Raw genomic sequence first — 72,089 nt, forward strand, 5'->3', positions numbered from 1 at the left:
TATTGGGGCGGCCGTGGCTGCATCAAGTCAAGGAAATTTCTTCTACCTTGCATCAAATGGTGAAATACCCCCATGGAAAGGGAGTAGCCATTTTTTTTGGAAATTCATCAATCCATCCACCGCCGAAAGTATCTACGCCAGTTTTGGAAATTGAGCACGGTATAGAGGATGTGTTCTTATCCGGTTTTACCCTAGCTGAGACCCGGGTCGTGCAGAACATCTTAGCTGTTAATGAGGGGGTGTATGTCAGTGCTCAATCGGTATACCTCATGAACAAGCTTCAACATATCCTTGGGATGGGATTAGGAAAGAGCGGCCAGAAGGGCGTCGCAGCATCGGCCGAGGTGCCACATAATCCACATACCTTTGGCTTGGGTTATCTGCCTACCAAAGAAGATTGGATAAGGAAGGGTAAGGAGATGGCTAGGAGAGCCATAGCGAAGAAGGCGGGGAAGCCTTTTGACCTAATGCACCAGCCCATTCAGGGTACCCTAAACGGACGCTTCGTCCGGGAGGGGGAGGACTTTCCGTTCTGTGACTACCCAGAGCCGTGGCTGAACGCGGAGAGGAAGCGCGCGCCGGGGTTTGAGATCTTCTTTGACCTACAGTTACCCGAGGATGACGTTACCGGAGAGCAGACAGACCCATTAGTTGAGGTTGAGCAGAGCAAGAAAGTGGAGTCTAAGGACGTCGAAAGCGAAATGGGGGTAGCGTTGGCGTGTCTACTTTCAGATCCTCCGATCGAGCAGAAATGCTTGGGGGATAACTTCTCGGTATGCGTGATCGGGAACGGAACGGCTGTAGGCCTACCAGCAAACATTTTGGATGCATCTATCGCACCCTCTCTCATTTGGCAATATGAAGAGGGATTTTTGTCTAGCAGCACCGGGTCAGGTAGTGAGCCGGAATCTGATTCCACCGAATCTTGTGAGTCAGAATCAGGTTCTAGCTCGACTGAGTCTGAGTCTGGTAATCCTGGGGATGATAACCCTGATGCCATAGTCTTGTCCAAGTCGTCTTTTTCTTTCTCTTTTGAGTCTGTTGTAACCGAAGAATCGGACGATTTGGTTGTGCTTAATGAGAATCAAGTAGCTGTGGTTTCTGAGTACTTTTCTGTGCCCTTGATTTATTGCGTTAATTCAGACTTTCAAAATTTTGATGAAAACGACGAGGAAGAAATTCCTCCGGTTTTGCAACGCTTAATTTAACAAAAGCAGGAAAGATTTGTTAAACCCTTAATGGATGAAATCACTACCGTGAATGTCGGTACTGAGGAAGACCCGCGGCTGGTCTAGATCGGGTCCACGTTGTCTTCTGAAGAACGCGAGCGCTTAGTCGCTTTATTAAAAGATTTCAAAGATGTTTTCACGTGGTCCTACGAAGACATGCCTGGAATCGATCCTGAGATCGTACAGCACCGAATCCCTCTTGACCCCGAGGCCCGACCCGCTAAGCAAAAACTCAGAAGGATCTGCCCGGACTGGGCCCTCAAGATTAAGGAAGAAGTCACCAAGCAAATTGACGCAGGTTTTTTGCAGGCGTCCGAATACCCGACTTGGTTGGCTAACATCGTTCTAGTGCCGAAGAAGGATGGAAGGATCCGAGTATGTGTGGATTTTGGAGATTTGAACAGAGCTAGTCCGAAGGACGACTTTCCCTTGCCACACATTGATGAGTTAGTGAACTTCACAGCGGGGCATGCTTTGCTTTCGTTTATGGATGGTTTCTCAGGCTACAACCAGATAGTGATGCACCTGAAGACCGAGAAAAGACTGTCTGCACCATCCCGTGGGGGACCTACTACTACAGAGTAATGCCGTTTGGGCTGAAGAACGCTAGAGCTACATATCAACGGGCTGCGACCACAATATTACATGACATGATCCACAAAGAGGTTGAGGTGTACGTGGACGACATGATTGTCAAGTCCAAGGAAAGAGAGGGCCACTACACCGCCTTGCAAAAATTCTTTCAAAGGATCAGAGAATTCCGATTGCGGTTGAATCCTCAAAAGTGTACGTTTGGTGTTACAGCAGGAAAAATGCTGGGGTTTCTCATTACACAGAGGGGTATCGAAGTCGACCCTTCCAAAATCAAGGCCATCCTAGAAATGCCACCACCAAGGACTGAAAAGGAGGTGCGAGGCTTTCTGGGTAAAGTGCAATTCATAAGATGGTTTATCTCAAAATTAACCTTGACTTGTGAACCACTTTTTGGTCTCCTGAGGAAAGGAATGAAATTCCAGTGGGACGGCCAATGCCAAGCTGCTTTTGAAAAGATCAAGGAATATTTACAGAACCCACCTGTGTTGTCACCACCAGAGCCGGGAAGACCGTTGATATTGTACCTTTCAGTGACTGAGACCACAATGGGCTGCATGCTCGCGCAAGAATCAGAGGACAAAGTGGAAAGGGCCATCTATTATCTGAGCAAGAAGATGCTGGAGTATGAGACTCGCTACACACCATTGGAGAAGGCTTGCTTAGCCTTGGTATGGGCTACCAGGAAGCTGCGGCACTACCTGTTAGCTCACTCTGTAATGTTGGTTTCGAGATTAGATCCCATCAAATATCTCTTTGAGAAACCGGCACTTATGGGTAGGCTAGCTCGTTGGTTGTTGTTGCTTTCCGAATTCGATCTGAAATATGTGACGCGCAAGTCGGTCAAGGGAAGAGCAGTAGAAGAATTCTTAGCAGATCATCCAATGGAAGGGGGTGAAGCAGCTGAGTATTTATTCCCAGATGAGGCCATTTTGTATATCGACGACAAGTTTTGGACGATGTATTTCGACGGAGCGTCCAACCAGTATGGGTATGGAATAGGAGTGTTGCTGATAGCGCCCGACAATTCTCGTATCCCTCTAGCCTTCAAGCTCTGGTTCAAAGTCTCGAACAACGAAGCAGAGTATGAGGCATGCATTGCCGGTCTAGAAGCAGCCCTGGAACTAGGGGCAAAACGGTTGGACGTCATCGGTGACTCGAACTTTGTTGTATCTCAAGCGAAAGGAGATTGGAAAGTCAAAGAAGAAAAGATGTTGATGTATCATCAGGCCCTGGATTTGTTAATTCCTCAGTTTGAGAAGCTAAACTTTGCTCATCTAGCAAGAGAGAACAACAGGCTCGCAGATTCACTAGCAACTCTATCTTCCATGATAGACATCCCGTTTGGAGTCCGAATGCGTCCAGTCATTATTGACCAGAAGTTTGCACCAGCTTACGAGTCAATTGCTACTATAGACGAGGTTCAAGATGAGAACCCCTGGTATTACGACATTTGGAATTTCTTGGAGAAAGAGGCGTATCCACCAGGGGCAAATGCCAAGGATAAAAGGGCAATCAGAAGAATGGCTGTTCAATTCATCATTTGCGGAGGTAAATTGTATAAGAGAGGTCATCTGGGAATGCATAAGCTATGCGTTGAAGCTGAAGAATCAAAACGCCTGATGGAGGCCATCCATGGAGGAGAATGCGGTGCGCATATGAACGGGGTAATGCTGGCACGGAAGATCCTCAGACAGGATTACTACTGGTCCACCATGGAGGAGGATTGTATCAGCTTTGTTCGGCAATGCCACAAATGTTAGATCCATGCAAACCGCATGAACATCCCACCGTCAAAGTTGTATAATATGACTTCGCCATAGCCATTTTCAGTTTGGGGAATCGATGTGATCGGGGCTGTCACTCCGAAGGGGTCTAACGGGCATGAGTTCATCCTGGTCGCAATAGATTATTTCACGAAGTAGGTTGAGGCCCAGTCTTATGCGGTGTTGAAGGATTTGCATGTTGCAAAGTTTATCAGAAACAATATCATTTGCCGTTATGGGGTCCCAAATGAGGTCATTTCAGATAATGATTCCCACTTCAAGAAGGAAGTGATTGACTTGTTGGAGAAATACAACGTGGCTTTTCATAAGTCGTCTACATACCGGCCGCAAACCAATGGAGCAGTTGAGGCCGCCAACAAGAATATCAAACACATATTGCAGAAGATGGTGGAAACCTACCGGGATTGGCCAGACAAGCTACCGTTTGCTCTGTGGGGGTACCGGACTTCAATAAGAACTTCTACTGGGGCGACTCCGTATTCATTAGTTTATGGGATGGAGGCCGTTCTACCTATTGAAATTGAGGTTCTGTCTTTGCGAGTATTGGCTGAGTGTCAGATAGCCGAAGCAGATTGGCAACAGCGCAGATTTGAAGAACTTATGCTTTTTGACGAGCGCAGACTGAAAGCACTGTACCATGTTCAAGGCTATCAGCGCAGAATTGCCAGGGCTTTTAACAAGAAAGTTAAGTCCAGGAATCTAAAAGAAAGAGATTTGGTGCTCAAGGACAACCGAGCTCCTATCCACGACCCCAGGGGCAAGTTCAGACCCAATTGGACTGGTCCCTACATCATCAGGTCAATCTGGTCAGGTGGAGCTGTGGTTCTAATGGACCTAGATGGCTTGGAGTTCTCGCAACCGATCAACATGGACAAGTTGAAGAAATATTACCCCTGAGAAGCTCACTAGGCTGAAAACCCGAAAGGGCGACCTAGGCAAAAGTTAGAGCATTGAAATATTGGAAAATATAAAAACTGAGCTCGCAAGGTTGAAAACCCGCAAAGGGCGGCCTTGGCAAAAGTTAGAGCGTAAAAGGAGAGTGAAAATACTCGAGTGAACCTAAGCCTGAACTATGTAAGGCTTGATTCCCATCTTTGGGATACATAGGCAACTTCATCCTGAAGTTCAGCCATAAACTTTTCCCCGATCAACTTTGTCCATTTGATCATCTCGGCCATCTTTGTCTATTTAGCATTCAAGAGTTCGGTTATGATCTCCGATGCAGTGCTCTTCAGACTAGGGGCAACTTTCCGTTGCTGCGCAGTGCCGCGACACTCTTCAGACTAGGGGCAACTTTCTAGTTACTGGGATCCGGGGTTGTGCATCTCAGTGACAGATCTCAGGCATGTCCAGTTCTGATTCCATATCGAAAATGGTTTTGAAAAGTTTTAATAAAAGTTGACTGTGTTCAAGATTAATCTTTTTACAACTTAGACCATTTTTGGACCAAAGCGGAAAATTTTCAATACTCGCAACCTTCAATTTCATTGATTTCTTGCATACGAATTGAAGTTGCTTTTTATTACATTCATAAGGAAAACTTGAAAGTATTAATAAAGCAATAAATCCGGGGCATAGCTAAGTCAGGTGTTCCTGTGCCCCCTCCCAGAGCTGGTCGAAGCCTCTGATGCCAAAGTAGGCCCTTCCTGTGCCTCTTTATTGAGCCAATCCAAGCACTCATCAGACAAGGTACAACTAAAAGTAGGAGCAGGGGCCAGGAACTCTCTAGTCCTCCATGCTGTGGCATACCGGGCAAGTTGTGCGCCTCGAACCGGGAATGCAGCAGGATACTCTATGCCCTCTGGCGGGCAAGTCTGATCATGGCCGAACTGGCGCCGGAATCGGAACGGAAAGTAGAAAACACAGTGAGTCAGACCAATCAACTAGATCCCGGTCTGCCGGGACATGCTATAGCTCATTGCCGGGAGATTGAGCCAAGGACAGCACCAAGCGATGCGATCCGCAGACAAATTGCATATCCAGTCGAACCACCATCCCTCATCAAGGGCATCGACTAGTCGTTGTCAGAAGAAGTAGCAGCGAGCTAAGTAGACTGGGCAAGAGTCCACAACCTGCAATTTATCCATCAACCATACCTGGGGAGGGATTGGAAAATGAGAGAATAAAGAATAGAGAGATGTACGATGAGAGAAAAGTAAGAAAAGGGTTTTGTGAGAAAAACCGAGCCTGAGGGCCGAGTGATGTGAGCAATATATATGTGAGAAAGGGTGGGAAACATTACCTGCAGCAGTAGTGGACTCCGCGGGAATCTGGTTGTCTCTCGGCGATATAAAGCATCCAAGCCCATCAGCGTCTCGACCAATGTCATGGCAATGCAGCTCTTTCCTTCTTTCAAGCCTTGAGCAACTTCAATTAGACGGATGCTACATCCACTAAAGCCCGGGGCAAGCAAAAAGTGAGATAGCATGCACAAGCAAAGGGCGTGTTGCCGAAAACCTTGCCAATGATGATCACCGCGGTTACCGGCATCAGAAAAGCGATGAATCAAGCCAAGGATATCTAACTCCCTGTTGCAGATTAGAGACCGAGCATCATGCATGGTGAGCCCACACATCTGTCCTAAAGTTTGGGCGTGACTGAAGCGAAGCTGGGACAAAATCTCTTCATGGCGTTCAGATTCTATCAAAACTTGAAAATCTACGATGGTCGGACACATCTCTTGCCCGCCGAAGCTAAAGACGTGTGTTACCGGATTCCAAAACCTCGCCGCGGCATGGAGAAACGGAATGTGCAGCGAAGTACGGCTCAGCATGAATAGTGCATTCAAGCCGAAACCCCGGAAGTTCAACTTTTTCGAGCCATCTAGAGAAGCAATCCAACCTGTGAGATTTTGGGTGAGAAATGCCTCCATTTTCGTGCAAAACTAAGATGAAATGAGAGAACCACGAGGCTGGAGTTTTTAAAGAGGATAAGGCACTGTTCAGAGGACACGTGTCGAAAATTTGGTGGTTGCCAAGCTAAGTGGCCTGCCGGCCACCTTTTCTGGCAGGCCGACCACCCCTCTCCCCTCCAATGCAAAAAGTTGGTCGGCTAGCTCCCTTAGGTGGTCGACCATCAAGAGGAGGGTGGCTTTAGTCTTGTTCTAGCCTCTAGAAGAAAATTCCAAGCATTTCCATGCATTGGGGACGTTAAAGGTGCGAGTTTTCCTTTGTTTCGGATGCGTTCCGTCACCCAGATCTTCCGAAATGCATTTGTTTATCGAGTTGTTGTTAAATTCGGCTTATTGAGTTGTCGTTTTTGCTTATCGAGTTGTTACTTTGCTTACCGAGTTGTTAAGCTTACCAAGTTGTTAAGTTTTGTCGAGTTGACGAGTTTTTACTCTTTGTTTATCAACATTGTTGTGCCTTGCTTATCGAGTTGTAAGTTTAATCAACATTGTTGTGTCTTCCTTATCGAGTTGTAAACTTGCTAAGGTTCTGTTCTTTCTTAGTAAGTTAAGTTGCTTTGTTTGTCGCGTCGGTTCACTACTTGACTTGGCAATTTTCAATGCATGATTTCCATTCAATCTCATTTTTGTGCAAAATAATGCGATGCGATGCAAGAACATAAAATACAACACTTTTTTGAACAAAAGTTGTTTCATTCCATCATGTTTCCTTTGTTACAACATTTTACAATAAGGGTACAAGTTTTACAGAAAATAAAAGCTGCCTAATAATGTACAATATGCTACAACTACTAGTAAAAAAGGCAAATAAAGCAGGAACATCTGTGCTCTAAAGCACGAGAAAAAGAGGCCCTCTTCATCCTCTTCTGCGGAATAGCCTCAGCACCATCATCGCCATCTGAGTCAGAGCTGTCATCCTCAAGATCCTCCTCGGCATCACCTCCGCCCTCAGAGCCAAATTCAGAGTCATCCTCTCTGCCAGCAGATCTCTCCGACTGACGATGTGCGGACTCCTCATCCTCACTGGACTCCTCCTCAATGATATGTGCTTTGCGCTTGCCTCGTCCGCGAGACAACTCCCCTCTCCCGGCTCCCCGAGAAGGCCTAGATGGCCCAGCTCCTCCGGAAGGCCCAGATGGCCCGGCCCGTGGTCCGGTATATATCGGAGGCATCTGAAAAGAAAGAGTGCAATTTGAATACATCAGCCAAAATATATATATCAGATGTACAGATAAAAGCTACATGGAGTGGATGTGTGCAAATATAGTACATGGATGTGGTGTGTGTCAGATGTGCTCTCCGCATACAGTCGGTCAATCAATGCAGTGAAATGTTCAAATTCAGCATGTCATCAGAAATATGATAAATGCAAGAAAACTAAACAGTACCGAGACGCCTATGATGGACAGCTGCACCTCTCTCCGCAAGACCATGCCTTCGAGCGAGGCCACTAACCCGAGTAACCCCTCAGCATACTCTGTGGTAGGCTGCAGATACAAGTGCAAATCATCAATGAATGAATGAATGTCCAAGTATCTGAGTGATAAAGCAAGCTGTAAAACATACCAGTGGTGAGTCAGGGTCTCTGGTGTATGGATGATCTGGCATAGGAGGCTCTAGCGGAATTGGGTAGGAAGCCCCGTATCTCCATCCCGTCAACTCAGTCGGGATACCTGGCCATCCGGCATGATGATAAGTCGGGGGAATCGGAGGGACCAGTCCAGCCCCACCCCTGGATGTACCAGCCCTACTGGTCGAAGGAATGTCTCTGGCTCGGGTGCGACTCGAAGACGGCATGTCGGTAGACCTCCTCGAGGGAGTACGAACACCTGTCAACGGAGGCATCAAGTAGGTGTGACGGTAGGTCACGTACTCCCCGTCCTCCAAATATAGCAATACATCAATGCCCAGCCTGGCGTCAATGACACCCTGGGGAGTAAGCCTATCAGCGAGCCGCATATCGTTTGGGGGTGCTGAAGGGACACTCGGCTCAGGAAAGCCCATAGTCTGACGAAGAAAGCGTTCCCCCAGGAACCAGGCCCTACCAACTGGCCCCTCAAACAAGATCCTATACCGGGAGGAGGCCCATCCTCCGGCAAACTGGAATCGGAGATCCTCACCCAAAGGTGCCCAGGGCTGCCATAAGATCTGCGGATAGCCAATGCATAAGCCGATTAGAAATCGCAAATGTCCAAGCATGAATCAAAGATGAACACGGGAAGAATTAAGAGTTCTGACATACCTCGGTCGCCCACACAGTGTCAAAATACTGCCGTAGGTAAGGGAGAGTCTCCCGAGGCCGTGGCCGGTACTGGCCCTCGAAGACGAGCGAATAAGGGGTCATGAGAGGGGCCTCCACCTCGAGCTTCGGGGCTAGCGTCGGAAAGTACGCGAAGACCCATAACTGTGGAAAATAGGGCAAAAGCCATCAGAATACAGAATGCTGAGGGCAGAATGTAAGTACAGAATGTAAAGGGTGCCGTGTGTGCAATATACAGATAATGAAAAGTAGAAATGTGAATCAAGAGGGCAGAAGGTACCTCCCAGGCTCTCCAGTAGCCGCCGACTATGTTCTCCCGTTCGCGGGAGGTCGCACTCATATAGCAATAAAGGATAGCCAAGCTGGCGCCACCCCAGTCATACTGACTAACCTGTGTGAGGTTTACCAAGGCACTCAGCAAATATAGCCCAACGGTGTTCCCCCTGTCGGCGAACAGAGTGGTCCCGAAGAGGAACATCAAAAACCCGCGGGCGTACTGTGCGATCTCCTCAGGAGTCTCGGGCTCAGTCCCCCTGAACTGTGTAGAAAACCAGGTATATTGGACTCGGCCCGAAGATCGGTCTACCGATGGACGGGCTCCCAACAGATGAATCCAGGCAGCCTCCCACTCGCCCATGTCCTCGTCGTAAGGGATCGCCCAGCCTTCCATGTCAAGGCCCGTCAACACGACGAAATCAAATGGGGTCATGGTCATGTCCCCGGCGGCTGAGAAATGGAAGGAGTTGGTGGTGTCCCACCATCTCTCCACCAAGGCGCCCATCAATGTCCGGCTAGCTGGATAGCGAGATATCCCGGTACAAAAGGTCCCGAATCCTGCCAGATCAACCCAATCGCGGACAGCCTCCGGGAGCTCCGCGTACCAATCTCTCGCAGCAATAGAACTGTATCCCCGTGTAACGCGGGTGGATGTTTGCATTCATAACAAACACATGTATTCAGTTTCAGAATGGAATGAATAAGTTGCGTGCAAATGAAAAGATATGGGTTGCGTATTCAACTTTCAATTAAATGTGGGCTGCGTGTTCAGATTTCAGAAATTCAAAGTTTGGGTTGCATGTTCAACTTTGAATCAAATGTGGGCTGCGTGTTCACAATCAAATTTGGGCTGCGTGTTCAGATTTCATAAATTTAAAGTTTGGGCTGCGTGTTGAACTTTCAATCAAATGTGGGCTGCGTGTTCACCATCAAATTTGGGCTGCATGTTCAGATTTCAGAAATTTAAAGTTTGGGCTGCGTTGTAACGCCCTCAAAATAATAACATTAAACCCATCAATATAGACATGCATTGATATATAAAAGCTCCACATTTTTCTATTCATCAGAGTTCCATTACCAAAAAGTATTACATGTTAACGACAAAAGCAAATGCCCTAAAGGCTTACAACTTTCCAAGTTAACACTTGGTTACAACAAAAGAGTGCTAACTCATTCACACATTAAGCCCTTGGCTTGAATATACATGTAATACATCAAAGAAACTAAACAACAAAAGTCTGCCCGCTTCTAGCCTCCCAAGCTACGTCCTTGGAGGTGGCATGCTACCTGTACCTGAAAATGATATTCCCATATAGGGTGAGCCACAGCCCAGTAGAAATACACTAAACCAAATATGAACAATGACTAAAAGATTAGCAGTTGATAGATGGCCAATACTGATACTTTCCCTTATCACACTTTACGGTTTCATGACATACAAGTCCATGTTACAATCCATTTTCCAATTCTTTTCAATTCTCAATTTATAACCATGGCTCAGAACCTGGCCAAACAACTTATATGAGACAGTAACTCATATTAAGCACTTTCCCATTTCATAATAGATAAGCATACTAGTTATATCACACACCAACATATAAGCATACAAGCTATATCATCACTTCCATAGATATGCATAAGAGCACTATCACACTTCCAAAGACAAGCATATGAGCTCTGTCAACACATTACTAGATAAGCATATGAGCTCTATCTATGGAGTCCATCCCCTATCTTCTCCCAACAACATCCGGTTTAGAGGTCCATCCCCTATCTTCCCCTAAACCGTGGAGTACATCCCCTATCTCCTTCAACACGACACAATGCATATAAACAATAATTATACACATCATCACACAACACATAAATTTAATGTATTCCTTCAACCGTCATACTCAATGACATATTCCAGTGATTAGTTTCAGTTTGCCTAATCATCATACATTATTTACAATAATCAAGACTATCCTCCACCGATAGCCCAAATCAGTTATTTCTATACAGAAAATAAATGCAACAATGGATATATAATCAACATTTCAACCAGGTGAGTGATAAATAATCCAACTACACCATTTAATTCCATACATTTCCAAATCAATTTCTCATTCCTCATAATTAATTATGCGAATTAATTAACCAATGTAATTAGGGCATTTTCCATAATTAACATTACAATCCTTAGGTTCCAATTTCATTAATGTTTTAACATTAATTTCACTTTTCCATGCCAAACATGCATCTAGGTTTTATATAGCTAAAACCTCAACTTTTGTAAATTTACACAAAAGCCCCAAACTTTCACAAAATTACCAAACCAACCCCAACATCTCAAAATGCTAAAATTTAAAGACAAAACCCATAGTGAGGAGTAGGTTATCCCTACCTCAAAGAATGACACCCAACCAAGAAGATGATGGAAACGAAAATGCTCCAAACCACGAACTTTTCGGATCAAAAGATAGCCCTCGATGATCAACAACTTTTTTGTAAAGGCCAAAGGTGAGGAAATCACTCCTACAAGATCAATACTTAGAGAGAAGGTAGAGCTCTAGAGTGAGAAGCTCAACAATGGTGTTTTTGAAAAAGTAAGAGAGAGAAAGAATGAGAAAAGTGATTTAAAACTGTCCCACAGCCAACTGATATACGACATTCCCGCTCGAGCGGAAAACACAACGCTCGAGCGTCAAGAACAAAAACCAGGTCCGCTCGAGCGCAAAAAGCCCCGCTCGAGCACCAAGACACAAGAATAAATTACATCCGCTCGAGCGTGAAAGCCAGTCCGCTCGAGCGTAGATTTCCCCCTCCCAGAACTTACACCAAAAAGGTACTACTCGCTCGAGCGCCGCCGCTCGAGTGTAAACAAACCTGCTCGAGCGTAAAAATCACACCTGCAGAAGTTTTGCAGGGACACGAAAAACTGGGAGCACGAAATCTCTGCTCGAGCGCAAGAAGACCCGCTCGAGCGGACCTCCTAAAAACTGGGCAACAAAGAACTGAAACAAAGGTCTAACCAACCTGTAACAACTCTGCCCCATACATCCTAAAACTCAATCAAGTGGAATTAAAGGATGACAACAAGGTGTACCACCACCAACATCACGGAACCGAGTTCAAAATACAACAGAACAGTAAAGGGACAACCGGGATCGCTATAACCTCCCTCCCTTAAAGAATTTCGTCCCCGAAATTAAACACGAGTTTCTCAAAAACAGGTTTTCTCCATTTTCAACAATATTACAATATAATATTAAACAACCCGACCCATCACTGGTCAATCCCATCTCTTTTCAAGAGGCAAAACATAACATATATTGTAAATGCATTATCAACATGCAATTTTCTTCCATTTCCAACCATTTCCAACATACGTGGTTCACAGTTCATATCATAATCAATATACATGATACAACTCCAATTCTACAATATAGCCAACATATGCAATATCATAATCAACTCCCATATCAAGGTAAGTTCTACAACATACTTCCATTAAACCAAAACATTACCAATGTTTTACAACTTAAGATATATATAAAGCTTTTAAGTCCAACAACATTACAAAATCTAAATACAAGGTTACTCATCAATAAATAAGTCCGGATATTTCTCGCGGACCTCCAACTCACGTTCCCAAGTGGCTTCCTCCACTCCGTGATGTTTCCACAAAACCTTTACCAAAGAGATGGTCTTGCCACGCAGGACTTGATCCCGCCTATCCAAGACCCGAACCGGTCTCTCCTCATACGAGGCATCCTTATCTACCTCTAAGTCGGTCCAATCTAACACATGCGATGAATCCGGCTCATACTTCCGAGCATATTCACATGAAACACGTCATGAACTCCGGATAACTGCGGCGGTAAGGCTAAACGATAAGCAACCTCACTAATCCTCTCAAGGATCTCAAAAGGACCAATAAACCGAGGGGATAACTTCCCACTCTTCCCAAACCTCATCAAACCTCGCCTAGGTGATATTTTCAAGAAGACATGATCACCTACCTCGAACGCCAAAGGCCTCCTCCTACGGTCGGCATAACTCTTTTGGCGACTCTGGGCTGTAACAAGCCTCTGACGGATAAGCTCAACTTTCTCCGTCGTCTCCCTAACCAGCTCCGGACCCAACAAAGGTGCATCACCCACCTCGGCCTAACAAATCGGAGACCTACAAGGCTGGCGATACAAGGCCTCAAACGGTGCCATACCGATACTAGACTGAAAGCTGTTGTTGTACGCAAACTCCACCAATGGTAAGTGCCTCTCCCACGTCCCACTAAAGTCAAGGACACAACCTCGAAGCATATCCTCAAGGATCTGAATAGTACGCTCGGACTGTCCGTCAGTCTGAGGGTGATAAGCCGTACTAAAGGTCAACTTAGTACCCAAGGCACTCTGCAAACTCTGCCACAACCGAGCAGTAAAACGAGGATCTCTATCTGAGACGATCGTCATTGGGACCTCGTGCAATCTCATTATGTCCCGAATATACAAGTCGGCAAGATGGTCTACCGAATCTCTCACGCACATAGGAATGAAGTGCGCCGACTTAGTCAACCGGTCTACAACCACCCAGATAGTATCACTACCCCGTTGAGTCCTCGGAAGACCTACAACGAAGTCCATAGTGACATGCTTCCACTTCCACTCGACAATAGGCAAGGGTTGCAACAAACCCGCTGGCCTTTGATGCTCTGCCTTCACTTGCTGACAAGTAAGGCACTTAGACACGAAAGCTGCCACATCTTTCTTCATACCCCGCCACCAAAACTGGCGACCCAAATCCCGATACATCTTAGTACCTCCGGGATGCACCGCAAGACGTGAATGATGAAACTCTCGGAGTACTTCCTCTCGGCAAGACTTCGGCACAAACAAACGGTCTCGGTATCTCACACTCAGGTCGGGATACACCGTCAAACCCTTCTCAACCTTCCCACTGGAGATCTTCTCTCGGAGGGATTCTACCTCAAGGTCACCTAGCTGTGCCTCTGACACTCGAGTCACAAGTGTAGGTTGCACAATAACAGAAAATAAGGCCGCAGCCTCAACGGATTCGCCCAGTAGCAAATCAAACTCGCCAAGCGCCCCCAACATCTCTCATTCTCGGATGGCTATACAAGCTACATCACCTATGGACTTCCTGCTCAGAGTGTCGGCCACAACATTGGCCTTCCCCGGATGATAATGCAACTCAAAGTCGTAATCCTCAATAAATTCCATCCATCTCCTCTGCCTCAAATTCAAGTCTCTCTGTGTAAACAGATACTTCAAACTCTTGTGGTCCGAGAACACCTCGAACCTCTCACCATAAAGGTAGTATCTCCAAATCTTCAAGGCAAAGATCACTGCTGCTAACTCTAGGTCGTGTGTAGGGTAGTTCCTCTCGTGTATTTTCAATTGACGTGAGCCATAAGCTACCACTTTCTCTTCTTGCATCAACACACAACCCAAACCCTCTCGTGAGGCATCACAATAAACCGCATAACCCAACCATCTCTCTGGAATAATCAAAACCGGAGCGGTGGTCAATCTAACCTTCAGCTCTTGGAACGACTTTTCACAAGTCTCACTCCACACAAATTTGACTCCCTTCCGAGTCAGTCTAGTCAACGGCGAAGCTAGCCTGGAGAAATCTTTCACAAACCGATGGTAATACCCAGCTAATCCCAGAAAACTGCGGATCTCAAACACACTCTTAGGCTGTGCCCAATCCTGCACTGCCTTAGTCTTGGATGTATCAACAGACACCCCTTCTTTGGAAACCACATGGCTTAAGAACTTGACTTCTCCTAGCCAGAACTCACACTTCCCAAACTTGGCATATAGCCTATGGGCTCTAAGCAACTCAAGCACCACTCTCAAGTGTTCTTCGTGCTTCTCCTCAGAAGACAAATAGATAAGAATGTCGTCCACGAAAACGACTACAAATTGATCCAAGAATTCCCGGAAGATCCGGTTCATCAAGTCCATAAAGATTGCCGGTGCGTTGGTAAGCCCAAATGGCATCACCAGAAACTCATAATGGCCATACCGTGTACGGAATGCCGTCTTTGGAATATCCTCCTCCCTGACCCTCAACTGATGGTAGCCCGATCTCAAGTCTATCTTAGAGAAATAGTGGGAACCTTTCAACTGGTCAAACAAATCATCTATACGGGGTATAGGGTACTTATTCTTGATCGTAACCCGATTCAATTTTCGGTAGTCGATACACAATCTCAAGGCACCATCTTTCTTTTTAGCAAAGAGGGCCGGTGCTCCCCACGGCGAAACACTAGGGCGAACAAAACCCTTATCTAGCAATTCCTAGAGCTGAACTTTCAACTCAACCAACTCTGCTAGAGCAAAACGGTAAGGTGCCATAGAAATCGGCGCTGTGCCGGGCACTAGATCAATAGAGAACTCTATCTCTCGGTGAGGTGGCAAACTAACAAGGTCCTCGAGAAAGACATCCGAATACTCACAAACCACCCTCGGCAACACAAGTTGGGTCTCACCACACTCACCACTCTCAAAGCTAGCAAGTAGACCACTAAGCTCACTCCGCCCTCGCGAATCTTACCCCGGTGGCAAAACACTACCAACCCGGTCTCCCAAGAAATGGAACCACTCCCCGCTCAAGGTACATAACGTGACCCTCTGGCGGTAGCAATCGATAATAGCCCGGTATGACGATAGCCAGTCCATACCCAAAATAACATCAAAACCCTTCATGGGCATAACTACAAAAGGGAACGCAAGTCTATAGTCGGCGACCTCTATATCGCAACCTCTACAACCCTGTTTCAAGATCAGTTCACCCCCAAGAGGTGACACTACACATATAGGAGATGCTAACTGTGCTAACTCCAACTCCAAAACAGATGCAAATGCAGTAGATACAAAAGAATGAGATGCACCCGTATCAATCAACACATTAGCAACCGAGTTGCAAAACAAAAAGGTACCTCTCACTACTGATGGAGCCGGTACTAGATCCTGCGCGGTAACAGCATACACGCGCCCCGTAGGCCCCTGATCTACTTGCTCACCCCTCAGAGCATACGACTGCTGCACTGACTGGGACGACGAAGCCCCCGGATTGGCCCTCGAGGCCTGCACAAACTGAGCTGGCTGAAATCCCTGCGTCTGTCTAGAACCAGACGCTCCTGTAGTGGCACTCAACTATGGGCAAAACCTCTTCAGGTGCCCAGGCTGCCCACACTGATAGCAAGATAAGGGCTGCCCCCTGCCCAAACTCTGACTCTGGGTCTAGTTGAAGAAGAAGCAGCTTTCTGACCTCCGCCCTTCTGCGGGCAAACCGAAGACTTGTGACCCAGCTGGCCACAAGTGTAGCAAGTCAAACCCCCCTGATTACCTCTCCCCGAGCCTGCACTCGGCACCGGAAAGGTCGGTCTAACAACTCCACCCTGAGACTGCTGAGGGTTGTAACCCCTCTTTCTCCTGCCATCACCCTGACCATCCTGGCCCCTCTTGAAGCTTGCATGCTTCTCCTCCTCCTCCTCCTGCATCATAAGCTCCATATGAGCTGCAGCATCCACCAAATGTCTATACTCTCGGATGTAAGACCCACCAACCCTCAACTTGAAGCCCCGCCTCAACTTCCACTCAAACTCATAGCAACGGCGTTCTTCGGACGCCACCAACTCAGGTGCAAACCTGGACAAGCTAGTAAAAGTGGCCTCAAACTCTGCCACAGACATACCCTGTTGCTTAAGCTGGCTAAACTGATCCCTCAGCTTCTCCCTAGCAACTGCAGATAAGAACCTCTCCTGGAAGGCATTCACAAACGCCTCCCATGTACCACCAACACGAGCCTTCTCGTACTTTCACCATTGACCCGCATCTCTCTTCAGCTGGAAGGATGCCAAGGTCACTTTCAGTGCCCCATCCTCGATGCCAAGCATCTCGAACGTCTTACTCATTTGTTCCAACCACTCGTCAGCCTTCAGTGGTTCCTTTGGATCTCCAACAAACTCGTCCGGATTAGACCGGAAGAACTCCCTCTTCAAGAAAGAAGGCCCTGCCTCAGCTGCCTGATTCCCTGCTCTGAGAATACCCAAAGCTCCTGCTATCTCTCAGGCCAAGGCACTCATAGCCTGCTGACCCGCTGGCTCGGCCACATTGGCCTGGCCAACTCCCTCCTGTACTGCCGGAATATCATCCGGTAAAGGTACTTCCTGCCTCGCAGGCCTACCACGCCTAGCACCTCTTCCTCGTCCTGACATCCTAATAAAGGTAGTACAGAACGTTAGTACATTCACAAATGTGCCAAAACTAAACACTCACATCCTAATGCATGGACAACTGTAATTCACTTCACGTAAGCATATAAACACATAAGCACTTACGAATTTTATTTCCGGATAATGATAGTCCCGAGGCGTTACTAGAGTTCCGGTTAGAAACGGCATTGATCAAGTGCCTTTCCAACAAAACTCCCCGAAACCCAAGGATCCAATCAACATCCTAGAAATTAAATCCCATACCCATATAAACACATAAGCATGTTATCAATTTAAACACATAGCATATGACACTACACCTAAGTCTCTATCAAGTGAGACAAACCCATTGTGATACTAATCACTTCCCACGTACCCAAAGTATTCGAACCCGGTACGCTCTGATACCAAGTTGTAACGCCCTCAAAATAATAACATTAAACCCATCAATATAGACATGCATTGATATATAAAAGCTCCACATTCTTCTATTCATCAGAGTTCCATTACCAAAAAGTATTACATGTTAACGACAAAAGCAAATGCCCTAAAGGCTTACAGCTTTCCAAGTTAACACTTGGTTACAACAAAAGAGTGCTAACTCATTTACACATTAAGCCATTGGCTTGAATATACATGTAATACATCAAAGAAACTAAACAACAAAAGTCTGCCCGCTTCTAGCCTCCCAAGCTACGTCCTTGGAGGTGGCATGCTACCTGTACCTGAAAATGATATTCCCATATAGGGTGAGCCACAGCCCAGTAGAAATACACTAAACCAAATATGAACAATGACTAAAAGATTAGCAGTTGATAGATGGCCAACACTGATACTTTCCCTTATCACACTTTACGGTTTCATGACATACAAGTCCATGTTACAATCCATTTTCCAATTCTTTTCAATTCTCAATTTATAACCATGGCTCAAAACCTGGCCAAACAACTTATATGAGACAGTAACTCATATTAAGCACTTTCCCATTTCATAATAGATAAGCATACTAGCTATATCACACACTAACAGATAAGCATACAAGCTATATCATCACTTCTATAGATATGCATAAGAGCACTATCACACTTCCAAAGACAAGCATATGAGCTCTGTCAACACATTACTAGATAAGCATATGAGCTCTATCTATGGAGTCCATCCCCTATCTTCTCCCAACAACATCCGATTTAGAGGTCCATCCCCTATCTTCTCCTAAACCGTGGAGTACATCCACTATCTCATCCAACACGACATAATGCATATAAACAATAATTATACACATCATCACACAACACATAAATTTAATGTATTCTTTCAACCGTCATACTCAATGACATATTTCAGTGATTAGTTTCAGTTTGCCTAATCATCATGCATTATCTACAACAATCAAGACTATCCTCCACCGATAGCCCAAAGCAGTTATTTCTATACAGAAAATAAATGCAACAATGGATATATAATCAACATTTCAGCCAAGTGAGTGATAAATAATCCAACTACACCATTTAATTCCATACATTTCCAAATCAATTTCTCATTCCTCATAATTAATTATGCGAATTAATTAACCAATGTAATTAGGGCATTTTCCATAATTAACATTACAATCCTTAGGTTCCAATTTCATTAATTTTTTAACATTAATTTCACTTTTCCATGCCAAACATGCATCTAGGTTTTATATAGCTAAAACCCCAACTTTTGTAAATTTACACAAAAGCCCCAAACTTTCACAAAATTACCAAACCAACCCCAACATCTCAAAATGCTAAAATTTAAAGACAAAACCCATAGTGAGGAGTAGGTTATCCCTACCTCAAAGAATGACACCCAACCAAGAAGATGATGGAAATGAAAATGCTCCAAACCACGAACTTTTCGGATCAAAAGATAGCCCTCGACGATCAACAACTTTTTTGTAAAGGCCAAAGGTGAGGAAATCACTCCTACAAGATCAATACTTAGAGAGAAGGTAGAGCTCTAGAGTGAGAAGCTCAACAATGGTGTTTTTGGATAAGTAAAAGAGAGAAAGAATGAGAAAAGTGATTTAAAACTGTTCCATAGCCAACTGATATACGACATTCCCGCTCGAGCGGAAAACACAACGCTCGAGCGTCAAGAACAAAAACTAGGTCAGCTCGAGCGCAAAAAGCCCCGCTCGAGCGTAGATTTCCCCCTCCTAGAACTTACACCAAAAAGGTACTACCCGCTCGAGCGCCGCCGCTCGAGCGTAAACAAACCTGCTCAAGCGTAAAAACCACACCTGCAGAAGTTTTGCAGGGACACGAAAAACTGGGAGCACGTAATCTCCGCTCGAGCGCAAGAAGACCCGCTCGAGCGGACCTCCTAAAAACTGGGCAACAAAGAATTGAAACCAAGGCCTAACCAACCTGTAACAACTCTGCCCCATACATCTTAAAACTCAATCAAGTGGAATTAAAGGATGACAACAAGGTGTACCACCACCAACATCACGAAACCGAGTCCGAAATACAACAAAACAGTAAAGGGACAACCGGGATCACTATATGCGTGTTCAACATTCAATCAAATGTGGGCTGCGTGTTCACCATCAAATTTGGGCTGCGTGTTCAGATTTCAGAAATTTAAAGTTTGGGCTGCGTGTTCAACTTTCAATCAAATATGGGCTACGTGTTCACCATTAAATTTGGGCTGCGTGTTCAGATTTCAGAAATTTAAAGTTTAGGCTGCGTGTTCAACTTTCCATCAAATGTGGCCTACGTGTTCACCATCAAATTTGGGCTGCGTGTTCAGATATCAGAAATTTAAAGTTTGGGCTGCGTGTTCAGATATCAGAAATTTAAAGTTTGGGCTGCGTGTTCAACTTTCAATCAAATGTGGGCTGCGTGTTCACCATCAAATTTGGGCTGCATGTTCAGATTTCATAAATAAGTCTGGGCTGCGTGTTCAACTTTCAATCAAATGTGGGCTGCATGTTCACCAGCAAATTTGGGCTGTGTGTTTAGATTTCAGAAATTTAAAGTTTGGGCTACGTGTTCAACTTTCCATCAAATGTGGGCTGCATGTTCACCATCAAATTTGGGCTGTGTGTTCAGATTTCATAAATTTAAAGTTTGGGCTGCGTGTTCAACTTTCAATCAAATGTGGGCTGCGTGTTCACCATCAAATTTGGGCTGCGTGTTCAGATTTCAGAAATTTAAAGTTTGGGCTGCATGTTCAACTTTCAATCAAATGTGGGCTGCGTGTTCACCATCAAATTGGGGCTGAGTGTTCAGATTTCATAAATTGAAAGTTTGGGCTGCGTGTTCAACTTTCAAATAAATGTGGGCTGCGTGTTCACCATTAAATTTGGGCTGTGTGTTCAGATTTCAGGAATTCAAAGTTTGGGCTGCGCGTTCAACTTTCAATCAAATGTGGGCTACGTGTTCACCATCAAATTTGGGCTGTGTGTTCAGATTTCAGGAATTCAAAGTTTGGGCTGCGTGTTCAACTTTCAATCAAATGTGGGATGCGTGTTCACCATCAAATTTGGGCTGCGTGTTCAGATTTCAGAAATTTAAAGTTTGGGCTGCGTGTTCAACTTTCAACAAATGTGGGCTGCGTGTTCACCATCAAATTTGGGCTGTGTGTTCAGATTTCAGAAATTTAAAGTTTGGGCTGCGTGTTCAGCTTTCAATCAAATGTGGGCCGCATGTTCACAATCAAATTTGGGCTGTGTGTTCAGATTTCAAAAATTTAAAGTTTGGGATGCGTGTTCAACTTTCCATCAAATGTAGGCTGCGTGTACACAATTAAATTTGGGTCTGTGTGTTCAGATTTCAGAAATTTAAAGTTTAGGCTGCGTGTTCAACTTTCAACAAATGTGAGCTGCGTGTTCACAATTAAATTTGGGCTGTGTGTTCAAATTTCAGTGATTCAAGTGATTGAGCTGTGTGTTCAAGACAGAGTATTGTGTTATAGACTAAGCATGCAGAACAAGCTGTGTACTAGAATGAGCAGAAGTATGACATGCGAATGTGTTCAGAACGAGCAATAAGCATACATAGCATGAAATGCAGGGAACATGCAGAATTAAGGCAGGAAATGTGAAGAGGTAAAGTACGTACCTCTCGTGCCTGATGGGAGAGATGCGACTCCGGCTCCCGCAGTAGCAGGTCTACAGGAGCTCGAGGGTCGAAGTCGGTATGCGTACATGTGTGCACGCATTTCGGTTGTCTCATTTTCATTTAATGGCCACTGAAGTGAGTGTGGCTGAGGTCCACTCATGTTGGTGTAAGTCCATTATGCATTGTGTATGCCTTTTCAATTCATAGCATTGCGTATGCTAGGTCGCATGTTAGAGCATTGTGTATGCCATTTTATAGCATTGCGTATGCTAGGTTGTATGTTAGTCGCATTGTGTATGCCATCTCATTTGCATTGTGTTTGGGATAGGAGTTAGCCCGAGCATGGAAAACGAGGGACGTTTCGTACTCTGAGTGACGGAACGTGTCTCAATTCCCTGTCACCAACACTTCGGATTACCCATGATGGAGTTTAGGTCTTGTTGTGTTTTCATGTGTATTCATTTCATATTGAGCCGTGCAATTCGACTCCTCGGCCATCATGCATCGATATGCGTGATTGATGGCACGAGGATCGAGGACTACACTCCCTGAAGAGTAGTCATGCATACATATGTGAAATACTTTGCCATGCCCCTTTCTTGCTCTCTGTTGCAGTAAATCAGAAATCAGCGGCCTTCTGGAGCGTTGTGCAATATTCCGAAAACAATTGCAAACAGAGGCGAATCGGGGCATCACAATGGATTTCCGCGCCAGGCAGCTCGAGCATATATCATTCGTCATTTGGAACAGAGCTGAGGCAGTCCATAGGCTTACATGCTAATTTACTCGCTTTCCTAGATTAATTTGTTAATTAATTAGGGTTTTGTAATATTTAATTATTTATTTCGGACTGTATTATCATTCGGACTGTATTATTCTTTCGGACCCTCCGAGCGAGGGCAATGTTGTAATAAGTGTGCGTGAGTGTGATGTATGTCTTCCAACCCCACGTCTTTCTCCCATTTATTTACCTGTTTATGATGGTTAGATTAGGGCATGTTTCAATTAGCATACAGTATGATAGCATGTTTGCATCATTCATCTGTCTTACATGCACCGGGCTCGGCGCACCATACTAACTGCATTGTATTTCAATTCCGAGTTGAATACTTGTTAGTTGTAGCATTTCACATGCCATCTTTAGAATAGCCGAGCCTATCTTAGTTGCATTTTGCATGTGTTGCATTAGACATTTCTGTATAGTTAGGATCATGCATGGATTTCTAACATTGCTTTTGTTTTGGCTTGGAGTACTCGGTAAGTTTTGTGCTTTAGCATCCTTGCATGCGTGTGAGTGACTGCCATGATAGCATGCTTACTATGAGACTATGTGCTTATATGATATAACTTCCTGAATGCCTGTGGAGTGAAGGTTGGGTTATTTGGATTGGAACAATTCATCAATTGTGAGTTTTAAGCCCACTAGATAGTGACAAATCATCTTATTTTCTAAGCCCACCTGAGGGTGGCAAATCTGCATTTTTAGCCTACTTGTGAGTAGCAAACTATTTTAAAAAACAAACATGAGATGTTTCGTTCCAATTCAAGCTATCCAGTTTATACTTGTATGCTGTGCGCATCACGTAGTAAATCTAGGCTAATAACCGGAATAAGAACGCATAGTGTTTTCAAAACCTGATATCATGGTTAGTAGAGGCCGATCTTTGATCGGGCGAGCGGGGGTGCTTACGAAGTGACCTTCCCCAATCGTACCAAAGTTCCCGACCCGAGGCAACTTTGGTGATGACGGACACGTGGCCTTAGGCAACGAGTCAGGGTTTCCTAAATTTTCCAAAATAAAATATTTAAGTGACGACTCTATATCTGGCAAAGCAGTCCATGTTTGGCACTTCTTTCAAAAAAATCTGTTTTAAAAAATGATTTGCCGGATTTGGACTCTTTGATGATTTCATCGGTCTTGCATTGCACTCTGCGAGATTAGATACAGGACCGTGACATTGAGTCCTGAACTGTAGTGACCCCAAATGAACAACACGGGATTTCCCTCCCGGGACGTTCGGGGACGTCTACAGATAGTTTCTAAAAATATTTAAAGTAAGACACAATTTGGCATCCCCAATTTTAATACATTTTTTTTAATTTTTTTAATATTTTTTGAATCACAGTATTTCTTTATTTTTTTACACATCTTTTTTATAAAAAATAAAAAAAAAATAATTTTATTTTAATCATCCTAAACACTATCTAACTCTCTCTCTCTCTCTCATTTTCTCTAACAACAATCAATTAATCATATTTTTTTGAACATTATTAAATTTAAAAAATATATTTTTATATAATTTTCCTTATCACATCACTCGCACTTTTTGAGACAGCACATCACACGCACGTAGACATTCACATTTACGTACACACAAACATATATCATTCTCACACACTCGAGGGTGGAAGAGTTACTGGTCTATTTTAGTCACAAAAAATAAAATAGATTATTTTAGTAATAACAAACAAAACATCACATCTAACTCATAATTATTACATTCTTTTCTCACAAAAAAAATCAAAAAAGTCAAAAAGCTAAAAAGTTCTTCCCAAACCAAACTTTTTAGCCCAGCCTAAAATAGTAAAAAAAGTCAAAAAATCAAAAAGTCAATCCACTTTCCAAACGGAGGCTGAGTAATTTTTATATGTTAATAGATATATATTATGTGATATGTTTTATTATTATAATTGATTTTGAGAATAAGATTTATTACATTTATATTAAATGTTTAAAAAAAATAAAAATATATATACATTTACAATTGATAGAAAATAGTGCCACCTGATATCCAATTACATACAAAAAATTCTCCACACCAACACTCTCACGTATACACACGACACTCTTTCCGTTTTTCTCTCACTATTTTATAATATCTAATCGTCGACATAAACACAGATACATACATGCACTCTCTCACGTGAAAAATTATTGGTTGGTCACGAGACATCACATGATCATGTCTTAAGTCAATCATAAACTTTCATATTTTTTCATATTTTTTAATTATCTAATACAAAATTATAAGTCATATATTTTCCACCAATTACAATATATATAAAACATCACGTGGCACTGTTACTAAACCATCAATAACTTCACACACACACACTCTCATCACAGACTCGCAGATACACACATGACACTCTCTTCGTTTTTCTCTCACTTTACATACCTCATTTTATAATAGCTAACGGCCGACACAATTTGTGTGTGCAACAATTAAATAAAAAATTAAAAATATTACATGTGCCAAAGTTATATAATTATTTAAATTTATTTTGCAAATAAAATTATGAGACAGATTCAGCTTGTTTGGTTTCAGAATTTAAGATTCATTTTACAAAAATTTAAATTTTTTGTTTTTCATTTTTTTATTTTTGTTTTCACTGAATTTTTTAATATTTTAACTATATTTTTTTTTAAGTTTTAGATACACTTAACATAAATATGCTTAAAAAGTATAATATTTGTGAAAAAATCTTTTAAAAATTCACTAAATATCAAAAATACGAGAATTTAGTACATTTTCATATTCTTGTATATTTATTAATTTTTTAAAATATTGTTTTTACAAATATTTTACTTTGTAGATAGATCTAAGTAAGGTGTATTTAAAAAAAAGTAAAAAATACTTACAATTTTAAAAATATTCATTAAAAATAAAAAAAATGAAAAATAAAAGACTTAATTTTTAAAAAATTGAAATATAATACAGTGAATAATTTTAATATCAACTTAAGTCTTTACATATTATAATAGAATAGATAAAAACAAATTGTTTAATCTTTTTAATATTTTTATTATTATTATAAAAGTGAGGTGCGTTTGTGAGAGAAAAAGTCGCACCGTGTGTATGTGTGAGAGTGTGTGTTAGGAGAGAGAGAGAGAGAGAGTGACGTATTTTTGGTGAAATGTTTTTTTGATATTTTGTGGTCTTTTGACAACTCACAAAAAAGTTGCGGACTTAATTGGTTTATTTTTGAGAAATAAATTTTGAAGAGTTTTTTTTAAAATTTTATTTGGTTTAGTGATTTTGAAAAAAAAAATTTAAAATCACTTTTTATTAGGGGTGCAACTCGGGCGGGTTCGGTCGGGTTGGGGGTCTGCCCAAGCCCGACCCGAATTGTATTTGGCACTGCCCAAGCCCGCCCAAGCCCGACCATGAACCCGAACATTGTTGCCCAAGCCCGACCCAAGCTTTGTATTTTGAACTCGGGTTGCCCGAATTGCCCGAGTTCAGAAACCTGTAGGTAGATCTAAGGGTAGACATAAAAGATGCTAATCTAATGGTAGAAAACTAACCAAAAAAAAATAAAAAATAAAAATTAAGACTAACTCTTTTACTTAATAGAAGACTAACCAAAAAAAAATAAATAAATAAAAATTAAGACTAACTCTTTTACTTAATTTATATATATTACATAATTTATTAAATTATATATATATTATATATTATATGTTATATAATATATTAAATTGAATTCGGGTTCGGGTTGCTCGGGTTGGCCAGTGGTTCTGCCCATGCCCGGCCCGAATTGCAATTCGGGCATCAAAAATCTGCCCAAGCCCGTCCAGATTACAAGATATAGTTGCCCAAGCCCTAAAAAAACTCGGGCTGGGCTCGGGTTGCTCGGGTTGAGCCCGCCCGAGTTGCACCCCTACTTTCTATCTCCTGCATATCAATCAATTAATTTTTTTCTCTCCTCTCTCATTTTCAATCACTTTTTCTTTCACACATATCTACTCAACTATAACAAAATATCAAATCATCCTAAACTCCTATATTCCAAAACTATCCCCAAAATAAACAACCAAACAAACTAAAAAAATTTCTAAACTCTTTCTCATTTTTTTTTTTTTTTAAAATTTATCTCTCAAAATCAAACCAAACACACCCTGCGTTTTTGCAACAAAAAAAGCACCCAAATAAAAGCTACAAAAGCTGGAACACATTTGGGAAATTTGCAAACCGTAAAATGTGAATTTACATAACTACCCTTCCTATTCCAACAAGTAGACAAATGAGCCACATGAGTTAAAAAGTAAGGCTCTGTTTGTTTGTATTCCCAAATCAATTTTCTACGTGTGTTTTGGAGCATCATGTTTGGTTACGTTTTCAAATCAATTTTCTACACTCTCTGCAGAGAACTCTGCGCACACAGGCGTGTTTTCTGTCCACCGGATGACCACCCGGTAGACCACCCGGATGTCCACCCGGATGTCCGGCTGATTTCCAGATTTTTTTTTTTTTTTTTTTTTTTTTTTTTTTTTTTTGCAATTGATTTACATAATCGGGACAAATATTTTCTGAAAATTTTTAAATTTTTTATGTGCTTTAAAATAATTTTGAATTGTATATTTAGTTATGAGTTGTAAATTTTTGTATCACATATCAAATGTCACATCAATAATTCCCCACTCAAATCAAACCTCTTTTCCAAAACTATTTTCAAAACTCTTTACCAAACAAATTTTCTACACTCAAATCATAATTCCACAACACACAAACTCAAAATATAACTCATACTCTCAAATCACATTTACAAAACTCTACCAAACGCTACCTAAATTTCCTAAGTTGGGTGGAATATTTTAGTCATTTTATTGTGATGTAACATTATAAACAAATAGAATAATGCTTGGGACCCCCTTTTGGGGGTCACCCCCTCACCCCCCTTTGCCACGTGGCAGGGGGTGATTGGAGGAGCAGGAAAAAAAAGAAAAAGAAAAAGAAAAGGTAACCAATGAGAGAGAGAGGGGGTCAAAGGGGGTGGGGGAAAAGGGAGGATGAATCATTACTCAAACAAATATTAACCTAAAAAGCAAAAAATAACTTTTTACCAATTTTTCAAATCACTTTCCAAAAAAGACAAAAAACTTGATAAAAAGACAAAAGCTAATTTTTTACCATTTTCTCAAAACAATTCTTTTAAATATCATGCATTCATGCTTTCCATAATTACTATACATAATATTTTTTTTTATTCTCTAATTATTTAATATAAATTTTAATTACTCTACTAATTAAAACACTCTTAAAATAATAACTTCTCATTTTGGTGAGTATGAGTTTGAGAGAGTAATTATTCAGTAATTCTGGAATATGGACATATAATATTCTATAGTATTATGATTGGTGGAGAAAGTGAGTGGGTGATGTATTGTGCTTGGTGATTGTGAAATATAAGATGACATATTAAATAATAATTGATTAGAAAATATAGACACGTGATATTCTGAAAATATTTAAAGGTAGTTTGAAATGTTCTAAATAATAGCACTTTGTGATTTTTTATAAAAAAAAAGTGTAGAAAAGTAGAGAAAATTCGTAGAAAAGTAGAGATGAGATGTTAATAGATGTTGATTAATGTGACCCAAATAAGTATATATATGTAAAAAAAAATATAGGATAAATTACATTAACACCCCTTGAGATTTATATTTATTACAGTTTCCCCCTCATCTTTTGAAAATTACATCTCCCTCATTGAAGTTTAAAATTTTATTACAGATTGCCCTCTGAAGTTTAAAGTTACATAGCAGTTCCACCCTCACCGTAATGATCATCATACATAAAATTAAATTAACAAGGGATTCATGTAATTTTTCAAATGTAAAGAAAGAATTGTAATAAATATAAATCTCAAGAAATGTTAATATAATTTACCTAAAAATATATTTTTTTAATACATACCAAGGGTTGGTTTGGGATGTCCTAAAAAAGTGCACTTTTTGACTTATTGGTGGGTTTGGGTTGGGTTTGGGTTGGGTTTGATGTGATGTGTTAGAGAGGTGATGTGATTTAAATAAGATGATGTGACCTAAATAAGATAGTGACTTTTTGACTTTTTAATTTATTTAGCACATGCCAAACTAGCCCCAAATACCTACTTAATAATTTTCTCAATTTGAGTCAGGAAAGAGAGAGAATGAGAGTGAGAGTGACGTGTCTATGTGTGAGTGTGAGTATGAGTATGTGAGAATATTACGATGAGACGTGTGATTTGGTCAAACCCACAACAGCAAGTGGCAGACAAATCCCAACCTACTCTTCTACTTCTTTTTGGCCTTTTCTTAATGTTTGAATAATACAGACTGAAGAAGACAGAATACAATAGATAGGGTTTTGTTTGATTCATGAAAAAGTGACATGACGGAGATGCAATAGACGATTGTGAGGACAAACATTTGATCCTCGCTCATATATATGTATACTGACTCATTACCCTCTTCACAATTCTCATTTACAACATTATTCAGTGGCTTTGATTTGAATTTTTTAAATTAAATTTTTTAAAAATTGAATTTTTTTTATTTTTAGTGAATATTTTTTAAATTTTAAACTTTTTTTTTTACTTTTTTAGATGCACCTTAGTTAGATGTATCTAAAAAGTAAAAAAATTATAAAAAAATATTTTAAAAAATTAATAAATACACAAAAATATAAAAAATGTACTGAATTCATATATTTTTTTATATTTTTGGTATTTAGTGAATTTTTAAAAGATTTTTTTTACAATTTTTTTACCTTTTAAGTATATTTATGTTAGGTGTCTCTAAAAAGTAAAAAAAATGCTTAAAATATTAAAAAATTCAGTAAAAACAAAAAAAACACGAAAAATAAAAAAATAGAATTTTTCGAAAAGTGTTTTTTGAAAAATGAAAACAAGCAAGCTGACTACTTTCATAATATTCCTCTCATGTATAATTTTAATTATGCTTAAGAGTGTTTTGAGAAAATAATTAAAAGTTATTTTTTAATTTTTTTTTTTGATTTTTTTGTGAGAGAGGGAAGCGAGTTAAAAGTTAAGAAGTAACTTTTAACCCACTTTCCAAAATAGGCCTAACTTATTCACAAGAGCCAACTTTATTTTCTTAAATGTAATTAAGTCACAAATTTTTGTAATATCAACTATAAGATTTTGAACATTTTATTACTAAAATTTTAAAAATAAATTTAAAAAATTTGAATTTAAGTAATTAAACAATATTAATAACTTAGTAAGTGAGTAAATTGTGAAACACTTATTGGTATTGAGAATTTTATATATATATTTATTTTTTATATTCTTTACAAGTAATGCAGAAAACCCAAAAAGTTGTGTGTCAATGCCATTGACGAAGTGATGCCTGACTAAAACACGGCATTTCTTTCACACTTTGGGTTGTAATATATATTTGAAAAATGATTTGGACCCCTCATCAGACACTCTCACATATACACTCCCTCATCAGACAACCCCTCATCAGACACTCTCACAAACACTTCCTCATCAGACACTCTCACATATACACACGACACTCTCTGTCCGTTTTTCTCTCTCACTATTTTATAATAACTAACTACGGCAGATACACATACACATACACATACACCTACTCTCTCATGAAAAATTATTGGTTAGTTACAAGGGATGACATGGCCATATCTCAAACCAATCACAAACCTTCATATTTTTTCATATTTTTCAATTAGTTAATATAAAATTATAAGTCCTATATTATTCACCAATTAGAATACATAAAAAATATCACGTGACATTGTTCCTGAACCAACCAATAACTTATTCACACACACTCTCATCACACACACTCACACATACACACATGACACTCTCTTCGTTTTTCTCTCTCACTTTATACGCCTCATTTTGTAATAACTAACGGCCGACACAATTTGTGTGTGCAACAATTAAATAAAAAATTAAAAAATATTATATGTGCCAAAATTGTACAATTATTTAAATTTATTTTGTAAATAAAATCATGAGGCACAGATTCAGCTTGTTTGGTTTCAGAATTCAAGATTTACTTTTAAAAAATTATTATTTTTTTGTTTTCTATATTTTTTTCACTTAATTTTTTAATATTTTAATCAATTTTTTTAATTTTTAAATACACTTAACATAAATACACTTAAAAAAAATAATATTTGTGAAAAGTCTTTTAAAAATTCATTAAATATAAAAAATATGAGAATTTATTACATTTTTTGTATTCTTGTGTATTTATTAATTTTTTAAAATATCTTTTTACAAATATTTTACTTTTTAGATAGATCTAAATAAGGTGCGTTTAAAAAAGTAAAAAAATGCTTGAAAATTTAAAAATATTTTTTAAAAATAAAAAAATATAAAAAATAAAAAACTTAATTTTGAAAAAATTGAAACAAAATACAGTGAATAATTTTAATATCAACTTAAGTCTTTACATATTATAATAGAATAGATAAAAATAAATTATTTAATCTTTTTAATATATTTTTTTATTGTTATAAAAGTGAGCTGCGTTTGTGAGAGAGAGAAAAAGTGGTACCGTGTGTGTGTGAGAGAGTGTGTGTTAGGAGAGAGAGAGCGAGTGACGTGTCTATTTTTGGTGAAAAAATTTATTTGGTGTTTTTAAACATGACGCATTCATACTCTTTATGATTACTATACATCATATTTTTTATTATTTTCTAATCACTTAAAATAAATTTTATTTACTCCACCAATTAAAACATTCCTAAAATATCAGGCGTCCGGCTCTCAATACCACCAAATAACTTCTCGTTTTGGTGAGTGAGTTTGTGTTAGGAGAGAGAGAGAGTGAGAGAGTGACGTGTGTATGTGTGAGTGTGAGTGTGAGTGTGTGAGAATATTACGATGAGACATGTGATTTGGTCAAACACACAACAGCAAGTGGCAGACAAATCCCAACCTCCTATATAATGTATATATATATATATATATATAACAATAATAGAGTTTTAATTTTAAAATTTTAAAGAAAATTTTAATGATATGATAAAAGAAAAAAAAAATAATAAAATAAAAATATAAACACACACATCATATTACATATAAATTTTAGCACTCGTCACGTCACTAAAATTTCTTTTAAAATTTTAAAATTAAAATTTTTAATTTTTATTCTATCGGTATACGTGCTCACTCATGAAAAAGTGAGTGTGAGTGTGCGTGTGTTAGTATGCAGATATGTGTGAGTTTGACTTATGAAAAAGTGAGTGTCAGTAAACATATATGTGTGAGTGTGAGTGTGTGAGAGTATTACGATGAGCCGTGTATCGGATAGGGTTTTGTTTGATTCATGAAAATTTGACATGAGGGACATGCAATAGATGAGTGTGAGGACAAACATTCGGTCCTCGCCTATATATATATGTATACTGCCTCATTACCCTCTTCACAATTCTCACGTACAACACCACCACTACTTTCATAAAAACAGAAGGCTTTCAAAAACTGTGCTCTCTTTGATCATCTTTCAAAGTCATCATTCATTTCTTCAAATCGAGAGAACAATGAACTACTTTCCGAAAGCTGTATCCAAGGTTGCTAACATGATGGTCCTTGTCATGTTCTTGATTTTAGTTACCACCAAACCTGTTGAAGCTGGTTCAAGGCCTTTTCATGGTAGAAAGCTCACCGTGGCTCACTGTGGTGGTGGCCGCGGCGGCAGGGGTCGTGGCTTGGTGGCGGCTCCACCGCGCAAAGAAGCAAAACCACCGCCCGGCCCTTCTTCTTGCACATTTCTCCCCATAAATGACCCGCGCCATTGCTAAACTTCACTGATGAACTAGTTCGTCTGGTGCAAATCCGTGTCATGACTCATGTTCAGTTGGTTGATTCTTGAATAATTAGATATTTATTACTAGTTATGGAGTGTCTTGCATGTTCTAGTTTTTCTTTCTTGGGGAAGGGGCAGGGGTCACGTGCCTCCCCCTCTCTTAAAGAGCAAGGATCCTCTAGAGTGATTTTTCTCTAAAGTTTCCTAGAGTGCTACATTGTATGGTTGTGATTTACTGGCAAGTCACATCAATTTTTTTGATGTGACTTGCCAGTAAATCACAACCACACAATGTAGCACTCTAGGAAACTTTAGGGAAATTTCACTCTAGAGGATCCTTAGTGTCTCTTAAATGTGTCTTTATTTTAATTTTTAATTTTTTTTACTTTTTAAGCAGTGTTTGAGTTCTCAAGGTTAAATAAAAAAAATTGTGATTTTGATTTAAAACTTGGTAGAGAATGGAAGAGCCAAAGTATATTCATCATCGGTTTACTTATTTATGATTTGGCATTTCAACTGTTGCTATCTGAGAGGGTATTTTCAACTATATTTATTGTGAAAGATCTCTTTGTGTGATCAATAGACAATGATGGTTTGGTTTATGCAATAGGAATAGATAATTTTTTTATGAGAAATGCTAACAAATATTCTATAGATATTGTTTAATGTTGAAAAGTGTATAAAAAGTCTTTTGAAAATATGTAAACATATTAAAAATATTAGTAAAAGTGCATTGAAATTAGTAAAAAATATTTAAGTCTTTATTCCTGCAATTAGTTGAAAAGTTATTGTCATCTTATTTTTTGTTGATTATAAGAAGAAGAAAAAAAATTAAAAGTTATGATTAATAGATGTCTCCTCAGAAACAATTTCTTGACATTGTCACTAGTTGAGCTGGCTTACAAAGTTAATTTTTATACAAAAATTTCATCCAAAATATTGTGACAGTGCAATTTTAAAATACTAGTATATAAGATTTTTTAAAATTATCAATCATCAAATTTGGTATTTAATTTCTAGTATGAAAGGAAAGGATGATAAAATACAGTATATTTTTTATATGCAATAATATCACATTGTTGTTTTTTTGAGTATTTTAATATTAATATAATTTTCATACTGCATTATTGGAGTAGAATGAATGGCGGTGTACTTTCTTATTGCGTTAAATAAGATTATTAATCAAGTTAAATAAGTCAAAGAGGGAGAGAGAGAGAGTTGATTTTTAGAGCAGCAATGTTATATTCATACAATTTTTTCCCTTCACAATCCCCTAATAAGATGACAACACATAACGTATATAAGGAGAGTTTTGAGAGAATATTTAAATATGAATTAAATTTTCAAATTTTGTTTACTATGTCATTTGAATAGGAAAAATTATATGAATGAATCATCTTTCTTTTTAAAATGATGCACGTGGAAAGGTTTATCAAAAGAGGATTAAAGAAGAATTGATAATGATTTAGTAGCTAACATATTCTAAAAGGCTTTCTATAAGTATCATACATCATAAATACATGTGAAAGGAGGTTTTGTGGGGCGTCCACCGAACTCAATAATAAAATGTCATCTTATGTTTTTTCAACTATATATATTTCATTGTGTGCCCATAGTCCAAGGTGTGTGTGGTTAAGGAGGAAGACTCCTCCATATTTTGGTTTTGTCTATAGTATAAAACTCACATCTTAAATAAATAATAAAGAGATTAATTTGTAATAAAAAATATTTTTAAAGTGTAAAAAAAATGATGATCTAAAATGCGTGGCATGCAGAATTTTAAACAATATTGTAAAATCATATAGAGCATGGAGAAATTTTCACAATATTATTCAAAAAGTGATATCTAATACTTTTACAATTTTTAAAAATATTGGGGTAGTAGGGATTATGAAAAAAATATCAAGAAACGCTTCATGAAAATTCTTCACTTAAATTATATATACAATAAAATACCACACACTAATAAAAAGATGAAAAAATTCACGAAAAAATTCAAGATTCAACATTCACTTTTTAAAAAATTAAAATTTTTTGTTTTCTATATTTCTTTGTTTTCACTTTATTTTTTAATATTCTAACCAAATTTTTAATTTTTATATACACTTAACATAAATACACTTAAAAAACATAATATTTGTGAAAAAGTCTTTTAAAAATTCATTAAATATAAAAAATACGAGAATTTAGTACATTTTTGTATTTTTGTGTATTTATTAATTTTTTAAAATATTTTTTTTTACAAATATTTCACTTTTTAGATAGATATAAGTAATGTGCATTTAAAAAAGTAAAAAAATGTTTAAAAATTTAAAAATATTCATTAAAAATAAAAAATATGAAAAAAAAACTTAATTTTTAAAAAAATTGAAACAAATACAGTGAATAATTTTAATATCAACTTAAGTCTTTACATATTATAATAAAATAGATAAAAATAAATTATTTAATCTTTTTAATATATCTTTTTATTATTATAAAAGTGAGGTGCGTTTGTGTGAGAGAAAAAGTGGCATTGTGTGTATGGCCCTGTTTGGTTGGGTTTATTTTCAGCTTATTTCAACTTTTAGCTTAATTTAAGTTATTTTGATGTGTTTGGTTCAGCTTAACAATATAGCTTATAGCTTTTTGTAAGTCAAAAATCAACTTATTCTTTGAGTGGGGGAGGAGAAGCTTAGTTTATAACACTGCTGGAAAATCGACTTTTAGCGGCGTTTTAAAAACGCCGCTATAAGTACTAAAAACGTCGCTAATTGTTTTTGTGACGTTTAGTACCAAACGCCGACGACGCGGTCGTCGCTATAGCTTTATGGCGTTTGAAAAACGTCGTTATATTATTATAGGCGGCGTTTTTAAAAACGCCGCCAAAAGTCCTACCTAATTGTACTGTGACGTCACTATGACATTTAGCGACGTTTTGAAAACGCCGTTAAAGACATTTATACATTTTAAAAATCTAACCGTTGGAGTGGGGATATAGTGACGTTCAAAAACGCCGCCATAGCCTTTATTTTTATTTTTTTTATTTTTAACGTTGTGCTAATTTTATATGGTTGAAAAAAAACCTGTCATAAATAATTATTAAGAACTAATAATTGATGTTTATTAAAATAATAAATAAACTAAGTTTGAAAGCAAAATTAAAAATAAAATAATGAGGCTCTTGACACGTTATTATACCGATTAGTAACATGATTACACTCTCATCTATCCATCACATAACACATTTGGTATAAAGTTCAAAAAAAAAATTATAAATAAATAATAATAGGAGAAGAAGAAAAAGAAGAAATCTGATGCACCAACATTGTATTCAAGCAATCAATATTTTCTTTTTCCTTTTTGAAGACCCATCAAGTAGAGTAGAAAACTATGAAGAATCAATCAACATGCAAGAACCGTCCTTTCGGTTACCTTACAAACCTTAGCTTGTTAGAACATTAACTACATCTACAAAATATGATAGCAACTATTCAATACAAAAGTTTCTAAAGCCATTTTTTAGATAAGTAAAGAGTTTATAGCACCTGAAGCAAGAGCAGTCACTTTCCCTCGGGCCACAAGTAGCATATCAAGAACCACATCCCACATAGTCATCTCTTTCTCTTCTCCAACAAACTGATTCCATCCCATGTCCCCATCAGCGAAGTAGCCCCCACCGAAGGAAAAACCCCTATTCCATTCTTCATGTTCGCTCCCTGACATCGGTGGAACAGAGACAGGTATCCAAACCCCAGTTTCTTCAGAAACTGGCAAGTCATAACAAAAATATTTGCCAACTGTATCATTGCCAGCATTTGAAACATTATGATTCTGCAGATCATCACCCACCATAGTGCCATCAGGTGCCTCGGTTTCATCATCTTTCAGCTGTGCATTTTCTTCATTTACCAAATTATCAGTGGCTGACAAACTACTTTCTTTCCTTTGTTCCTCAACATCTTCAGAAACCTGAACACCAGCACCCAGCAATGCAAATAAACAAGCAGCATTTTAAAAACTGATTTAGAAACAGATGACAGAAAAATGATACCCCTTTTGTCCCAAGTCCTTTTTGTCCATTTTCTTATATTGGAATGTCACACGATAGTTCTTCACTTTAAAAGTGAAGTGTACAAAATTTTGTTACTTTTCTAAACTATCATTTTGAAAGAGTAGCTCTGAAATCCACCACAGAAAATTTTCCCAAGTTTTGGATGCTCATGCTGCTTCCCACTTGAGCATGAACGCGTTAAATGCCTGCCTCTCTAAACAGTTGGAATCCTAAAGGGACTGTGAACAGGGAATGGAGGGAACAACATCTATTGCACCATAAATTTGATCTTTGCACAAGTGAATATATATTGATAAAGCCACATCACATATAAGTTAACCCAAAAGATCATTGACAAACAAGGCCACCAAGTTGGATAAATAAACATGAAGTTGATAACGATGCAATCAACATAAATAGGGAAATATAACTAATGCATGACACGTTAGATGCCCAATGATAACAAGTAATCACCATGAAAGTCCCTAAGAAGATGGGAAAACAAAAAACAGAAGGAAAAAAAAAAAAAAAAACTAAGAAGAGAACTGCAGTTCTGAAGTCTGATTATCGAACTTAATAAAATTAATCATCTATTATAATGCTCAGGGGTACAAATAAGTAGTCAATGCTCTTCAGTTTGTCCCCCCATATTCACTTGATGCTTCGTATATTCATGCCTCTTATAATCAGGAAAAAGAAGAATCATGCTTATTATTAGGGAATGAACAATTTAGTTGAGAATCACACTTATGCTGCAAATAACACACACTTGCAACTTGGTAAGAGCACCCTTTCTAAATTAGAACCTAATAGTGAGTGGTAACTGAAGAAAGTTGTGTGTTTCTCAAAACCTCAATACAATTTTGACAATTTAACATAATTTTCATATTCCATAACCTTTTTTTACCACATTTAATACATCTGCTTATCATCGACACTGAAATAATAGGGTCATTTTGTGAATTGGCATTAAAATCCCTAAAAAATAAGCCGGAACAAAACATAATAGATGAATCATCTTTGGTTTGGTGAAAATCTTCACTGTACATGAAATACCAATCCTAATTTTTGATAGAATGCAGAATTTCATTCTTTTACTTTATTCTTTAATACTACATACTTATGCGTGGTAATGCTATATGTTAGAAGTACCTGAAACGTACAGATCCATTTGGGCCACCAGATTTTGTGGCCTGCAAAACTCAATTAGAATCATATGAGCTTTCTTGATATGTAATGTTTAGGAATAATATAAATTTCTACTTTCATCTCAAACTGTCAACAAGTAAAACTCTTTCGCATCTTATCATAAGTCATAGCATCATTCATCGCCAAAGTCAATAAGGATGGAACAAGATCTGGGTTTGCCTGAAATCGTCACATCAAGAATCAATGAAGCATTGTAGGTTTTAAATCTGTAAAATCAGGTCTAAATATGCATTACATTAAGATCAATTTCATTAAGCATGATGGCGGGATTTACCTTTATAGCTGTAAAAAGGGTCCCCTTCACACTTGCTGTCAAAGAAAATATGTTAATTCAATAGACACCGTCAATGTTAAATGTACATAACTATTTGGTATCATTTTCATTTTTCATGTTTTCAGAAACAAAAGCAATGAAAAGTTCAAAGTCATCCATCACTTCCAAAATTTTTCTAAAATTTGAAAACAACTATTTGGTGTTTTCCTAAAACTGGGTTGCTTTCAGAACTTTTTTTCTGGAAACACTTTACCTAACAAGTTTTCTGTGTTTTTTGAAAAATGAAAACAAAGAATAGAAAACAAAAATGACACCAACAGTTTGGAGTACTTACACTAAAACTCAGAACGCTGTCTGCGCTGTATTAGATCAGCAGCATTAGCCTCTTCAACAAATGAGCCTGAGCTTGCTATTATTTCCTAGGGAGAGACAACAACTGGCAGAAACTTATCATCACAAATAGCAATCGAAGACAGAAGTCAGCTTAATTGGCAGAAACCTTTTTTTTTTTTTGAAATTGTGCTAATTTTATTTCTTTGGAGTCAGCTTATTCAGTATCCTAAATAGCAATCGAAGACAGAAGTCATGCATAATTGATATGAAATGACATTCAACATATATGCTAACTTTAAAAACAAGAAAAAAAATTCTTCAGCTGCAAACGCCTGTCAACTGACATTCATGAGATTATTAGTTACTAGAGCCAACAATTTGTTCTTGCAATCAGAAACAATATTAACTAAATTAAATCAGAGACAGAATTAAATTATAATATCAAATACAGAGAGTAGAGATAAACTATTTCAAAACCTTAATAATTGATATAAAAAAAAAAATGGTTCATGACTGAGTGAAATTAACTAAATTGCAGGAATATTATTAGTGTCCACCATAGACACTAAACATTCAGAAGGATCCATACAATATAGCAAGTGATAATCACTTGATTGCACAGGTGTCAGGAAATCATACAAATATCTTCAGAATAAATTACCCTTTCACTGTCTTCAAAACACGATCCTTATTAGAGAAGGTTCCCCTTCGAGCTGACCATGGCACCCCAGCCTTAATTAGAGCAGGAGCAGGTCCTACCTGGTTCATTGACAAAGCATGGTTTGATATTAACTCCAAACAGGAACTATTTACAGACAGACAAAAATTTACATTGCTTATAATGTAGGACTTTGGCAAGCTAAGAGACCAAGACACATAAGCAGCTGATAATGCGAAGACAAACAACGAAGTATGTAATATGAAAAATCACTAAACTAACAAATTATAGTAATTAACAACTATTAGATGCATGTATTACTTACTAGCATGAAATGTATTCAAGTGCATAATAAAATCTAAGAGGCTCTTAAATAATTTCTTACAAAAGGCCGAAGAAAATGAACAAAAGAAACAATGGATCTAATCAGTACTTGGAAAGAGGCCACAGACACAGCTAGAATATTTTTTTTGAGGAATCTGCTTAAAAATCATGGTAACCGTATTCCGCCTAATCAAATATCATCACGATCCTTATTATTATTTTTTTAAATGAAAGGAACCTCTATTGTGTTAAAAGAAAGCTAAATAAGTAACCATAGGATGTTTAACATTGTAACAACCATGTGCATATGGTTTCCCATTTTGTCAAAATTGGATTTCATTCTTCAGCCAAGAGGTAAAATGGGTTAAAAGGGGAATTTGTAGTGCAGAATATCCATGAAGAACCCTTTCAAACATAGATGTTTAAAGAAATAGACAAAAAAGGGAAATAGAAAGGAAACAGGGAGCAGTACTACCCCTTGCAGCTTGAATTGATTGATGTTCAGATCTTGCAGAAAGCAATATTTTGTCCTGCACTTTCTTCTTCTTGTAAACTCCAACATATATGCAAACTGCCAATAACAGCACCCCAGCAACTCTTGCTATGACTCCAGCTGATAATCCTGCTTATATAAATAGCAAAACATTTTTAAATATTAGTAAAGACCCATATTTATCATCTCACATTTACATCTGAGCCAGGAAATTAAAAGTCAACTTTGAACCAATAGCGAAGAAAGCGAGACACCTGTGCAGCAAAAGGAAAAATAATAAATTGGTATTAGATGTTAAAAATTTATAAAAGGTGGCAAAAATGGCAACAAGTAACATGAATCTAGTATATCTAAACATCATAGTTACAAAAGTTACCTGGAGTTCAGGGATGGATATTTTCCAGTTTTATCTGCAAAGAATTGGGACATCTATGGACAAAGTCAACCGCTTCAGATTTCAGAGATGCCTCAGAAGATCAGCTTCAGGTCATGTAGATCTAAATCTTTTGATTGGAGATCAAGTCCATCATCTCATTCGAATCAATCTCGCATAAATTTGAATCATGGATAAGATTTCAGCAACTACAAAGGACAGAATATGTCTGATCATGGTTGATTTCAATTAGATCCACAGTTACACAAGAGTTACAATGTGACAAAGTGCTGGAAGTTGGAACAATTATTCTTGAAGAGACAAACTTTATTCTCAAATTACACTAAGTAAAAAACATGATTAGCAACCACACTTTTATAAAAATGTGATAGCTAACCACAATTTTATTGTAATTTGAGAATAGAGTTTGTCTGTACACTATTTGTTTAATTTTGAATTTAAAAAATAAAATAAAAAACAAAAACACACACACACACACAACAAAAAAAAATGGTTAAAAGCCCTGTTCAACTACCTGAAAATCACTGTAAATTACTTGTTATACCCACAAATGCAAAAGAATTGAGAAGAGAATTGATCTGAGGTTTGTTTGTTTGTTCACCCAGGCCTATTCCTCTTGTGACCAGCTTTGCCATCTGATTTCAGACCACTTGAATCCCCTTCAGAGGAAGCTTCCATGGATTTAGTGAAAGAACTTGAAAGATCAGCATAGAGGTCAACCACCCTCCTGATGTTGTTGTTGAGCTCTCTGATCAGACCCACATTCCTGCTGAGGTTGTCTGGGACCTTTGACTCATGGTTCTGATTTATCTCATTGATTAACAGCCTGTTTTGACCTAACAGGTCGATACGCTGCTGTGATGCACAAATTCTGTTTTCAATAGAGTCAAGGTGAACATTTAGACACAGCGTTTACTGTAGAAATCAAACTCAATAATTCCATTAAAACAGTACAAACCTTAAGATCTCTTCCGCTATATCCTTCTGTCATGGCTGCAAGCTCCTTGAAGTCTAGATTTTCTACTTTTTCCTTTCCCAAAAGCGTCCTCAGGATCATTTCCCTGCTCTCCACGGATGGGAGACCAACCATAATTCTGTTCACCAGAAAACACAAATCTCAGTAAACTTAATCTCTATGTTTGATTTATGTTTCCATCTTTTTGTTTTTGTTTTTTGTGTTTTGAGAAACAAAACCAATGAAAAGTTCAAAAAGTGCATACATATGAACAGGTACCTGCGCTCAAACCGCCTAACAATGGCTTTGTCAAGGTCAAATGGCCATTTTGTCGCGGCAAGAAAAAGAATCCGCTCACCCAGTTTTGTCAACAGCCCATCCCAATGTGTCATGAACTCATTCTTAATCTTCCGCATAGCCTCGTGCTCCCCAACTCTTGTCCTTTGCCCGAGCATGCTATCGACCTCATCTAAAAAAATAATAGTTGGAGAAACCTTTGCTGTGAGTGTGAACAAAGCTCAGACATTCTTTTCATCTTCTCCAAACCATTTTGAAGTGATGGTCGACATCGAGACGTTGATGAAGCTTGCTCCGGCCTCATTGGCAATGGCCTTTGCCAGCATTGTTTTCCCAGTATCCGGAGGTCCAAAAAGCAATATACCCCTACAAGGCTTAAGAAGTCCGCCATTGAAGAGGTCTGCTCTTCGAAGAGGGAGCATGACCAGCTCTTGAAGTGATTCTTTAATCTCATCCAAGGCACCGATATCTGCAAATGTTACTCCAATCTCGTTTGCAGGAATAACCTCTGGCCTTATGCGTTTCTCAAATTCGTTGTCGGGAGGAACTTCCTATAGGAAACCATGATGCATAGACACACATGTTGTTAGGAAGTTATATTCTTTCTTCATGTACTTAGCAAATCCTTGAAAGTGCAAGAAAGTGCAATATTAGGAGAGATTATATCAATTATCAACTGATAATATACTTAAAACTTTCAGAAGATGGTGCGGAAGAGCATTAGTGTCCAACTGCAACAAACATTTATCTGTCGGTTCATTTTTTTGTTACTTCTCACCATCTCCCTTTTCAAATAAATTTATCAGAGATGGGCTTACCGGCTTTGATGGCGGTGAATTCTCACCATCTTTCTTTGCTGAAGGAACCGATTTCTGTCTCGCTTTTGTTTGCATCAGGCTTTGACCCAATTATCTCTCCCCCCTCGGAGTCCTAAATCGATAGACAAATGAAGCACAGTTAGTTAAACCCTATTAAAAATGATAAAAATCAATTCCACTACTCTCGTCAGATTGTTAAGATGTAGAACAAACCTTGGAAGATTCAGCATTTGTCTCTAGTTTTAGGGAATCTTTCCTACCCGTTCTTCCCTCCTGGAAGATACTCAACCCATGGGACAAACTGTTCACATCACAAGCAAGAATAACTACATGAAATTTGATTAAAACAAAAGAGAAAAAGAAAAAAAGAACGAGTTGTCTACCTCTTAGACGATATAACAAGCTTCCCATTTCGGTACATTGGGTCATTGTTATTCATCAAATGATCAGATATCGCGGATACCACAATCTCTTCTATGTAATTACCGAGAACCATTGCGTCTGCATTGCAGATTGAACCGAGATCATCACACTCAAGATCATTTGCAGCAAGTACTTCGGCAATGTGATTTTTGTTATCCTGAAACTGGATAAGCTTTGTGTCCTCTTCCAGTTGGTCTTTCCACCTTACAAGATGAATCTCGTCTTCGGGTGGCTTGATCTCAATGTTATAAGGAAACAGAAGAGCTATTCTGTCATCCACTTCCTCACAATCTTCATCTGGGTCCAACATCCGAGAGCCAAGTATTACAACTGATCCTGATAGTTTCTTTAGCACTCTGTCGAACAATTTGTAGAGTCTTTGGGATTGGAGGAGCCTCTCGACATCCCTGATGTAGAGAATGATGGAACTGGTTTCGGAAACTGAGACCAAAACCTGCAAGAATCTTTCTGGTCAGTAATCTCTGAGATACCTAAAAGCTACATATTCAGGAATCATCTAATGCTTCGTTTGTTTTAACAAAAAATATTTTCAATATTTTTTTTTTAAAGTAGAAAGCGTTTTTTTATGTTTTGGTTGCGATCTTGAAACTAATGTGCTAGTGATGTATTAATGTTGGTGGTGGTGGTGGGATGGTGGAAGTGGGGTAGTAGGATGGTGTTGGTAAGATTGTAGTCCACAAAAGGTCTTTCACCTTTCAAAATTAGAAAACATTCTGTCCAAATAAATTTATTTTTCATTGACTTTCATTTTCTGTTGTTCAAAACACCAAAAAATGTGAAAAATATTTTCTAGAAAACATTTTTTGTCATAACAAATGGAGAGTAAATTAACAAAATTATCCAAAAAACAACATGCATAAATGGTATAAGATTTTGAGTTTTGAAAGAAGCAACTCGGCTATGGTTATACTACCTTGAAAAGTGACTGTAAGAAGAGTTTCTCATCAAAAGACCAACTGCTTATGCGCTTGAGAGGAGCTAAAAAACCAAACAAGTCTCAAGAATCAGTAAGAATAGCAAAGCTAAATCTTGACAGTAACTATTAAGCAACCATCTGCATACAACAGTATTAATGGGCATGAGTCTCGTGCCCCTAATTGACGCCTGTGAGACTTAAACTAAACTCATGACCTCTTCTCCACCAAACCACTTGGGAGTAGGCACCTTGCCACCAAGTCACCACCCTCGGGGTGGTGATTGATGTTGTATTAATCTCAAGCTTATGGAAACATCAGTTAGCCCAAAGAGCAGGGGTAGAGAATGCTTATAGCTTCTTTTTATCCTCTTACCCCAACATTTGTCTGATACAAAGCATTATTATGGGTTAGTTCTCAATCTAAATTGAAATATTTGTCAACAATAAAGCTTCAGTCAGTGATACAAAAGAGTGCTGAATCAATTCGTCAAATGTAAAACAGAATATAAATGGAAAACTTTAGAATATAGCATGAATTGATAACAAAAATAATAATAATAACTAAAATGCAGAACATAACAGCAGACCTCATCAAGGATGTCATTCATATACGCAAAAGCTCGAGTAATCAGATTCCCTCAAAAATCAACAATCAAAAGCCTAAGCAGGAAGAAGGCTATACCCAAAAAAAAATCCCAGCGAGTCTTCATATCTCAAACGAATAATAAAAACTCTTAGATCTGAAACATGTATTTTTGAAAGATAATCTCATATCTACAGGATATTGTTTCGAATGAAAAAATTCAAATCTCAAACAAATATTTTTGAATGAGAAATTTCGAATCTTAAACATATATTTTTGAATGATAAATCTCAGATCTGAAACATATGTTTTTGAATAAGAAATTTCAAATCTCAAACATATTTTTGAATGAGAAATCTCAGATCTGAAACATATGTTATTGAATAAGAAATTTCGTAACATGAAGACATTGGTGCTTCAAACTTCAAATCTTACCTTCTTGAGGGGGAAAAAGAGATGTCCTAGTCTCAATAACTGTAGCGGCATTGCCTTCAAGGAACAAGAAGAACCCCAAAACACAACAATCTAGGGCTTCCTTTACTGTTCGAACTCAGATCTCACAACATAGTCAGGCAAGAGGAGAGTTGATCCAAACCCTAGGAGAAGAATAGACGGAAGGAAGAGCTTGAAACAGAGAGAGAGAGAGAGAGAGAGAGAGAGAGAGAGGATACGAAACTGAGATTGCAGACGGTGGTGCTCACCGAGCTGAAGAAGGATGAATCGCAATCTCTGAGACCGAAGGGTTTAGAGAGAGAGAGAGAGAGAGAGAGAGCGAGTGAGTGAGACATTTGAGGGATCAATAATGAAGGTTTGAAGAAAAAGAGAGGTTCTGATTCTCAGAGTTGTGGAGAGAGTGGGAGTGGGATAACATGGTAAGACACATTTGAAGGCGTTCAAAAACGACTTCTATTAATAAACGGTACCGTTTTAATTAAATCAAAATGCGACGTTTATAAAGCGTCGCTAAATATTAGAAAAAGTGACGTTTATAAAAACGCCATTAAATAAACGCCGCTAAATCCCATTTTTCCTGTAGTGTAAGTAAAAAATCAGCTTATGTTCACAGATATAAACTATAAACTGTTAGGCTATAAGTTGTAATCACTTTTCTACAGTTCTATCAAACGGGGCCTATGTGTGAGTGTCTTAGGAGAGAGAGAGAGTGACCTGTCTATTTTTGGTGAAAAGATTATTTGGTATTTTTAAACGTCACACATTCATGCTCTTTATAATTACTATACATCATAATTTTTTTTATTATTTAATATAAATTTTATTTACTCGATCAATTAAAACACTCTTAAAAAATAAGGTCGGTCTTCCAAAATCACCAAATAACTTCTCATTTAAAACACTCTTAAAAAATCAGGGGTCCGTCTCCCAATACCACCAATTAACTTCTCATTTTGTTGAGCGTGAGTTTGAGAGCATAATTATTTAGCAATCCTAAGTATAAATACGCGATGGTTTATAATATTATAATTGATGAAAAAGATAAGTGTATAAAATATTATATTAAGTGATTGAAAAATATAAAAATATATATATTAAATAATAATTAATTAAAAAATATAAATACATAATATTTTAAAAATATTTAATATTTTTCCGAGTTTGAGTTAAAAGAGAGAGAATGAGAGTGAGAGATCGTCGTGTGAATGTGTGAGTGTCAGTGTGAGTGTTACGATGAGACATGTGAGTTGGTCTAACCCACAACAGCAAGTGGCAGACAAATCCCAACCACCTCTTCTACTTCTCTTTCTTCTCTTAATGTTTAAACAGCAGTGTTACATGGCACTGATTGAGCTATTTTTAGAACAGCTCTACAAAAGTAGTTTTTTATTTTTTATTTTTTATTTTCAAAAATTAAAAAATAAGTAAAAGATAAAATAAGAAAAAAAAAAGAAAAAAACAAATTAATGTTCATTTAAAGCTCATCCTTTAGAGGTTTAAATCATTTTTGATGTTTAAATAATAAAAACTGAAGATGATATGATAGGATAGTATTTCTTTTGGAATCAACATCTTCTCTTCACATCTTTTCTTAATTTCCTTCTTGTTAAGTTATTAGGCTTATTTTTAGATTTAATTTTGAAAATCTAAATCGTTCGTATTTTAAGATTTATTGAATATATCATATCTGTAAAAAATTAAATTGATCGGATATCGAAAGTATATATTCGGAAAACTATTTATTAAATTAAAAAAAAAATAGTTCGTAGTTTGATAATCCGAACACTTAATTTTGATATTCGATCAATTTGATTTTTTACAGATATGATATACTCAACAAATCTTAAAATGTGAACGGTTCGAATTATCAAAATTGGAGCCAAAAGTAGGTCCAATAAGCTAGCAAGAAAGAAATTAAGGAGAGAGATGAAGGAGAGCATCTTCTCTTGATTGATTTATGAAAAAGTGGCATGACAAGATGCAATAGATGAGCGTGAGGACAAACATTTGGTCCTCGCCTATATGTATGTAAACTGACCATAGTTCTAAATCACGGTATCGGATAACGTAACGGTATCGATCGCAGAGTATTGGTATTGGTAGTATCGACAAGTACGTATCGGGTATCGGGCGTCGCGGCTGTGAAATTTCAAAAATCATTAGCAATCCATCTAAAACTCAATTTTATGCATTTGTTTTTACTCTTTTAGCCTTAATTTATCACATTTTAATCAAAATTTTGATATGTAGACTCTAATTTAGTTAGTAATAACAGTTTTCAATTAACAAATATTGTAATTTTAATTTAATTAGTAATAATAATGCATTTAAAATAAACATAAAAAATCTAAAATATTAAACATCTTTACTTAACAATTAAACCTCTTTAAAAAAATCTGACAGATTAAACCTCTATAAAAAAAATCTGATATAAAAATAATCTGAAATAAAAAGATTTGACAGATTAAAAAATTTAAAATAATAAAAAAAATCTGAAATAAAAAATCTGACAGATTAAATTTCTTTAAATAATATATATAAAAAATATATATATTGAGCATATGTGCATTTAAAAAATATTTTTATATATAAAAAATTATATATTCTATGCCGATAATATATATAAAATTATGAGAGAATAACTTAAAACAAAACAGAGCATCACATATTATAAACAAAACAAAACAAACCGCTGACTTAAAACAAAACAGAGCATAATATATATATGCCGATTATATATATATATATATATATATATAAACAAAACAAAAATCATGACTTCAAACAAATTATAAACAAACCGCTAGCTTCTCCAGCCAAAAGAAAAAGAAAAACAGAGCATCAAACAAAACTATGACTTCTTCAACCAAAAAAAAAAAACAGAGCATCAAACTATGGCCTTTCCAGGTGCTTTGTTTTGCTTTTCCAGGTGCTTTGTTTTGCTTTTCTCAATTATTTTTGCAGGTGAATTTCAGCCGTATCGGACTGTATTGGAAACAAATCGCTTACGTATCGGATTCGGGACGATTCGTGTCGGGAATCGGCTGATACGGACGTGAAATCCATTCTCGTCGGTATACCGGTGAGTATCCGACTCGGCCCTCCTATTTTTCGGTACGAACCGGCCGATATTTAGAACCTTGAAACTGACTCATTACCCTCTTAACAATTCTCATTTACAACACCACTACTTTCATAGAAAACAAAAGGCTTTCACAAACTGTCCTCTCCTTGATCATCTTTCAAAATCATCATTCATTTCTTCAAGTCGAGAGAACAATGGATTACTTCTTTCCGAAAAGCTGTGTCCAAGGTTGCTAAGATGATGGTTGTACGGGGGCGAAATATCCTCTGCTTTTCGTACTCCTTGTACTCCAAGCTTCTCTTGACGGCGTCAACCTGGCAACACAGAAACGGTGAGCTGCCCGGCGGTGGTGTGCCGGATAGACCCTCCGACGATCAAGTCAGTCCACTTGAGGAAGAAGAAGACTCATAGGGAGAGAGTATTCTCTTTGGGAAAGAAGTTGCATGCCTCTAACGTTCACCTTCCTCCACTATTTCTAGGCTGGTCATGCAGCCCCAAGATCGTGGGCGCACCACCTCTGTTGTCCTTTCCTGGACAGGTGGCAGTGCTTGCCTCTCACCACCTTACGCGTGTAAAGATTTTGTCCTCCAACCAGTACATGCAGAATTGCCAAACGGTATTGGTGCGTGCGTGGAGCAGATATCCTCTTCCTCACGCCATTGGCCTAGGTGGCACACTTAACCGGAGTACCACGACCAGCTGGTTCCTTGTGGAGAATTGCCTTCTCGAACACATAACCGAGCTAATGAACGTCGACCCGCCCCTTGGCAAAAGGGCCAAAGTGTTATGCTCATGGCTGGGCTATTTATGGTCGGTCCCACCTGACTGAACGGCCATGAAGCATGCTGGACTACCACCGTTCTTCATTCTTGATCACATGAAGCCCGTCCATCTCGGCTGATCGGTTAGGCGCATGCCGACGCTAATCGCATCTCAAGTCCAGTCCGGGCTGCTCTTGGCTTGGTCATCAGACACTGCTGTGCGCTCGGCCACGTCATAGCTCGGCCAGGCATTGGTTCATGCTTGGCTGGTCGACCTCTCCGGCCGTGCAAGTCAGGCCGTTGGGCCGAGCAAGAGAGGAGTCTGCTCGGCGGCGTGCGGTTCGTCATGATCGGCGTTATCGTAGCTCGGCCGTACTAACGCGCAAATCTCCCCTCTCAATTGCCCCTTAACCCCATTCGACCTAGTCGTGATTGGGGTTACCATCGTGACCGAGCTAACGGATGAGTTGCGCCATTACCAAGCCGAGCATGATTGGGGGCATATCTATCACCGAGCTGTCCCATTTGGTCGGCCATTTCCACCGCAGTCTCATCAAAGGTCGTACAGCCGTACTGACAGCCGCGTTTCCAGTGCCACGTGGCTTCACGCCATTGGGTCGTGCAGCTAGCTGTTCTGCATGCGCAAAATTCAAACGGCGCAGCCATTTGGGGTTCCTTCCCCCCTCTTTTGTATTCCAACGAAGGGCCTAAAACCCTTCACTTTTCACCTTCTCTTCCACACAAACCCTAAACCTCCCAAACCTTCGAACCCCCAAGATCACTGCCATTACTGTCTTTGTGCTACATCCTCCATTTCCGATCCTTTCGAAGGCCGCAATCGAGCTCTCGAGGTTGCATTCACCCTCGCATCTATCACCCTGGTAAGTTACACTACCCTCCCTTGCATTTTCTGTTTCTATTTCTCAAAATTTTTTATACATGTTCTTCATTTCTGTGCCACTGTGCTTCGTGTTTTTTTTTTTTGTGACCACCAGTGCCCCCTTTCTTTGCTTAGAACCTGCACACCCTAGGGCAAATGGGAACTTCGAGAATGGAAGGGGCCTCTGAGCCCCGTTCCTCCTTGGTTCAAACGAGTTCACCCCACTTCTGGGATGAACAGTTTAAATCTGGGTAGAACCGAGCTAAACACTCATTTAGATCCATAGGTAGAGCTATAGTCGAGAAAAAACTGGTTTGTGGCTTCTTACCGAGGTCGCAACTGAGCTGAATACTCTAATTAAATTGGTAAATAGGAACGCACTGAGCTGTAACTTGAGGTCTCCATTTCAAAGCCTAACCGAGCTGAATACTCCATTAGATATGCAAATAAGAATGAACTGAGCTAGGAAATCGACCAAGTAGTCTAGCCGACATAGGGGTCAGGCCGGTAAAACACCAAAAATCCTTCACTGAGCCAATTCCCATAGGGGCCGCGCAATTTATGCTGTGCTAACCCTTGGAATTATTTTTTAACATGCAGAACAAATAGGACCGACCAAGCCAGTCCAGTACTATAATTGGTGGAGCTCAAAGTCCGAGCAAACACACCAACATTTTTGTCCGAGATACAAGTTAGTTCACCAAATAAAACCGAGATAGATGGGCAAGTACCGATTCATGGTGAGCTCGCTCGGTGCGATGGCCGAGTTTCATAGGGAGTACAACATCCCAGATGACGTCGTCTTAGAGCTCGCCAAAAAGGGAGACACCCCTTGGGGGGATCTAGACCGGTGCCCCTTCACCGTCGTATCAATAGTAGAGGGAGGGCTCTGCTTCCCGGTTCAACCCTTGATCTGCGAATTTTTGAGGCAGACAAGGCTTTGCCCGACCCAAGTTTCCAATAACACTTACAAAATAATAAACGGGGTCACCGAGCTGAACCGGAGGCTCGGTCTTAATCTCGGTTTGGCCGAAATTTTCCATCAGTATAGTCTAAGTAGAAATAAGAGTGGACTTTGCTGGTACCTCAAAGTCAAGAAGGGCTGAGCAAAGCTAATAGAGGGCAACCCAGACAAGGAGACCAACGACGATGACTTCTTGTGGGTGTCCGGTCGTTATGAGGACACCGAGGCACCCATACCGGGATGGTATATTAGAAAGGATTTTGGCAGTACCGGTGAGTCGCTCGGCTGACCGCGCTATTTTCTTTATGCATCAATTACTTTCCATGTCGATCTAACACTTGTCTCCTTTTTGCAGATAAGCACCTAGCAGCAGACTACCACCAGGCCAACCAAGAGGCCATCAGAGCCCTGCTGTGCCATCCTGCCGAGGAGAGGGAGGCTTCGAAACTGCTCGGCTTTGAACAGACATACCACTACACCGCACCGCGCAAGAGCCGGGTTACTGACTTTCTGCGTGCGCCATCCCTAGAACCACATCCAAACTTACCACCGATCAGGCTTGTTCCACTCACCGCCGAGCAAGAAATGGTGAAAATCAAGGCAATCAAGTCCATGATTACTGGTGAGGAGGGCGAGTCCTAACCACCGGAGGCAACCGAGGGAACATCATTCGTACCTTCCGGGCAGAAAAAGAGTGCGGTATTGGCCCTCGCCAGCGAACAACCAGCTGGCCGGTCAAAGAAAAGACCGAGGAAGGACTCGGCCGAGCAAAGCCTCGCTGATGAAGACTCCACTGAGCTCGCCGCCACCGAGCTGGGCGACCAGACTGAACAACCATTGGGCGGGCCTTCCAAATCCCCAAGTTCCCCCCCGGTCTGGGCGCTTGAGATAACGTACAAGGGCCGGGCAGTCTCGTTTGCTGATTCGGTGTATGCTGACAAGGATTACTCCCTTGGTTTTAATATGACCAAGGGGCTAATCCTTCCAGCTGACATGAAGAAGCACGACGAGCTGTCCGATCTGAAAGTGCTTCGCTCGACAGCCAAGTCGATAGTGCTGGTAAGTTTTTCAGTTTGTCTTCAAGTCATTGCTCGGTTTTTGTTCGGTTGCCTTGGTACTCATGATCTCTCATTTGGTTGCAGGACGCACAAAAGAATTACCTCGCCCACGAGCATATGATAGCCGTGCGGCAGAGTCTGCGTGAGGCCATCGCCGAGAATAAGGCCCAAAAGGCTGAGATAGCAAAACTCAAGACCGCGCAAGAAGCGGTTGCGGCGGAGCGAGACATCCTGAGCCAAAAGGTCGACCGAGCTGACGAGGACAAGCAACGGGCTGTGAAGTCGATGAAGGCTCGGTACCTTGCCGAGCTAAGGAAACTGCGCGATGCCAACAAGGTAGCCATGGACAAGGCAGTCGATGATGCCGAGGACCGGGATACGCTCAGGGCGAGAAGACTTACGAACGCCGGGTCCAAGCGACCAAGGACATCTTTTTCCAGTGCAGTTGGAAAGCTGCCGTGGAAAAAGTTGGCCTTGGTCAGGACGCTGACATGTTCCTTAACCCTCTTGCAGCCTACATCCCGGTCTATATGCAGGCGTACGCCAGTGCTACCCAGAACCAGCTTATCGCTGAGGCAAAGAAAGAGACCGAGGAAGAAGCCGCCGCCGCCGCGAAACAAGCCGAGCAAACCACTACCGAAGCATTCCAACATGCGGAAGATGAAGTGGTTGATCGGGAGGTTGCTGTGGAGGATGGAGCAGACGATGACGCCAGGGGAAACCTGCCCAAGCAGACAACTGAGATCGCCGAGCAGACAGTGGAGGTAGCCGAGCAAACCGTGGACCTTGAACTGGACTAAAGATCTTCCTTGTTTTGTTTTTGTTTTCTTTTTTTTTGGTTGTAACGGGCTATGTCCCCCATCTTGTACTGAAATTTCCTTTATCAATGAAAATTTTCTACTTTTTGCTCGTTTAATTTCCATTTCTGTTCAGTTGGCATGTGCATAAATTCCTTGATTCAAACTGGTAGGTCGGCTTCGCCGCGCACCAAGCCGAGCTGAAATTAGAGTTGCTCTACTTAAACTCACTTCTTTCCCTGAGCCGAGCATACTCAGCTCGGTCTGAGCAACAATTAGCTCCACCACTCTGGCTTTGACAACGTTCTAAGTCTCGTTTTTGGGTGGGGCAAATTAGCTCGGTCCCAATAGGAAGTTGGGGGAAATCACAAACATTTCATTTCCGCCGAGCAAAATCAGTTCGGCGTACATTGGAATTATCAATGTCCCAATGTGGCCGAGCAAAATCAGCTCGGCCTGGCGTTGGACAGGACGCCAACATTGCCTTCGTCCAAGCAAAACCAGCTTGGATCTTGTAAGTTTGGCAATTCACCAACGTTTCGATCTTTCCGAGCAAAATCAGCTCGGCCAATGAATTTGACAGAACGTCAATACTTCCACCTTCGAGCAAAGTCAGCTTGGCTATTATTAGTTGGGCAATTCACCAACATATCGTTCGGCCGATCAAAGTCATCTCGGCCTTAACATTGGGTAAAACACCAATATTCCATTTAAGTTGGTCAGGACGCCAACACCCAGCTGGGCGAGCAAGATTCAGCTCAGCCCCTAAGCTAATATACCAATTACTTCGCAAGCCAATCTTCCCAACGGTTTGCGCGGTATGCCTCATGCCGGCCAAAGAAAGTCAGTCCAGTTCCATTCAGATCGGTCTATTTGCCCCTGGCATCTATAATTGCCTTGCGTCCTTGCGATGTCATTGTACAAAGATATAATACCAAACAACAAGATGGCTATTTTTCATTACAAAAGCATTGCTATCTTTTACATTAAGTGCCAAAAGGCTAAAGGTCTAGAAAAGCTAAACAACACAAGCAAATTACATCTTAAAAGTAAAAGACCTTAAGGTTGGCCGCATTTCATGGTCGGGGGACAGCCTTGCCATCTAAATCTTCCAGATAGTATGCCCCTTTACCAGCAAGACCAATCACCTTGTATGGTCCTTCCCAATTTGTACCGAGCTTTCCTTCGCCAGGGACCACTGTGTTGCCAAGCACCTTTCTTAATACCCAGTCCCCAATCTTGAACAGCCTGGGGTGCACAGCCTTGTTGTACTTTTTGGAGAGTTCTTGTTGATAAGCCGCTATGTGGATCAATGCTCGCTCCCTCCTTTTTTCAGTAAGGTCCAACTCCAATGCCACCGCATCATTATTCAGATCTGGCTGGAAACTTTCAGAGCGGATGGTTGGCATGCCAATTTCCAACGGGATGACGGCCTCCATGCCATAGGCCAAAGCAAATGGTGTTTCCCCGGTTGACCGCCTTGGCGTAGTGCGGTATGCCCAGAGCACATTAGGGAGTTCTTCAGCCCACTTGCCCTTAGCCTTTTCAAGCCGCTTCTTCAGCCCGTCCAGGATGGTCTTGTTTGAGGCCTCTGCTTGACCATTTGACTGAGGATAGGCCGGTGTCGAATTGTAGAACTCGATCTTCAACTCTTCACAAAACCCGCGAAAGAGTTTACCGTCAAATTGAGTGCCATTATCCGAGATGAGGGCCTTGGGTATACCGAAACGGGTGATGACGTTTTGCCATACAAACTTCTTCACGTCCTTTTCCTTCATAGACGCTAGTGGCTCGGCCTCAACCCACTTGGTGAAATAGTCGGTAGCGGCGATGAAGAACTTGCGATTGCCTGGCGCAGCTGGGAGTGGCGCAACAATATCCAACCCCCAAAGCACGAACGGCCAAGGACTTGTGAGAGGGAGCAAATCTCTAGCCGACTGGTGGATCTGGTGGGCGAACTTTTGACACTTCTCGCACCTGCGGACATATTTTTGCGCATCTGCCTGCATGCGCGGCCACCAATAACCTTGAGAAATTGCTCGGTAAGCCAAGGATCTACCTCCAGTATGGCTGCCACAGATGCCCTCGTGTATCTCGTAGAGGAAAGCCTCCACCTTGGTGGGGTGGACACATTTCAAATACGGCCCGGTGAAAGATTTCTTGTACAAGGCCCCGAACGGGGAGAGCCAAAACCGCTCTGACTTTGCCCGGATCTTGTGTGCTGCCTTCTTTTCTTCTGGTAGAATTCTATCTTTCAAGAAGGCGATGATAGGATTCATCCAAAAAGGGCCCAAGTCGGTGCAGAGTACCTCGGCTGATTTTGGTTCCTCAATGCTTGGCCGGGGTAAAAATTCTATCATCAAGGGGTTAGAAAAAGCTGTCTGAGTAGAAGTAAGTCTGGCCAATTCATCAGCCGCGCTGTTTTCCTCACGGTCGATTTGTTCCATCCTTATTGCAGCGAACTTCTTGATCTCCGCGCGTACCAGAGCCTGATACTTGGCCATTCTTTCGTCCTTTGCCTCATCCTCCCCTGAGACCTGATTGACCACCAACTTGGAATTACTGAATACCATAAGGGCTGTGGCTTTCATTCTCAGCGCGCTTCTTAGCCCGGCAAGGAGGGCTTCATATTCTGCCTCGTTGTTGGACGCCGGGAAACCGAGCGTAATTGCTTGTTCAATGATTATTCCGTCCGGTGAAGCCAGCACGATACCCAGCCCGGCCCCATGCCTGTTGGATGCCCCATCGATGAAGAGTTTCCACATCTCGCCGACAAACAACTTCCAGCAATCAGAAGGGTTTTGGGAACTCCTCAAATCCAAGTCTCTGGTTGGCTCATTCTGGTCTCTTTCCTCGTCATGGTTGACTTCCTCCTTCATCGAGTCATTCGCCTTCGCTGGTTCGATCGCTCTTTGTCCTTCCTCCTCTTGTGCACCAACACTCGTTTTTGTTGCCAAAACCATGGGTTGTGCTAAATCCGCACCAACCAAATCAATTGGGCAGGCTGGATGCATCCCAGGGGCAAATTCCGCCACAAAGTCAGCAAGTGCTTGAGCCTTGATTGCGGTGCGCGATCGAAACTTGATGTCATATTGCCCTAATTCCACGGCCCATTTCAAAATTCTCCCAGTGAAGTCTGCCTTTTAAAAAAGCACTTTGAGCGGGAACTCAGTTAACACAACTATTGTATGGGCATGAAAATAGTGTGCCAGCTTTCTTGACGTCATCATTAGGGCCAGTGCCAATTTTTCCAAGGGAAGATATCTTGTTTCGGCTGGGAGTAGAGTCTTGCTTACATAGAAGATCGGTAGGTGCTGGATGCCTTTAGCACGAACCAATATCACGCTGACTGCGTGTTGAGAGACAGCCAAGTAGAGGTACAACTCTTCGCCCAGCTGAGGTGTGACCAAAATAGGGGCTGAGGAGAGATATGCTTTTAGGTCTGCTAGTGCGCGGTCGCACTCGTCATCCCAGAAGAACTTGGACTTCAAAGTTTTAAAGAAGGGCCTGCAACGATCAGAAGACCGGTTGATAAATTTGTTCAACGCGGCTGTCATCTCGGCAAGATGTTGCACGTCCTTCGTGGAGTTAGGACGCTCCAGGTCTTGTATAGCCTTGATCTGTGATGGGTCAGCTTCAATCCCTCGATTTGTGACCAGAAAACCCAAAAACTTCCTGGTGCCGACTCCGAAGGCGCATTTGGAAGCATTCAAACGAAGCTTGTGGCGTTTAAGTATAGCAAACATCTCTGCTAGGTCGGAGAGGTGCTGAGCTTTCTCCTTACTTTTCACCACCATATCGTCGATGTAGGCCTCCATGGTGCGGCCCAGCATTGGGGCGAACATCTTTGTCACCATCCGTTGAAAAGTTGCCCCGGCATTCTTTAGTCCGAACGGCATGACTTTGTAGCAATATAAGCCTCTGGGGGTGGTGAACGACGTGATCTCTCTGTCCGGTTTATACATGGCTATCTGGTGGTAGCCGCGATATGCGTCCAGGAAGCTAAACCTCTGATGGCCAGCGGTTAAGTCCACCAGCTGGTCAATTCGTGGGAGGGGAAAGCTGTCCTTGGGGCAAGCTCGGTGGACAGTCTTGTAGTCAACGCAGATTCGCCACTTGCCGTTCTTCTTCGGAACAACCACCGTGTTAGATATCCCCTGAGGGTATTGCACCTCCTCTATGGCCCCAACTTCCAACAAATTCTTCACTTCTTCTGCCACCACTTCAGCATGGTGCAAGGCTGAGTGGCGCGTCCTTTGAATGACTGGCCGTGCATTAGGGAAGACATTCAACTGATGACAAATGAAGCTCGGGTCGATGCCAGGCATGTCGTAAGGCGTCCAGGCAAAGGCCTCCAAATTGGAAACCAAGAAGTTGACATAATCCATCCGCTCGGCGCTAGACAAGGATGATCCCAAGAGGAAGAATTTAGTTGGATCGTTCTCGTCAATGCGCACTTCCACCAAATCTTTGACCGATTTTTCCTCGGCTTTTCTTCCTACGTCTTCAAGGACCTCTTTACCCTCGGGCCCCCCAATCATTTGGACGAACCCTTTGGCCGCTCGGCTGCCATTTACCGCAACAAAGCATTGTTTTGCCATCACCTGGTCCCTCCAAACTTCTTCTATTTGTCCGCTTGGTGCCGGAAAGCGCATGACTTGGTGGAAGGTCGAAGCAACTGCTTGCATGGTGTGCAGCCAGCCCCTGCCTAAGATCAAGTTGTAAGTCGATGGAACTTTGAGCACCCAGAATTCTACTTGCTTTACGACCGATCCCGCTTTGACCGGCAAAATAATCTTTCCGATTGGCCATTCTAGCTGTGAGTTGAAGCCGACCAAAGGGGACGTTGCGGGGGCCAAGTCCTTGTCTTCCAACTTCATTTGTTTAAACGCGTCATAATACATAATTTCTATCGAACTCCCCTGGTCGATCAGGATTCTTTTGATGTCAAAGTCTTTGATACGAAGAGTGACTACTAAAGCATCATTGTGCGGTATCTGAACTCTTTCCAAGTCCTTGGTCGAGAATGAAAGGATGTCCCTCTCTTCGGTCTTTCCCTTCTTCACAACGGGCTGAACAGAGAGCACTTCCTTCATGTGCTCGGCCTTCTTGATCATCCCTCTCAGCTCGTAGACCCTGGCCGGTTCAATGATGCCGTGTATGACGTTGATTACACCTTGCGGGGGCGCTTCTAGGGCGGCCAGGCCGTTTGGCTCGGCTTGGTCTGCTGGCGTGGCCTTGATGCCCCCATCTATGTATTGGTCAAGATGGCCTGCCGCCACCAACTCCTCTAAGTGTTGTTTGAGCGGCAAGCAGTCCTCTGTTCGGTGCCCCCATTCTTCATGAAAGGTGCAATGATATTTTGAATTGAAGCCCCTCTGCGCACTCCCCAACTTGGCCGGCCAACGGGCGAAGGGTTCACCTTGAATCTCGCTCAAAATGCGGTAGATAGGGATTTTAAATACCGTGGTGATTCCAGTCCGTGCCTTTAATTTTCGTTTGGCATCCTCCGCTGCATCACGGGGAGTGTCAGCTCGGTCGTTTCGACGGCCCTTGTTTCTGTCATTACGGTTTGAACCATGGCACTGATCTTTTGACCGGTTGTTTGGGCGGTTATCTTCCTACCTAACTGAGTGAACTTTCCCTGCCACCCTTCTGTCCGCCGCGACCGGATTTGCCTTCTCGGTCGCGGAGGCGGCATCATCCTCCACACGAATGTGCTCATTGATCCGCTGCATCAATGACTCCATGGTTGTGGGTTGATGCATCGTGAGTGAATTTCGCAGCCTATGTCCGACTGGGAGACCCTGTTTGTACTGAGTGATCGCCAGATTGGTGGGGCAGTCGAGGATCTCATTGTAAGTTTTCCAATATTTCACATTGTATGCCTTCAACGAACATCCAGACTCCATCTTGATGCCCAGGAGATGGTCGACCTCTTTCGGCGTTCGTGTGTTGGTTTTGAATCTCGTGACGAAGGCTTCCGCTAGTTGCTGCCACCCCTCAATACTCCCCTCCAGGAGCCTTTCGAACCACTTCAAACCCAGCTCTCCCAAGCTTGCTGGGAATATGAGGCACATTAAGGCGTCGTTGCGCCGGTGGCCAGCCATCACTTGCCGGTAATGGCTCACATGCATGTACGGATTCGTCTTGCCATCGTACAAAGTGAACTTTGGCTGGTGGAATCTAGTGGGGAGTGGTGTACTCTCAATCTCTGGAGACAGTGGCGTAGCTGTAAGTCGCGCCAGCTCTTTGTCCACCAACGCAGGGGCTATCACTTTGGGGGCCAGCATCGCCACTTCCTCACTACAACGAACTGGAGCGCTCAACCTCTGCAATGCCGGCACTCTCCGAGCCTCCCGACGGCGCGCCCTCTCCTCCAATACATCCCTTAAGTCCCTGGAACGTGTGGAGAAAGAGGATCCCGGCGTCGGTGTCGGGCGTGAGGGGCGGTAAGTGCTGTCACGAGAGAGGGACCTGCCCTCTCTTTGGTCGGAATCTCCAACCCCATACTTTCTGGTGATGGAGAGAGAGTGAGTCCTCCCCTGGTGGTGACTACTAGAACGAGGGGACGGGGTGCACTCACTAAGGTTGCCCTCTCCAACAACACCCTTCCCTTTAATCTGGAGTTTCAACAGCTCCATCTCCGCCGCCATCTTGCGAATGAGGGCGTCTTGGTCCTTGAGTTTGTGCTCCAGGCCCTGCGTATGGGACTCCCCCCAGCGTCGGCGGCCTCCTGGACTCTGCGAGCGATCAGTACTCCTCCCACATTTGTCTCGCGCACCTCGCGAAGGAGTTTCTAGGTCCGCCATGGCTGGAATATTCGGGGGGCCTTCTCTCAAGCGGACATACTCAGGTGTGACGCCATCGACGACGGACAGTGGGGCTTCGCCGTTGTTGGCCATGGAAATGGTCGAAGAAGCTAAAAGAACAAGGGTTGAGTATCAAACTTTTTCCCACAGACGGCGCCAATTGTACGGGGGCGAAATATCCTCTGCTTTCCGTACTCCTTGTACTCCAAGCTTCTCTTGACGGCGTCTACCTGGAAACACAGAAACGGTGAGCTACCCGGCGGTGGTGTGCCGGATAGACCCTCCGACGATAAAGTCAGTCCACTTGAGGAAGAAGAAGACTGATAGAGAGAGAGTATTCTCTTTGGGGAAGAAGTTGCATGCCTCTAACGTTCACCTTCCTCCACTATTTCTAGGCTGGCCATGCAGCCCCAAGATCGTGCGCGCACCACCTCTGTTGTCCTTCCCTGGACAGGTGGCAGTGCTTGCCTCTCACCACCTTACGCGTGTAAAGATTTTGTCCTCCAACCAGTACATGCGGAATTGCCAAACGGTATTGGTGCGTGCGTGGAGCAGATATCCTCTTCCTCATGCCATTGACCCAGGTGGCACACTTAACCGGAGTACCACGACCAGCTGGTTCCTTGTGGAGAATTGCCTCCTCGAACACGTAACCGAGCTAATGAATGCAGACTTGCCCCTTGGCGAAGGGGCCAAAGTGTTATGCTCATGGCCGGGCTATTTATGATCGGTCCCACCTGACTGAACGGCCATGAAGCACGCTGGACTACCATCGTTCTTCATTCTTGATCACATGAAGCCCATCCATCTCGGCCGATCGATTAGGCGCATGCCGACGCTAATCGCATCTCAAGTCCAGTCCGGGTTGCTCTTAGCTTGGTCATCAGACACTGCTGCGTGCTCGGCCGCGTCATAGCTCAGCCAGGCATTGGTTCGTGCCTGGCCGGTCGACCTCTCCGGCCGTGCAAGTCAGGCCGTTGGGCCGAGCAAGAGAGGAGTCTGCTCGGTGGCGTGCGGTTCGTCATGATCGGCGTTATTGTAGTTCGGCCGTACTAACGCGCAAATTTCTCATCTCAATGGTCCTTGTCATGTTCTTGATTTTAGTTACCACCAAACTTGTTGAAGCTGCTTCAAGGCCTTTTCATGGTAGAAAGCTCACGGTGGCTCACGGTGGTGGTGGCCGCGGCGGCAGGGGTCGTGGCTTGGTGGCGGCTCCACCGCGCAAAGAAGCAAAAGCACCGCCCGACCCTTCTTCTTGCACATTTCTCCCCATAAATGACCCGCGCCACTGCTAAAATTCACTGATGAACTGGTTCTACTGGTGCAAATCCGTGTCATGACTCATGTTCAGTTGGTTGATTCTTGAATAATTAGATATTTATTACTAGTTATGGCGTGTCATGCATGTTCAAGTTTTTCTTTCTTGAGCCTCTCTCTTACATGTTTCTTTATTATTATTTTTTTTGGATACTTTTTAAGCAGTGTGTGAGTTGTCAAGGTTAAATAAAAAATTTTATGATTTTGATTTAAAACTTGGTACAGAATGGAAGAGCCAAACTATATTCATCATTGGTTTACTTATTTATGATTTTGGCATTTCAACTGTTACTATCTGAGGGGGTATTTTCAACTATATTTATTGTGAAGAATCTCTTTGTGTGATCAATAGACAATGAGAGTTTGGTTTATGTAATAGGAATAGATATTTTTTATGACAAATGCTAGTAAGTGTTCTATAGATATTGTTTAATGTTGAATAGTATATAAAAAATCTCTTGAAAATATGTAAAATATTAAAAATATATTGATTTTAGTAAAAGTACATTAAAATTAGTAAAAAATATATTGTGTTTTATAAATATTTAAGTCTTTATTCCTATTATTAGTTCAAAAGCTATTATTATCTTATGTTTTGTTGATCATAAGAAGAAGAAAAAAATTAAAAGTTATGATTAATAGATGTCTCCTCAGAAACAATTTCTTGACATTGTCACTAGTTGACCTGGCTTACAAAGTTAATTTTATACAAAAATTTCATCCAAAATATTGTGACAGTGCAATTTTAAAATACTAGTATTATATAAGATCTTTTAAAATTATCAATCATAAAATTTGGTATTTAATTTCTAGTATGAAAGAAAGGATGATAAAATACAGTATATTTTTTATATGCAATAATGTCACATTTGTTGTTGTTTTTTTTTTTTTTTTGAGTATTTTAATATTAATATAATTTTCATACTGAATTATTGGAGTAGAATGAATGGCGGTATACTTTCTCATTGCATTAAATAAGATTATTAATCAAGTTAAACAAGGCCTCGTTTGGAAATAGGTTTTTTTAGTAATTTTTTGACTTTTTAACTAAGATATGATGTAAAAAAAATTAGTATGTTTGGGATAACTTTTTAATTTTTTACGAAAAAATGTGCAAAAAGTAGAGAGAAAAGGGAATCTTTGACTTTTTGGTATATGTTGTTGGCTTTTTAATTTTTTTTAGTGACTTTTTGATTTTTAGGCTAAAAATGTTACTTCTCAAACGAGGCCTTAAAGAGTTGATTTTTAGAGCAGCAATGTTACATTCATATAATTTTTTCTCTTCACAATCTCCTAAGATGACAACACAGAATGTATATAACGAGAGTTTTGAGAAAATATTTAAATGTAAATTAATTTCTCAAATTTTGTTTATCATGTCATTTGAATATGAGAAATTATGTAAATGAATCATTTTTCTTTTTAAAATGATGCAAGTAGAAAGGTTTATCAAAAGAGGATTAAAGAAGTATTGATAATGATTTAGTATCTGATATATTCTAAAAGGCTTTCTATAAATACATGTGAAAGGAGTATTTGTGGGTGTCCACCGAACTCAATAATAAAATGTCATCATATTTTTTTCAACTATATATATTTCATTGTATGCCCATAGCCCAAGGTGCGTGTCGTTAGAGAGGAAGACGACTCCATATTTTGGTTTTGTCTATAGTATAAAACTCACATCTTAAATAAGTAATTAAGAGATTGATTTGAAATAAAAAAATATATTTTCAAAGTGAAAAAAAAATGATGATCTAAAATGCGTGGTACGCAGAATTTTAAACAATATTGTAAAATCAGATAGAGCATGGAGAAAATTTCACAATATTATTGAAAAAGTGATATCTAATACTTTCACAATTTTTAAAAATATTTTAAATCAATAATATAAAGAGTAAAGCCAGAGTAGTAGGGATTATGAAAAAAAATATCAAGAAATGCTTCATGAAAATTCTTCACCCCCTTAAATTACATATATAATAAAATACTACATACTAATTAAAAGATAAAAAATCTTCATAACACATTTTATGATATTTTTTTATACTCTCTAACATTACTCTAATATAAAACGTCATGATTTTGAAAGCCAATTTTTAAAATGTTTCATCGAATGAGCATTTGAACATACACCGTAGTTAACTTTATGCTTAACTTTTCATTTAAAATATTTGAAATGCAAACTAGAATTTGTGTTGTCTGCTGTAGGATTTGTGCCTAAATGTCTAATTTGCCTCTCTTACTTCTTTTATTCCCTAATCAAAAGAAAAAATATCTTTATAACACATTTCATAATATTTTTTTTATATTCTCTAACATTTCTCTAATATAAAACGTCATGATTTTGAAAGCCAATTTTTAAAAAGTTTTATCAAATAAGCATTTGAACCCACATCGTAGTTAACTTTATGCCTAACTTTTCCTTTAAAATATTTGAGATGCAAACTACAATTTGTATTCTCTGCTGTAGGATTTGTGCCTAAATGTCTAATTTGCCTCTCTTACTTCTTTTTATTCCCATAAGAGAATTGTAATAGTTAGTCAACCACTCACTCATCGCTCTACAGTGGATACGATAAGTTATAATTTTTTTATAGGATTCATAAAATGTTTTTATTGACACCACGTAATTTTTTTTGAGTCATTACTAGTTGTATCATGGGGTACACAAGTCAAAAATATATAATGTTCTGCTGTAAAGGTGTGATGTTTTTGTCAATCACAAAAGAACTTGAATCTCTTTTTAATAAATGAGATATTATCGTTCCTTAGATTACATTATGTGTATTTATTTATTTAGAGATATTCTATACTTATTATTATTTTGGTACGGGTGGTTGATGCATAAACACATTATTTAATACAGTGGGTGAGAGAAAAAATTCATGTATGTAAACTAAGAGTTAGTTAAATCACGTTAAAATCAGTTATTTTCTTGTGGTGATGATTCTTGATCTCTAATATATATTTTACAAAAATTACACCAATACCATCTTTTTATATCACAATTTACCATATAATGTATATAATTTTTATATATGAATTTGTTAGTAAAATTTTTAAATTTCTGATTAAAAACTAATGTAAACTTATTTTTTGAATTTACGTTTTTTCTTCAAATTTACAAACTGAGACAACCATTTATAAACCAAAAAAATTATCAAACAAGTTTTTTTATGACAGTTTTTAAAATTTTTGTAAATATAAATAGAAAACTGAAAACGAAATAATTACCAAACAGGTTTTAGATGATAAAAATGTCATAAAATTAAAAAATAATTAAATAAGTTACCAACATAAGAAATGATTTATCAAAAGATTCTTAAGCTATGTATGGTTTGATTTTTAGCTTTTTTTTTAAAAAAAAATTAAAAATTAATTTGGTTAAGAAATAAAAAATAAAAAACAATTATCATTTTTATATAATGTTTATCTTTCGAGTGGGTAGAAATTATTTTTTACAAATTAAATTGAAATAGCCATACGTATGTATATAACCTGCCCAAAAGTTAAAATGATAATTATTTTTTATTTTTTATTTCTTAACCAAATTATTTTTTAATTTTTAAAATTTTTTTCTAAAAATCAAACCATACATATCCTAAGAATATTTTGATAAGTCATTTCTTACGTTGACAACTTATTTAATTATTTGTTAATTTTACAACATTTTTATCATGTGAAGCTCGTTTGGTAACTATTTCGTTTTCAGTTTTCAATTTATATTTACAAAAATTTTAAAAACTGTCATAAAAACTTGTTTGATAATTTTTTTGGTTTATAAATGGTTGTCTCAGTTTGTAAATTTTAGGAAAAAAACGTAAATTCAAAAAATGAGTTCACGTTGGTTTTTAAACAGAAATTTAAAAATTTTACTAACCAAATTTTTTTTAATTAATTTTTTTTTTAAATAATTTTTTTTCCAACTAATACTAACCGAGGGAGCAATTGATAATGCTACTTTAAACCTTAGGGAGGGAATTATAATTTCTAAAATATGAGGGGTGTCAATGTAATTTACCCAGTGAGGGCAAAATTGGTATTTAAAAAAATTAAATTGCTAAGAGGGGAATCTGTAATGAAATTTTAAACCTCAGGGAGGGAGATGTAATTTCCAAAACGTGAGGGAGAAACTGTAATAAATATAAATCTCAGGGAGTGTTAGTGTAATTTATCCAATTTGAATTGATTATAATTAAATTTAAACTTTTTATTACGTATTATTATTATTAATATAGAGGAAAATTTTGAAAGTTAAAAGACGTTAAATCAAATTTTGAAAATTTAAGAGATGAAAGACAAGTGACGATATAAGAAAGTGAAAGTCATATGGATGGTTAGATGATGGTTTATAGAAATATTTTCTTCTTCTTCTTCTTATTATTTTGGTATAAATTGCCGTTGATGGCACTATTGTAAAGAGGATCAACAAATCAATATATGACTTGATTTTCAATTTTTTTTTTTAATCTTAGGAGTAGATCTAATATACATAGGAGTAGTTTTAATTTAGATAGAAATAGTCTTAATGTACTTGTATTTAATTGTTCATTCAATCATTTACATCATGATCTTCTTCTTCTTTCTCTATTTTTTCTTGCTTGTTTTACCAGTATTTTTTCTCCAAGGAAGTCCTTAAACTTTCAGGGCATAAGCCTAAACACAATTGCTTGATCATTGTGTTGTTTGGTGAGATTTTGGTTAACGCTCTATCGATCTAAGCCTAATAAAAATTTTACCAGCAATTTTTGGCACGCCCAGTGGGACATCATCCTAACTTGGAGAGAAAAAAAAATGATACAAACAAAATATCAAGAAAATATGCCATCAAGTGGCATGTTTGCATCTTATGCACCCATGGATGCAAACTACTAATGGAGTGGCAATGTTCCAATGGGTACGAATTATTATTAGAATGCCTCATCTTCTATGTATTGTAAGGCCCCGGTGTCTCATATCGGGAATGGAGGGGGAGTTCCTGGGCTATAAAAGTAAAAACCTAGACCCTTATATAGCATCGAGGCCTTTTCCCAAATGGTGAAATCCCTATTAGAACTCCCCAGTTAAGTGTACCTCGGCTGGAGTAGTTCTAGGATGGATGACCCACCAGGAAGAACAAATCCGTACGGGCGTGGCCCAAATCGAACAATATCGATGGCGTGTAAAGGGTCAAGGCGTTACAAATGGTATTAGAGTCGACTCTCCGGAGTACCGAGTGTGGGCCCCTAGCGTCTCTCGGTGCAGGTGGACGGGCTTGTGAGCTGGCAGGCTACTGCACGGCGACGTGCAACCTTATGGAGGGTGGATTGTAAGGCCCTGGTGTCTTACATCGGGAATGGAGGGGGAGTTCCTAGGCTATAAAAGTAAAAACTTGGACCCTTATATAGCATCGAGGCCATTTTTCCAAATGGTGAAATCCCTATTAGAACTCCCCAGCTAAGCGTGCTTCGGTTGGAGTAGTTCTAGGATGGGTGACCCACTGGGAAGAACAAATCCGTGGGGCGTGGCCCAAAGCGGACAATATCGATAATGTGTAAAGGGTTGGGGCGTTACATGTATAATGATTGTCAATATTATGATAATGATTCTACAACATAACAGTATGACAAATGATTTGGAAAAAATAATTCAGTGTTGTGGGGATGTAATTTATTGCCGCAAGAATGAAATTTTGGCTCTACAAGAAGAAATTAATTCTCTTGATTGGCAAAAATTTCAAATAATTTCATCACCGTCATGTTATTTGATGCAAAAAGATATAAATTACTTTGATGAAAAAACTCGTCAACTTAGTTATTAATTTATCAAGTTGATGGAGAAATTCAACACTGGAGTAAAAAATTAAAGAATCTTAAAAAGCACAAATTTTATGTATTTATGAGAGGCTTTTCCAAGCAAAACTTTCTCTCCAAAAAATCATGGCTAAGAAAAAATTAAGTTTTAAAAATGGCATGTCGGAGGGGTAATTTTTTAAGCCATTAATTGAAAAAGAAGACCAACTTCTCTTTGCTAAAAGCTATTAAGCATTTTAATCCAATTAGAGGATATGGTTTTAAGTCAAATATGACAAAGAATGTTGAATTACCATTACAAAATGATGGTGAATATTCAATTGAAGAGTATGATTTTAAGCCAAATATGGTTAAATTTGATGAACAACCATCACAAGATGATGATGAAAATTCAATTGGAGGGGATGGTTTTAAGCCAAATATGGCTAAACTTTATGAAAAAATATGGCTAAAAATTATGAACAACTTACATTTGATGAATTTGAAGTTTTTGACATTGTTAATTTTGTCAAAAAAATTAATTTTCTAAAGTCAATTGACATTATGATTTCTGTCATCCAACAACTACAATGGCTTTGTGGTTCACATCAAAAATTAATTTTGATAAAGTGGTTTACAAAAAGAAATTATGAATTTTATTTCTATTTTTTTATATAACAGTAATGTGAGAGTATTTGGATGTGATCTCAACAAACAAAAAACTCTATATATATGGACAATGGATTATAATTTTCATAGTTTCTATTACATATTTATGTTCATACAACTTTCAAAGAATTCGAATACTCATTCTTAAAGAGTTGGGGGCATTGTTTACACCATAAATAAAATTTTTATCGATTATAACTAGGTTTAACTTATTATTATTATTATTATTATTATTATTATTATTATGATTACGCAGGAAAATTGTAACAACCCTCGTCACTGTTTACCGAATAATCACTGATTACCGTTAAACTGAAACTGATTATGACTGATAAGTGAATTGAATAAACTACTGAACTGACTGACTGAAATTGAAACTGAATTGACTGAGTATGCCTGTTTTATTGTAATTCTATCTGTTTGGTTATTTGATTATCTGTTCGTGTCTTTGTGTTTAAACTGCTAATTGAAGGCCTTATCAGCGGCCGAATCGGAAACCGAATAGTGTTTTATGATCATCGTGATTTATGTGAAATTATAGCATATTTATCTGAAAACTGATTAGGTATGATTAAATTAGATTAAATATTGTTAAATTGCATTGTTCTACTTATTCACAATTTTTCCATCCCTAGTGGATCACTTAGGCAACATACTTGGAGGCTTGTATACTTGTAAACAAAACATTTCTTCTTCCATTTCTTGCACACAACCGACCAAGAGAGTGAGAGTGAGGGAATTGAGTTCAAGTGAGAGTCTAGCTTGGAGACTTAGAGAATTTGTAGGAGATTTGCCTAAATTGAACTTCTACTCTTGTAATTGAAGACCTAGGTAAGGAAATTCAACCCCTCATTATTGTGTTTAAATTGATTCTTGCATGGTTCATGTCTAATTGAAGAGTTAAGTCAAGAATTGGTTCATTAATGTTGAATTGGAGCTCATTCCATGCATGCATGTTTGAATTGTCGAATTTTGAGTTGATTCCATGGAGAATTGTCTCATGCATGCTCATGGTTATGTTAAGTCCATGTTTTCATCTTGTTTTCGGAACAATTGGCTCCTTAGAGCATCAAATTGAAGCTTTGAAATGGTTTTAATTCATGCATGTTTGCATGTTCTTCATATTCATGAAAATTGGTTTGAAATTGAGTTGTTTGAAAAACCCTTGGGCTTTGATTTTACAAATTGAGCTTTGAATCATGTTAAAGTATGAGTTTTGATGTGTTTTCTGGAAAAATTAGCCAAAGAGGATCAAAATTTATGTTTTAAAACTTGGTTTTGAGCTTGAGGTTCAAATCTGGAATTTCCAGAATTCGGACTCACGCTTGAGCGGGTTGACTGGCGCTCGAGCGTGGAAATCATGCTCCCAGCATTCTTGTTCTGTTTTGAAGTCCGCTCGAGCGGAATAATTGACGCTCGAGCGGGACATTGTGTCTCATGCTTTCCGCTCGAGCGGGACATTGTGTCTCATGCTCGAGCGGGTGTCGAGCGCCTAATCGAGCGTGATTTTCGCCTATCCAGCACTTTTGACTGTTTTGCAGAACGCTCGAGCGGGTAAGTCTACGCTCGAGCGGAAACCTTTGTCTGCATGTCCGCTCGAGCGGAGTAACCTACGCTCGAGCGTGACCCCTGTTTTCTGAAAAGTCTGAAAATGCTTTTAAAGTGCATCTTTGCATCCTCATCCCATCCTAGGCATACTTAGGCCTAGTTTAAAATATCTTAATGAGGACATAGATGTAGAACACACCGAGGTAAATTAGGGATTAAGTTATTATTTTCCCAACTGTGTAGCTTAGTGTGTGTTCAATCTGTAACTGTGTAGGGTTGGCGACTAGGGACGCGCTCTAGCTTTACTGTAGCCCAGAACTCTGTGAGTAACAACTGTGTAAAGATATGTTCAAAATGATTATCTTCTGAACAATTGAACTGTATTGCTTTCTGAACTGATACTGTTAATTGAATGAATATATGTCCTATATTCTGAACTGTATTGTGGCATCCTTAGTAACTACTGTTTATTGTTACTGTTACAGAGATCTCTGTCGGTTCCCTCGCAGGAACCACTACTGTTACTGACTGATGGCCATCACTTACTGTTCGGTCTCTTAAGACCTACTGTTTACTGTACTGTTATGCTAATGGATGTACCACATATGACTGTATCGACTGAACGACTGAAATACTGATTTAATGAACTGTTTTCATTACTGTAAGGACATTCATTCTTAACCCCTTTACGCATTGTGTTATTCACTGGGTTTTAGCTCACTGCTCATATATATATATGTAGGTGTACAGGCACCAGACCGAAGCTAGAAGCGTCGGGGTAAACTCCAGTTTTGTCGAGCCAACTGTAGACACCCCATTTTTGACCGTCCTCAAGACTTGGACGTCACCGCTTGGAACACTCGGTGATTATCCATGTTTGTGTTCGTTTGGAGTTCCCGGAGGTCTCGGCTCGCGCGCCCTGCCTCAGGATCTCCGAAATTGACCGTTTAGTGTCTGGTTTCTCACCAAACACTTGTGTTTTGCCTTGGAGAGGCAGGGAATGCCTTGTGAGGCATCCCCACACACCACCGGTAGTGGCTAGAGGCCACCGGCTGGTTTTTGCTGCCATCGGCACTATTTGTTGCCGGTCGGCACATTTTATTGCCGGTCGGCATAGTTTGTTGCCGGTCGGCACTATTTTTTGTCGAAATGACATTTTTGGGCAGCCGACCACTGTTCATCTACTTTATGTAGATATTTTGTGCCAGCTGTGATAGCTGGCACCAACTCTGCCTCCCTCCATACACGTGTATGGAGGGATCTTCCTCTAACCAAGCTTGTTGTATAAGCTTTGCAAGAGGGACTCCTATAAGAGAAAGGCTCTCCTCTTTGATCTAGGTTAGAGACTTGGAAGCAAAAACCAGAGCTTAGAGATATAGATACATCCTATCTCTATATCTCCCTCTCTCTCCTCCTTTGTGTGTGTTTCTTGGCCCAAAAGTGTGTTTTTACCTTACTTTTGCACCAATACACACACTATTACACTTAGCTCCGAGATTGAGGGACTTGGGGGGTTGATTCTTGAGTTTTTGGACTAATTTTGATCAAAAGAAGAGGGCCAGACCATTTGTTCTTCAAAGGTTCTTTAAGGGTGAGCATCTTACTTTATTTTCCCCAAACTTGCAATAGTTATTTACCTATCTTGCTTGCTGATTTAGCTTTTGTGCATAACATGAAAAAGGCTTATATTTTCATGCTTTAGAACTTTCATTAAGGTTGTCTTGTAGTTTGAGTGCAAACTCACCTTGTTAGGCCTTGTTTGGCCCCTTTTGTTGCCTCTTTGGTAAGGCTTTATTTACTTCAGTGTTTTGATCTCCTCACCACTGAAAACTAGTGTATTTTAGTGGTAAGGAAGGTGGTTTGAAGTCTTGCATGGGGGAGGGACACCCCTCTCCCTTCATTGTCTTGTTTCCTTGCTTTTTGGCTTAAAGGGGTAGCATGTATGCTTGATCATTTTTGGCCTCATTTCAGAAGTTTTTTGGGTGTTTTAGGTCATGTGTGACCTCTGTTTTGGCCGGATTTATGTCTCTTTGCATGCTTAAAGTACTTGCTTTGTATTGCTCCATTTGGCCTAGAAATGCCCCTTGTGTTTAGGCCATGATTCTTGCATATATTGGCATGGTTCCATGAAGGTTTCGGTATTATTTTATCATGTTTGAGGTCCGTTGGTCATCTATTTCAGCCATGTTTGACATGTTTGTTATGGTTGCTATGCATTTTGGCTTGCAAGCTTTGAGCATGTTGACCTCTAGCATGCATACTTTTGACCATCCTCATGATTTGGCGTCATTTAGGACCGCATTTCAGTCCAAGAATCATGTTCGTATGTGTGCATACATGACCTCTTTCATGCCTTAAAGGTGCGCCTTTTTATGCCTACACATGAGCCTTGTTGCATACACCCCTTTGGAGCCACCTTAGCTGCCATATTAGGAGGATTTGGAGCCCCATTTTGCCTGTAATAATTCTGTTTCTTACTCGTCTAAATCATGCTATGATTGGTCATGTTATGGGAGTGAGGTACCTCATTTTGTGCCTTAATCCTCGGTCACCGGGGCTTTTGACTCCGACTTGATAAGGCTTTGGTTTTCATTTGTGTGTTTCATGCATCTTTACATTAAGTGGCAAACTTGATCATTTGGGCTATCATGCACCATTGGTGGCTCGGGGATCGAGGGCCATGCTTCCCTGAGTTCAAAGCATGAGGGGAAGCATGATCATGCTCACATGTGCCTGAAAATCCCATACCGTATACTGTCTGTTCTCTGTTGCTGTCAAAACTGTCTTCTGCAGGAAGCTTCTGCCGACCGGCAGAATTAAGTGCCGACCGGCAATCTTTGAACAGCCGATAAATCCAAGGACAGCCGATGGAAATCCTGGACTGCCGGTGGGGATTCTCTCCAGTCGGTGGTACTCTGTGGCATGCAAGGAACCTGTCCTAGGGCTTTGGCAATTTTCAGAGAGACAGGGCAGTATAAAAAGAGGCAGCAATGGTAGGGTACGGGTTTTTCAGGCGAGCCAGGTTTCGAGCACGCATCATTCGCGCATCCCGAGGCAGAGGCTGCGGCCATCCCCTCCTTTCTTTTGCATTCTTTCTATTAATTAATTAGAAATTCTGTAATAATTTTATTTGCTTATTATTTGGACTGTAATATTTATTTGGCCCCTCCGAGTGAGGGCAATGATGTAATAAGTATGGGTGAGTGTGTGTATGTCTTCCAATCCCCACTTCTTTCTTCCCTTTTATTTACCTGCTTATGATGGTAGATTAGGGCATTTTTGAAATTAGCATACCTTATGCTATGCATGCGTGCATTCATGCATTTGTATTGCACGCATCAGGCTCGGTACATCATGCTAACTGCATTCGTATTTCAAATTCCAAATTGAATACGTGAATCAATTGGTTGCATCTCATATGCCATATTTAGGTTAACCGAGCCTACTCTAATTACATTTTTGCATGCGATGCATTAGTCATTTTAACATGAATTAGGACATGCATATTTGCTAACTAGTTTACTGTTTTGGCACGGAGTACGATGTAAGTAGTTATGCTTTAGCATCCTGCATGCGTGTGAGTGTTGCCATGACAGTATGCTTGCCATGCGACTAAATGCTTATGTGATAAATTGTTTGAATGCCTGTGGGTGAAGGGTGGATTGTTTGAATTGGAAAAACTCATTAAAATCCGTGTTTTAGCCTACTTGCGAGTAGCAAATTCCAAAATGCTTTTCAAAACAAACGGATATGCAATGCTTATTTCCAAATTAGGCAATCTGGTCTATACTTGTTTGCTGTGCGCACAACATAGTAATTCTAGGCAAATAAATGGAATAAGAACACATAACGTTTTCAAAAACGGATATCATAGTTAGTAGAGGTCGGTCTTCGGACCGGGCGAAAGGGGGTGCTCATAGCTGACCTTCCCCGATCGTACCCAAGCTCCCGAGCCAAGACAACTCCGGTGATGACGGACATGTGGCCTTCGGCACCGAGTCAGGGTTTCCTAAATTCCCCATTTTAAAATATTTAGGTGGCGACTCTGTATCTGGCAAAGCAGTCCATGTTTGGCACTTCTTTTCACAAAACTGTTTTCTCAAAACGATTTGCCGGATTTGGACTCTTTGGTTCAGATTTAGAACCGTGACATAAATCGAGTCCGAACTGTAGCGAGAGCCCTTCGCGGGACGCGTCTACACCAACCTATGTGTCTCAATGCGAGGTTCCGAGCCTGTCAAGCTACGGCTTAGCGGTGTTTTTAATTTCTCCGTCTGTCACTGTATCTGTTTTAC

General features: G+C 39.8%; 1 protein-coding gene and 1 pseudogene across 2 annotated transcripts; both read right to left on the reverse strand.

Moving 5' to 3' along the window:
• Positions 1–40,106: 40,106 nt before the first annotated feature.
• LOC145806927 (uncharacterized) lies at positions 40,107–50,433 on the reverse strand (annotated as a pseudogene). Its single transcript, XR_014350271.1, has 9 exons — positions 50,367–50,433; positions 44,112–44,216; positions 43,091–43,155; positions 42,117–42,610; positions 41,947–42,034; positions 41,734–41,845; positions 40,898–41,466; positions 40,622–40,757; positions 40,107–40,534 (listed from the first exon to the last, which is right to left on the reverse strand). The product of XR_014350271.1 is annotated as an uncharacterized LOC145806927 (transcript).
• Positions 50,434–52,750: 2,317 nt separating this feature from the next.
• Positions 52,751–56,215, reverse strand: LOC145806928 (uncharacterized). Its single transcript, XM_082904787.1, has 4 exons — positions 55,763–56,215; positions 54,971–55,645; positions 53,868–54,814; positions 52,751–53,153 (listed from the first exon to the last, which is right to left on the reverse strand). The coding sequence occupies exons 1-4, from the start codon at positions 56,213–56,215 to the stop codon at positions 52,751–52,753; spliced, it is 2,478 nt and encodes an 825-aa protein (XP_082760913.1).
• Positions 56,216–72,089: the final 15,874 nt, after the last annotated feature.

This window comes from Camellia sinensis, chromosome 14 (assembly GCF_055761805.1).
Source record: "Camellia sinensis isolate YWXY chromosome 14, ASM5576180v1, whole genome shotgun sequence".
NCBI classification, from domain to species: domain Eukaryota; kingdom Viridiplantae; phylum Streptophyta; class Magnoliopsida; order Ericales; family Theaceae; genus Camellia; species Camellia sinensis.

Bases quoted from the DNA above. Each gene is read 5' to 3' on its own strand.
- LOC145806928 (XM_082904787.1), bottom strand. From the start codon at position 56,215: ATGATTGGGGGGCCCGAGGGTAAAGAGGTCCTTGAAGACGTAGGAAGA. The intron at 55,646-55,762 runs GTCCACCGAGCT...GGCTACCACCAG, and splicing joins TCTGCGTTGACTACAAGACT to ATAGCCATGTATAAACCGGA. The intron at 53,154-53,867 runs GTTTTGGCTCTC...CACTACGCCAAG, and splicing joins ATCCGGGCAAAGTCAGAGCG to GCGGTCAACCGGGGAAACAC.